This window comes from Megalobrama amblycephala, linkage group LG14, assembly GCF_018812025.1.
Source record: "Megalobrama amblycephala isolate DHTTF-2021 linkage group LG14, ASM1881202v1, whole genome shotgun sequence".
NCBI classification, from domain to species: Eukaryota; Metazoa; Chordata; class Actinopteri; order Cypriniformes; family Xenocyprididae; genus Megalobrama; species Megalobrama amblycephala.
The window spans coordinates 40,212,809-40,284,897 of NC_063057.1; the positions used below are offsets into that span (position 1 = coordinate 40,212,809).

General features: G+C 39.7%; 1 protein-coding gene and 1 pseudogene across 1 annotated transcript; both read right to left on the reverse strand.

The window, feature by feature from the left end:
• Positions 1–7,136: 7,136 nt before the first annotated feature.
• On the reverse strand, positions 7,137–8,590 carry LOC125245280 (annotated as a pseudogene).
• Positions 8,591–11,209: 2,619 nt separating this feature from the next.
• LOC125245265 (uromodulin-like) lies at positions 11,210–40,924 on the reverse strand. The gene is made up of 9 exons (XM_048155803.1): positions 40,470–40,924; positions 29,062–29,193; positions 28,762–28,920; positions 26,440–26,538; positions 23,451–23,635; positions 23,185–23,348; positions 15,189–15,431; positions 12,860–13,022; positions 11,210–12,681 (listed from the first exon to the last, which is right to left on the reverse strand). The coding sequence occupies exons 1-9, from the start codon at positions 40,567–40,569 to the stop codon at positions 12,592–12,594; spliced, it is 1,335 nt and encodes a 444-aa protein (XP_048011760.1). The 5' UTR covers positions 40,570–40,924; the 3' UTR covers positions 11,210–12,591.
• Positions 40,925–72,089: the final 31,165 nt, after the last annotated feature.

Here is a 72,089-nt window from a genome sequence, read left to right on the forward strand (position 1 = left end):
CAGAGAGATCTAACTATTAGAAATATCAATTTATTCCATCTCAATTTCTCCTCAGAATATTGAGGAAATAAATAAAATCAAATTTCAACTTTTCAACTGAATGGAGTACTTAAATTAAAATGGTTAAAATAATTTGCTTTTTGTTTGTTTGTTTTCCCCCTTCTCTGTATAAAGGAATATGATTCACTAGATTAAAGCCTTACATTTTCAGATATGTCAGAGCAAGTTGCTTTCAGTTCAAACAGCTAAAACATGTATTTTAGTCTGAGATCTGAGCTTAAACCTTGTCTGTGAAACCAGGCACATAAGTATATTAATAGTGAAATTAAAGAGCTGAAAACAAAATCCCCACAATATCCAGTTACAGATGTGAAGACCAGGAGACTCTGAATCTTCAGCTGCATTCTTTATTGAGATCGTACTGTGTCTCACTGCAGTCATCAAGTCTGACTAAAAATGAAACATTGTAGTTTTATATGTATTTTAGGAGCCTGTCCTTACAGGTGAAGAGAAAGAGCTCATGTCACAACTATAAAGCATAAACAAGGCATGAAAAGGATGTAAGCATTTCTTTTATTTAATCGCTGCCCACGTCCTGTACCCCACATTGTGGATCCTGTGATAGAAATATTTTATGTAAACATGAAATGTACAGAAAATGCAGACTAAGGATGCTCGGGTCAAAGACCATGTAGACTTACCCAAAAAGTGCATAACAGAGTAAAACTAAAAGTCATATGTTTAGCTTAGATCATTACAAACCAATAACCAGAACAAATAACATTAAAGAAGACTTGAGTGACAATCATTTATAACTGTAAGAATGAAATGTGCATGTATCTTTCTATTCATTGAGACTCACTTGGTTGTTGCGACCAGTGATCTCCCGGCCATAACTAAAACTTCATTTCTGCAAAGAGCAACTTGGAAGTCGTGTCAGGTATATGCTGCACAGCTAAGGAATAGAAGTACTAAAGATCCTACGCTCAAAAGACAACAGACAGCTAAAGTGTGATAGTAGCTTCTCGATGGGATGCCATCACCATACTTCAGGGAAGTATTGGACTGTATTGTAAGTTTTCAGGAATTCAGGGAATTACCTCAGTATTATATTAACAATTAGTAGTTGTTTAAATTCTTGTTACGTACAGAAGGGGACTGAGACACAGGTATAACATTTAAGAGTCTTTATTGAACAACCAGATGAGAATGCAGAGTGCAGGTGAGTGAATGCAGGTGAAGTTCGTGACAGATGATATTCTTGTAATTGATACTTCAGTTGATACTTTCCCAGGGATCGTGGATGGCAGGCAGACGTGGATCAGACGAGACACAGAGACACTCACAGAAGACGAGGAGAACACTAGGGATCTTGGAGAACGCTGGAGACAGGTAAGTAGTCATTAGAGGAGTCCGTGAGGTAAGCATAGCAGGTAGGTGTGCGTTAATGAGACCAGACAGTGACAGAGGCCGTTTCTCAAAACCAAGTTCGCAAACTTCGGACTCGCGTCCTTGGTAGTTGGGACTTGGCAAGTTCGACTCAGGAGAACGAACTCCCGTGGACGGGAGAACACAAGTCCGGTGATTCTGCAAATGGAACGGCAGCGTTCTTGATAACGTCACTCAACTCGCTCTGGCTTCTCCGGTTATCTCTTTATGTATATTTTAGCCAACAGTAAAACGAAATTTGTTATAAAACACTATGCTATAACATAAAACAAAACCATGTCAATTCAGTCAAGCGTACAAAATCAGCGCTTCAGTAGGATACAAAAGTTAAATAGCCATATATAAAGTTATGAATAAACGTCACGTTGCCCTCAGCCAAAACGGAGCCAGCGGCAAACGTCAGAAGGACTAGCCGGGGTAAGGCTGCTCTCGGCTGGGCACATGAGCGCTGAGCGTCCGGTGATCGCCTGGATCTCACAACTCCGACAACGTCAGATCAAATTGCCAGAAAGGCGCAATCTTTATCAATAAACCACAAATTTGAGCTTTAAACCAGCACATTCTCGCCTGAAAAACTCGTAAAACTACATATCATGACATAAAAACAGTAATAGGTTTAAATTATGCGGGGTTTCTCCTTTACTATTGACGCTTGCTGGTTAGTGCGAGATGCATTCTGGGATACCTGGCTGTCTCAAGTCTGCACAAGTCACCTCTCGATGCATCCTCGATAAAAGGGGCGGATCAAGAACACATCCGGGAATTTGAACTGAACTTGGCTAGATGCGAACTTTGAATTGGAACAGTACTTGGACAGCGACTGACGTTTCACAAGTCCACGAGAGCACAAGTACAGACAAGTACGCATATTGAGAAACGGCCAGAGTGTCTGCTAGTGTCTTATGTAGTGCAGCTGATGAGGTTGGTGATGAGTGTCAGGTGTGCGTGGTTAGTTTTCTGGTGAGGGAGTGTGTCGTGATTGGGTGAGAGTAGAGCCTGGCATGTCTGTGACAGGGTTTCTACAGGTTTCATCAAATCTAATTTAATGCTTTTCAATGCCTTTTTAATGCCAATTTTTTAATGCCATATATATATATATATATATATATATATATATATATATATATATATATATATATATATATATATGTTGCTAAATGTCGATAGATGACGACATACGGGTCATTGTTGCATTTGAATTCTGCCAAGTGTCAGCCCTTTACATCTGTTTGCTTCTCTGCTGCTACTCTTTTGTTCACATAATACATTTTAATACAGCCAAATTCCAAATAAAATTGTTTCATCTATATATTTTTTTCTGTTTTGGTTGTCAGACAACATGGAATGATGACTGAAACACAGCCCATTAAGATTACATACAGGGCTTGATATTAAGCCTTGTCACGTGGACACGCGTAAATCAGTCATTCACTTATTCACTTGTAAGAATAAAACAGTTGATTGTCTGAGAAAAAAAATAGTTTCTCTTTTTTTTGTGGTGGTGGTGGAAAAATAAATTTGTTCTGAAGCAATATCCTTTCAGTATATTGCAGCTTTGACATATGTAAATCTGGATGTTTTTGATTGATTACAAGTGCATTAATTAATGTTATAGGATTGTTTTAAATATTTTTTGAAAATACAAATATGAAATGTTGGAGGGAATGTTACTTTTAAACATGAAATTAAACCACCAGTAGGTGGCGGCAAGTTACAGTCTTACTGAGTGAGTCATTGATTCATTGATTCAAACGATTCATTCCAATAGCTGATTTATTCAAGAATGAGGCATTTAATGGTTCATTTAATCTTTGACTCAACTGATTTGTTCAAAACACTGAATCATTCAGTAATGAAAACAAGGCTGAGTGTAGGGCTTTTATGTGATCTTTGTTCGAAACTATTTTTTGATGCCAAAATAGAACAAAAACAGACAATATTACTTCTACAATGTAAATGACTTAATATTAACTATTTATTAACTGAACTGTTGTATGAAATCAGTGTCACATTTTTAATCGTGATGGTAGCCTATTTAGGAAAACAGCATTCTTGGTTGTGTGGTTTTGCTTACCAGTATCAAGTTATAAAAACTCCACATTTTGATTTTTTACCACAGTAGCCTACATTTAACTGAGTTTCTTTTTGTGTGTGCTTCGCTCATGGTTCCATTTCTCCTCAAAATGCTGCGCGAGCCTCAACAGCGCAACCTTGATATCGTCAGTACATTATACAGCCTATTATAATCAACTATCAATCGCCACTTACACTAAATGTAATAAAATCAGTCATACTTGCGTTTTGGTGATTCCCAAGTTGCAGGTTTTTTTTTTTTTGTTTGATTGTTTTTTGACGTTTTAATCAGGTCCTTGTCCGGTCGCGAAAGTAAAGTTCAAGCCCTGACATGTTAAACCAGCACTAGAATCCTGATTTATAATTGAAACGTTGTCTGACATAATCACCATACACATAAGATAAAGACATTTGCTATGATTTTGGCTATATGTGCAAGTAAAATGATCACTCAGGTTAGAAGCAATAGTATATATTTTATTTGTTCTCTGACAGAGCGCACATCCTCAACTGAATGCGCTGCTGAACCAGAGAGGCGTGGCGGCGGCAGGAAAGCAAGACCTCGCGCTCGTGCGGTAGTGCCAGGAATAAGGTTAACAAGTCGCTATATTCGTCACAACGCGCTTTCTTGGAAAAAAGTCACAAATGGGGTCTGAAAAGGCGCTAAGTTGGCAACCCTGATGCAGCCTTCTGTCTACGGGGGGGGGGGGGGGGGGGGGGGGGTCCTCGGCTTCGCTAGGCTCTGTGGAAGGAATAACAGAGGGATGGTGAGGTATTAGCAAGGACACATGGAATGTGGGGTGAATTCTGTACCCCGGGGGAAGCTGCAGTTGGTAGGTGACAGGGTTGATCTGACGGGTGATGGTGAAGGAGCCAATGAATCTGGGACTCAGCTTCCTGCAGGGTAGACGCATCCTGATGTCCCGTGTTGACAGCCAGACCTTCTGTCCCGGTTGGTAATCGGGTGCTTGGGAACGCCGAAGGCCCGCTGTCATCCTGCATCTCCGGAGGGCTCGCTGGAGTTGTAGATGTGCTGAGTCCCAGACCCTCTCGCTCTCCCGGAACCAGTAATCCACTGCAGGGCCGTCCGATAGTTCCCCATCCCAGGGGAACAGTGGGGGTTGATAGCCGAGTATGCACTGGAAAGGGGTAAGACCAGTGGTGGACTGACGGAGGGAGTTCTGAGCATACTCGGCCCAACCCAGAAACTGGTTCCAGGAGTCCTGGTGGCCGTGACAGAAGGTACGCAGGAAACGGCCGATCTCCTGTATCTTCCACTCCGTCTGCCCGTTCGTCTGGGGATGGTAGCCAGAGGAGAGACTTATGGTCACATCTAGGAGCTTAAAAAAGAATTTCCAGACACGGGAGGTGAACTAAGATCTGATACAAAATCTTAGGCTTTGTTTTTTGTTCTGCTTGATTTTTTATGAAAATATTTTTTTTATTGAAGAAAAGCAGATTTTTGTTTGTATTTGCTGTAAATTATAGTTCTTAGAAAGAAAATCTGAATCAACAAAAAGCGGAATCAGCAGGTCCATCAAGACCCCTAAAGCTTCACAGTCCTATAGCTCTTTCTGGGTCGACATTTCATTCAGTAAAATTTGTTTTGATTTATATGCCGTTTAGGATGCTTTCATATTAGCACTTTTAGTGCGCAGTATGTTCGGTATGTTTGGATGATGTGAACACCGTCTTCAGAACTCGGGTGCGCACCCTCAAACCGTACCCGCTTAAAAAGGAGGAGCAATCAAACTCTGGTTCGGCCCAGGCAATCGAACCAAGTGTGAAAGCACCCTTAATGTTGGCAGGTTGAACTACTATTGGTCCGTGGTGATTATGTAATAGGCAGGTGTCCTCTGGGGCTCAATCTTCTTTAATTGATTTATAGTAGAGTTAAGTTTTTACACCATGTTAGCATCATGGCTATTTACATGGAAAAACAAAGGTCAGTATCATCCATAAAATTTACATTATATAAAGCACTTCAACTTAACATAAGATCTAAAATACATTCGAAAATCTAAAATACATTCAGATGGTACATTTTGAAATATTCCATGCAATCATGTTTCTGAATAAAAGCGTTTTCTAGCAGCATCATAAAAATTACAATTCAACAGAATATGCTTAATAGTCAAAGGAACTTTACATGAGAGACATAAAGGAGGAACTTCGCCTATTAATAAAAACCCATGGGTAAGTCTTGAGTGGCCCAGCCTACACCTAGTGAAGACGACTTGATCATGTCTTGATTTGAAATTATGGAAGGTACTTTTTATACTATTATTTCATACAACTTATTTTTTATTTTCATCCCATTCTTTCTGCCACTTGTTAGTGATATATAAATTAATTACTGGTTTAAAATCAGAAGGTGGTATTTGACAGTCAGATATTTCCAGGTCAAGCGCATTCCTGGCAGCCGTGACCACTCTCTCGTTACCAGTAAGTCCAATGTGACTTGGAACCCAGCAAAAAAAAATAATATTTAAGCTTTCCTTCTTTAAAAGATTGAATATAGTTCAGATTTCAACAATTATGGGGTGATTAGTCTTTAAGGATTTAAGTGCTTGAAGACATGATCTTGAGTCAGAGGCAATTAAAAAGTCCCATTCTTGACCCTTCTCAATATTTTCCAGAACCAGAAGTAATGCTCGAGCCTCAGCTGTGAAAATAGAGTCTTGGTCCAGAATTCAAATGCCATATTGTTGATCTCCTATCACTGCTGTTGCCGATACACTGTTATTGGTCTTTGATCCATCCGTGAACGCAGTTCTATGTAGCGGAAATTAAGATCTTAGCTCTAAGAATTTCTGTTGGTATTCAATTGGATGAGTTTCTGTCTTTTTGTGCTGTTTCAGAGTCCAAAAAATGGTTGGCTTTTCCAGAGTCCAGGGAGGTACAGGGCAATAAGAGCCATTTTATATAATCCATATAATCTAGATGTGGATACATAAACCAAAAGGTCTAATATATTTTGGTCTAACTTCATATAAGTAAAGACGTTCTGGTTGGAATACTGAAAGATAAAATGGATTATTTCAATTTGCCTTAAGTTTGATTGCATATTGCAAGGACAGCTTCAAACTGGATTAAGGGATGATGTTGAAGGGATGATTCTCCAGCTTCTATATAGAGGCTTTGTATGGGAGTAGTCCTGAAGGCTCCTAAGGCCAAACATATTCCTTGATGACGTATTCTATCAAGTACTTTTGTATAAGATACCATTGCCAGTCCATACACTATGTTTCCATATTCCAATCGAGATCTTATTAGAACTCTGTAGAGGCATAAGAGCACAGTAGAATCTGCACCCCATTTTGTTTTAGTTAATACTTTTAAAATATACATAGTTTGAGCATTTTTTCCTTAAGGCTCTCATACATGGAATAAAGTTGAGAATAGAGAATAAAGATGTTGAAAACGGAGAAGACAAAAGTGCATGCACAGTCTTTGATTTATAGTAGAGTTATAATTTTATTCACCATCTCTGTTTTTTCATGTTTAATACTGTAAAGCTGCTTGATTTAAATCAATCTGTATAATTGTGTATGTGATGTGACTGGGGAGTTGAATTGCTGATCTGGTGCAAACAAATCCACATCACTATATTCTGAAGTGTTCACAGCTACACGTTTCCCACCACATTTATTTTGTTACTGAAAGGAAAAAGCACAGCACATATTTACACATTAATTTAAATGCAACACTCGAGATGTTCACTTAAGTCTGCTGCCACTAAGCAAAGACTGGAAAAGAACTTTGCAGTGAGTATATCAGGGCTTTCAGGGCTGGTACAAGACCTCTCTATAACAAAACTCTTATGTGAACCTCGAGGTTTACTTTGTTTCGGTAAGTCTTTCCATCGATGGCACATGAAAGGCTTGCATGTTAAGGGTTCCTGGTTGGTTGAAACTCTTTCCACACTCAGAGCATGTGTAGGGTTTCTCTCCAGTGTGAATTCTTACGTGGGCTTTAAATTGTCCTTTGTGACCAAAACCCTTTCCACACTGAGGGCATGTGTAGGGTTTCTCTCCAGTGTGAACTCTCATGTGGTCTTTAAGGGTTCCTTTTATTTTGAAACCTTTTCCACATTGTTGGCAGGTGAAAGGGAGCTCTCCTGTGTGAATTCTCATATGGTCTTTAAGGTGTCCTTTTCATTTGAAAGTTTTTCCACACTGAGGGCAGGTGTTGGGCTTCTCTCCAGTGTGAAAGCTCATGTGGACTTTATGGTGTCCTTTTCGTTTGAAACTTTTTCCACATTGTGTGCAGGTAAAATGGCTCTCTCCAGTATGAACATTCAGGTGGCCTTTAAGGTGGTCTTTACGTTTAAAACTCTTTCCACACTGAGGGCATGTGTAGGGTTTCTCTCCAGTGTGAATTCTCATGTGGTCTGTAAGGTGTCCTTTTTGGTTGAAACTTTTTCCACATTGTTGGCAGGTGTAAGACTTCTTTCCATTGTGAACTCCCATGTGGACTTCAAGGTTTTTATGCTGACAGAAACTCTTTCCACACTGTTTGCAGTGCAGAGCAAGGACAGGACTTGCTACTGTTAAAACATACACAACACGCTGCTGTGAGCAAGTAAGAGATGCTGTTGCTGTACAATTTAGTGTACATGAATTACCCCCCAACAAAAAAGGTGACATGTGAACAATGAAGGCCTAGTACTGCAGGAGGCAAGTTGATGATGAGCCTGCTTTGCCGAATGGCTTAACTCTATTGGCCTATGACTATATCCGCTTTTCCACTGTCGGGTCAAATGGTTCTTAGAATGGTAAGGAATGGTTCCAGTTGTGTTTCCACTTGAGTCTGGTACAGCACGGAACGATTACAAACCATTCTCGTCCCAGAATTCTCGGCAAGGTTGTCTAAACGTGCTGAATCATGTTGGTAGAATGCATGAAGTGCCATCGCTACTCAGGATTGGTCACTTGTCTGTTGCATGGCTACCAGTTTCCCTAAAGCTGGCTAAGCACTCTATGAGCAATGCAAACACAAATTAAGTTGTGTAAAGAAACCCCCTACAACCACCTAAACATAGTAAGATGATATAGCATCATTTGAGAACTGTCATGTTCATCATTTGATAATTGTTAAAGTAGAGGTCATTTGTACAACAGAATAATTGAGAATGACTCTATAGCGTTCATCTGAAACCAGCTCGAAACACAGTATGTTTGAAAGTATAAAAAATGTTTCTACAGTGGGGAAAATAATTATTTGATCCCCTGCAGATTTCATAAGTTTGCCCACTTACAAAGAAAGGAGTCTATGATTTTTATGGTAAGTTTATTTTAATGTATAGAGGCAGAATATCATCAAAAAAAAATCCAGAAAAAAAACATTATATAAAAGTTATAATTGATTAACATTTGATCAAATGAAATAAGTATTTGATCCCCTACCAACCAGCAAGAATTCTGCCTTCTTTTTTGTTTATGTGCCCATGTCGAACACGGATTAGTCCCGTCACTTTAAGAAAGTACTCTTAATTCAGCTCGTTATGTGTATAAAAGACACCTGTTCAAATAATCTGTATCTTTCATTTAAACCTCTCCACCACCATGGGCAAGAACAAAGAGCTGTCAAAGGACATCAGGGACAAGACAGTAGACCTGCACAAGGCTGGAATGGGCTACAAGACCATCAGCAAGAAGCTTGGTGAGAAGAAGACAGCTGTTAGTGTGATTATTCGGAAATGGAAGAAACACAAAATAACCCTCGGTCTGGAGCTACATGCAAGATCTCACCTCATGGGGTAAGGATGATGAAGAGAAAGCTGAGGGATCAGCCCAGAACTACACGGAAGGAGCTTGTAAATGATCTCAAGGCAATTAGGACCACAGTCACTAAGAAACCATCGGTAACACACTACGCCGCAATGGATTGAAATCCTGCAGTGCTCGCAAGGTCCCTCTGCTCAAAAAGGCACATCAGGCCTGTACAGAAGTTTGCCAATGAACATCTAAATGATCCAAAGAAGGCTTGGGAGAAAGTACTGTGGTCAGATGAAACCAAAATTGAGCTCTTTGGCATCAACTCAACTCGCCATGTTTGGAGGGAGAGAAATGCTGACTATGACCCCATGAACACCATCCCTACAGTCAAGCATGGAGGTGGAAATATTATGCTTTAGGTCCATTTCTCTGCTAAGGGTACAGGACGACTTCACCCCATTGAGGGGCTGATGACCAGGGCCATGTACTGTAAAATCTTGGACGAGAACCTACTTCCTTCAGCCAGAACACTGAAGATGGGTCACGGATCGGTCTTCCAGCATGACAATTACCCAAAACATTCTGCCAAGGCAACAAATGAGTGGCTCAAGAAGCACATTAAGGTCATGGAGTGGCCTAACCAGTCTCCAGACCTTAATCCTATCTAAAATCTGTGGAGGGTGCTGAAAGTTTGAATTCGACAGCCTTAGAAACCTTAAGGATTTAGAGAGGATCTGTAAAGAGGAGTGGATCAAAATCCCTCCTGAGATGTGTGCAAACCTGGTGACCAACTACAATGCAGTCGTAAACATTGGACAACACAGTTCAATTGCGCCAAGAGTTCTACAGAAAAACAGCAGTTTATGTACATGGCTGCCCGTGTCACATTTTACACAACACTACAAAGCAAGCAGGTCTTACCTTTGCCGAGGTAAGAGTGTGGGGCTGGATATTTTAAAAGAGTTACATTATAAAAACCTCTAAGGGGCTGTTCACCCAGAAAAACAATGGAAAAGTAGCACATTGGAGTGGAAAAATGCATTCTATATTAACGTGCTAGACGGACATGCAAAACGGTTGCGCTGGCATCTTGCGACTTTTGCAGTATCTCACACATGACATGGTGCTCTAAAAACATGGCATTCTTATAAATGAGCATATTTTACCAAGCTCCTATGTTTAGATTCAGTCATTTCATTTTAATGGTAATGAAAAGGTTACTCAGTTATTGAAATGTCTTACCTTCAAAATGCCATATTAGTCAATTAATTAGTATTTAACCAATTTTACTGTCTTTGTGTCCATGTGTGCTTTTTTTTTTCCTCCAAGTCTAACTCTTTGGACAACAAGACAGTAAAACGTCCATTTCTGTCAGTTTTACAGCAGCAAAAGGAACACTGTTGTGTTTACTTACTCCTGTCATCAGCACTGTAACGATGGACAAAACATGATAAAAACTTCCAGATCCGCAATTAAATGTCGGATCATATGCGCTCCGTCATTCATCTTGAAATCACACTATTTGAGTCTACCACTTGGTTCTTCTGTGAACTTAGAGGCTTTTGCTGACAAAGGTAAGTGGCATTTAGAAGATTCTGCAAATGAACCAGTATTTCTGAATGAGCTTACGCTGGGTTTTAGCGAATATATAAAAATATCAATACAATGTAAAGTATTTGACCTGGCTCTTGTTATAAATTTTATTTTGTTACTATGCTTTTTGTCATCTGTTGTACAAGCAGGATGTGTAATCCTAGTTTAAAATGTAGATTTAAAAAATGTACAATGAAGGAGCAGACCACACAAGATAGGGGAGACCATTCCGAAGCCTGGGCCCAGCCACAGAAAAGACCCGATCACCCTTTGATTTGTAGGTAATTAATGTCCACTGTGATTGGACAGCTGAGTAAAAACACAGGTTGTAGCTTCTGAAGTGCAAGCTTAAGGGTTTCTGGGGTCCCACTGCTTGATATTATGTATGCAACAACAACTTCATGACCATGGTTATCTCTCATAAGCAATGTAAAAAGTGGAAAGGAATATTTATTCACACAGGGTGTGGCATTGCGTGGCAAAGATCACAATGTTACTCCCATGGGCCTGTAAGTCCTGATCCTTACCCAGTGGCTGATAAAGTATATCACCTTCTTTATACTCATACAGACTTTATCAAGGTGTTTCCCTCAAAGCATTCAAGTATGGATATTATATATCTTCTGGTGTAACGAAGTATTCTCAGGAATGATAATTAGCGAGTTGTACACAGTCCACCATTTTCTCCAAGCTTTAGCAGCTGTAGCGAAAATAATGTCTCGTAACTAAGTGATTGAGGTGTTTTGTGTTTTGTTGTTGGATGTAAGAGTGAACATAACAGTCTCCATGTACTCCTGACATCAGAGCCGCTAAAGACGCAGTGGATTAGTTTTATTTTTGAAGGGAATGTGCCCCCATATATTTAAATTTTTTATGTCTCAACGAATCATTTTACACAAATCAGTCTATTTATGAAAGAATGTCAGTACAGAGGTACAATACAAAAAAGGTTTTGCCAAAAAGTTTACTCAAGGATGGATCAGCACCAACTGTTCGTGATCCAGCTTACAGTCCCCAGAGCGATACACAGCATTAATGAAAGGGAGAGCATGTGTGTATGTAATTGTATGTGTGTGTGTGTCAGTTGTGGATGTTTCCCCGTTTGGGCGTCTTGTACTGTCATGTCTTGCCTGCCTTGCCAACAAAGTTATACTACATTGAGAGGAACAACTCATATTTATCTCTGGATGGGTGTAACTTCTTTTTAATGAGCACACAGGTACAGTAAATGCTATTGTTCTTACTCTGTCAGAACTACAAGTTACATTTTATGAGATGCATGATCTCTGAGTGACGTTCAAAAAAATGTCACAAAGTTTTTTCTTCATTGCTAAGAGTTTTATTCTAGGTTTGTTTGGTATAATGTGTTCCAAGATTACTCCTTGAACAAAGAGAAAGAGAGACTTTCATTTAATTCCACTTATTGTAAATATCCACCTAAATTTAACTCATATACACCCAAGAACTTAGTTTTGTATATACTGTTTTGAATAACACTTCATCTATAACTATAAAGCAATACATGGATACAGAGTTAGAGAGATTTTTAAAATAATTAATTTGTTTTCTCTGGGTTAAATGTAGTAGTTCCTCCAAAATCTTTTTCACCAACCAGTTAATTTTCATAAGTGATATGTTTATTTAAAATATCTGCAACATCTCTTTGAAATCTAGATGTTTAAAGACAAGAAAGTTCTTTAAATAATTTATATAAAAATTTTTTGATTAAAATTGCAAGCTCTTTCATTTATCAGGTTTACTGAGCTTTCAGACCAATGGAGATTGCTGCAGAGTACAGGAAGTCCAAAGATCTCTGCCTTTTAGTTCTATATCCATGGTTGCATAACTGAAAATGACAGACAAAAAGAAAAATTAAATTTATCATTCAATTCATGCTTTCTACAATGCAAAGGCTGTTGAGTGTGTTTTCTTCTAGAAAGACATGTTGTAAAAAGTACACAATTTGCTTGAAGGCTATTGTCAGTAATGCAGCATTGCAGTTAAGATTTACTGTCCAAACTTACCAGTGCACATCGGCCGTTCTGTACAAGGCAAAGATGAACCTCACAGTGCAGGAAGATGTGGTCAGAAATCCCTGAGAAGGTCAATATCCTGAAGGAGAAATGGCTTGTTGTATCAATACCATTCTGAAGAACTTCCACTGCGGCATCTTCGGGGTTTGGACATCTAGGAAGTGAGGAAAGTTTTAGAAAGGAAGTTAATAAAAGGAAAATTAGAGCATGGCAAAATTTGAATGTCTTGTTTATGATGTACTTGGTTAATTTTGTTTTAGGGCTGTCACGATATTAGATTTTTCACACCATGGTAATTGTGGCCAAAAGAATTCACGATATAAATATATCGCGTTATCTATAGAATCCTTGGGGGAGAAAAAATTATAAGTCTAAATAGTTTTTCTCTTTCAGGGTTGCTGCACATTTTTTAAAAGTCAAATTTAAGGCTTTTTAAGACCTGAAGAAATAAAAATTAATACTAGCATAGTAGCCTATACATTATGGCTGTTACCAATCAAATGAAATAATTATCAACAAAATCCATCTTTGTAATACAGAGGAGACACAGAATGAGAAGTGGCATTAATATATTTACACAGCATATATCATTTGTCTACATAAATGTAATTCAATATTTAAATAAGGATTTTTTTCTAATTTTAACTTTTTTACTTAAAATGTACCTTAAATATGAAACTAAACTAAACTGCCAGTAGGTGGCAGCAAGTCACTGTCTTAATGAGTGAGTGAGTCATTCATTCAACCGATTTGTTCAAATGACTGATTCATTCAGGAACGAAACTCGGATTCATTCGTTCTAAATGTGGATTCAGTCAGTATAACAAAAACATTTCTGTTGCACAGGGGCTGTTCTGCTGTTCATCATTTTGAAATTTTTGTTGGTGAAATAAAGGGAAAAAAACAATATTAACAATACTGTGTCTAAAATGTAACTAACAGTTCATTTAACAATAACTTGAAGGAACATTGCATTTGTGCTGATTTGGGGAAAACGGCACTCTTGCTAGTGTGATATCTTAATACAACTACATCATATAATATGATATAATGACAAAAACTCGTCGGGGCAAAAAAATGCCTGTGTATCTTGAATTTTGAGGGCATATAACTGCATGCATAGCTACATCACGCTGAATAAGACGAGTAAAGAAAATGCAGTAGGCTACTTATTAAAAGAATCACCCTTTATTTAAATATATGAACACAGAAAATCGCTGTTAACAGGTTAATATAACATTTCCCATTCCATGACTAGTAAAATAATCGCAACTTACTCTCTGTAAAATGGCGTAATCTGCAGGGAGATGGACACGGAGGTGGGTAAAAAGGTTGGTGGTGTTGCCACCCTTCGCACTGACTGTAGCTAGGGACGTATTTCCAAATGAAACGGAATATTGAATAGAGGGCTGAGTTTTACTTTAACGCTCATCCTCTCCATCTCTCGCTCATAGCAGACTAACGATTGGTGGGGAATTTTTTGCGCGATTTTAACCCAAGCCGTCAAACTGATTTCATCAGAGAAGGGCGCTATTCCAGACCCTCTCTTCATTGCTCCGAGTCAGTCTCGAACTGCTGGCTAGTCGCTGCTGGCATGCAATGACACTAAGCACAGCATTCTTTAGCGGTCGTCAGTGTGCAGTTGTTTAACTGCAGAACTCTCACTATCTGGCCACTGATACACACGCAATGCGAGTGGATGTCTGTTTATCACAGCTGACGCGAAACAAAATGCTTCAATTAATGCTTCAAAATAAAGCGCAGATGATGAACCAACAACAAGAAAGCACAAAAAATGAAAGTACAGTACACAAGAATAAATACAATCAAGTGTTCGTTGTTAGTCGCCTACAGCACAGCAGCTCCAGACAATCATGACACTCAAACCCAGTTTTACTCACATGTGAAGGAATCAAAGCAGCATGTTTTCAGGCCTTCCCACTTAGCTCTCTCCAGCGCTGGAAAGTTTTTCTAATATAAATGCAGGCCCTAAAGCGCTTGCCCAGTCACAAACCTTCATTCCAGTGATATTCTTTTGAGCTTTTTTGTATTGTGTCTCATCTCTCTTTCTGTTTTTCTTCATATCTCCCTCTTGCTTGTTCTCTCTCCTCGACCATCATACCCCCCCCCCCCCCCCCCCCACCCCCGACCCCCACCCCCCGACCCCCACCCCCCACTGCTATGTCACATCCATAATAATTTGGAACACGGTGTAGTTACCTATTAATGATGGACTGTTTTTATCCAATTTTGTTGAATTCACTTAATGAGATTGCAACAAATTTAATCATAAAACCATTTAAACCATCAAGTCACTCACTCTCTACTAATTAGATTCCAGCGAATATGATATCCAGCATCATTAACTGGTGTGGCCCAGCAGTTGTCCAGAACTGTTGCGATTTGATTTCTATCCACTCCTTCCACCTTAACAGCCACATACATCTGCTGGTTCACTTGTACTTGCTCCTCATCATATGGAATAGTAAACTGTGCATCATGGTAGGGTATCATGCGGATTTGGTATGTGCCCTGTCCAGCAGGAAGTTCATCACTTACCACACTGTAGGCAAAAACAAAAAATATCAGCAACCATGACTTAAGGAAATTGTTATGGTGATAGCCTTATGAGACTCAAACCAACAGCCTTTCAATTTGCAGCCCTGAGCCTTAGTAAGAATGTAAACCTGCTTTCACAGTAACCTTATCAACACTTTTAACCCATTTTGCATCAGGTGGAAATTCTCTGTAAAGTCCTAAATGAGATAACTAATTTTATTCGTTTGCATTTTTCGCTGTCAGATTTTGCTACCTTCTGTTTTTAATGGGAGGTAGCAAAATCAGACAGGGTAGAACAAACTGTCAGAATACTGGCATTTCTCCCCTTGGGTTTTAAGTTTCGGGAAGGGAAAAAATCTAAAAGTCAGACATGTTAAATATTATAAAGTGAATGTAGTCAATCCAAATTGACCCTTCGCTAAGCCACGCCCGAAAACTGCCACAGGCCAATCATGGTTTAGCAAACGCAACTAGGCGCGGGACGTCTGTCAAGGTTTCGAGCGAGGAAAACATGCCGAAGCGTTGTGCATATGGATTAAAACTGATACCCGATATCCAAAAAGTTTGGACGGGGTGGTGGAATTTTTTCCCTTCCCGAAACGTAAAACCCAAGGGGAGAAATGCCGGTGTTCTGACAATTTGTGCTACCCTGTCCGATTTTGCTACCTCCCATTGAAACAGTAGGTAGCAAAATCTGACTGCAAAAATGCAAACATTACCCATCAGATTGTGCTTCCAGCATGATATTAACGTGGTTTATGGCCTTATTAACATCTACACCTACCCCAACCCTAAACCCACCCTTATAATAATGCAAGTACAGTAGTGGTAGCACAATATGATATAGCATTAATCATTAGAACAAGTATATATCGATAGCGAAAAATGCTACTTATCAGATTGTGCTTTATTATTGTCTACATCTACCCCAACATTAAACCTACCCTTACAATAATGCAAATACAGTAATTTTGGGTTATTTATCATGACAACAATGATGTAATATTGATGTACGCACATGCAGTAAGCCTGGGTAGGACAATCTGATGGGAAAGTTAGCTAGCTAGCTGTCACAGACACGTCAGGTTCCACCTCACTGCAGTACCCACGCACTCAATCACCAGCCTTCTAATCACCGCCACCTGCACGTCATTAACTCTGCAATCACCAGCACCATAAAGCCACCACACTCACACACACTCACTGTCCGGTCTCGTTCGCACTACGACATATGTATGCTTACCTTAAGGACTCCCAAACGACTTACCTACCTGCTCCAGCGATCTCCTTCATCTCCTTCGTCTCCTGGTCTCCCCGTGTGCAAACCTACCTGTGTGTGTGAGTGTCTCCATCGTCTCCCTCCATTGCATCTCTCATCCAGCATCTGCAAGTTTAAAAGGACAGTATTATATCCCATTCATCTCTCATCACGCTATATCTGCTTGCTCTCACTCTGTGCTCTACAACTTGTGAATAAATACTTTACTGGATTGCTTCTACTTCAGTCTCCGTGTCTCTGTTGTAACAGAAGACCGGACCATAACAACTTCACAGTATGAGCACCAACGACCCGTTTCAAGAGCTCGTGGACACGCTGCGCCGAGCACTCACACCACAGCTATCGTCATCTTCCTCCAGCAACGCTTCCACTCCAGCACCAGCCAGCACCGCTTCCTCACCAGCATTCACCGCCAGTCCCATGGCCAAACCGGCGCCCTACTCTGGATCGGCGGAGGAATGCAGCGGATTCCTTCTCCAATGCGAACTGGTCCTGGAGATGCAGCCGCAATTCTACACCACCGACGCGGCTAAAATAGCGTTCATCATCTCGCAATTGCAAGGTAAGGCCCTGCAATGGGCAGACTCTCTGTGGACTCAAAAGGGCCCTGTGGTCAGATCATACTCGGCGTTCGTCTCTCACTTCCGGGAGGTCTTCGGGAAACCTCTGACGGATTCATCGACTGGTGAGAAACTCTACAATCTAAAACAACGTAATCTCTCTGTTAACGAATATGCCTTGCAGTTCCGAACGCTAGCCGCCACCAGCGGATGGAATGAACAAGCTCTCATCACCTCATTCCGTCAGGGGTTGGAACCCAATATGCGGCTGCATCTCGCTGCATACGAGGACTCCATTGGACTTGAACGCTTTATCCAACTCGCCATTCGCGTGGGGTCCCGTATGCAGTCGTGTCTCCTAGAGCACCAGGGCCAGTCAACCATCACCAACCTCCTCCGTCGGTCCGAACCCGTCAGCCCTCCAGAACCAGCCACCGAACCCATGCAGATTGATCATTCTCGTCTCACCACAAATGAAAGACAAAGAAGGCTGACCCTGAACTTATGTTTATATTGTGGATTACCGGGGCATGTCATCTCTACATGCCCAACCCGTCCTCCTCGGCCCGTGGTGAGTGCAATTTTTCCCTCTATCCAAAAAATGAAACCACTCACTACTGTTGTAATCCTTACTGCTGCAAACACCAGTGTTCCAGTGGTGGCGCTCCTCGACTCAGGGTCAGCAGGAAATTTAATCTCTGGTGCCCTCTGCCGACAACTCAACCTCAAAGTCTCCCCGTCTCCGACTTGCTATCAAATCCACTCCATCACGGGCAAACCCCTGAGCCGTAAGTACATCCGTCATTATGTGGGACCTCTTCAACTCTGTGTCGGCATCCTGCACTCTGAGAAGGTACATCTGCTGGTTCTGGAGGAATCCACCGCTGACGTGGTTCTAGGGCGCCCGTGGCTAGAACAACACAATCCCACCATCTCCTGGCGCACGGGCGAAGTCCTGAAGTGGGGCGATCACTGCTTTCCCGACTGTTTCCCAGCGCTTCCTGTTCCAAAGTCTCCACTCTCCAAGTCTCTCTCCATGAACGCCACTTCTATCGAAAGCCCTGTCGAGAAACGCTCCGTGGATGTTCCCCCGGACTACGCCCCCTTCAGTGACGTTTTCTGCCCGCAGCGCGCCTCCAAACTTCCTCCACACCGGCCATGGGACTGTGCCATCGATCTGCTACCGGGTGAACCAGTGCCTAGGGGACGCATCTACCCCCTATCACTACCGGAGGAGAAGGCCATGGAGGAATACATCAAGGAGGCACTCGAACAGGGATACATCCGCCCGTCTACTTCCCCTGCTGCTTCAAGCTTCTTTTTCGTGGCAAAGAAGGACGGAGGCTTGAGGCCATGCATCGACTACCGTGCCCTCAACAAGATCACCGTCAAATTCCGCTACCCACTTCCCCTCGTCCCAGCGGCCCTGGAACATCTCCGCGGTGCCACTGTGTTCACCAAGTTGGACCTCCGCAGCGCGTACAACCTCATCCGGATACGTGAGGGGGACGAGTGGAAGACCGCCTTTGTCACGCCCACCGGACACTACGAATATCTCGTCATGCCGTATGGCCTGGTCAACGCCCCCTCCGTATTCCAGGATTTCATTCATGAGGTGCTCCGGGAGTTTCTCCACAAGTTCGTTCTGGTATATATTGATGACATCCTCATCTACTCCCGGAGCTTGGCCGAACATCGCCACCACGTTGCGGAGGTCCTTCAACGCTTACGGCAGTTTCACCTCTTCCTAAAAGCTGAAAAGTGCTCCTTTCACCAGCCCTCCGTCCAGTTCCTAGGATACATCATTGACCACAGTGGCATCCGGATGGACGAGGGGAAGGTCACCGCTATCCAGTCCTGGCCCACTCCATCAACTATCAAAGAGCTCCAACGATTCCTAGGTTTCTCCAACTTCTACCGCAGATTTATCAAGAATTACAGCACCATCGTCAGTCCACTCACCAACTTACTCCGTAACCAGCCCAAGTCTCTGTCCTGGTCCCAACTTGCCACCAACGCCTTCGAGACCCTGAAAAGAGCCTTCACCACCGCTCCCCTCCTCGTCCACCCTAACCCGGACCTACCATTCATCGTGGAAGTGGACGCCTCCACCACCGGAGTGGGAGCGGTCCTTTCACAGCAGCAGGGGACGCCAAGTAGACTCCATCCATGCGCCTTCTTCTCCCGCAAGCTCAACCCGGCGGAGGTCAATTATGACATCGGTGACCGCGAACTCCTGGCCGTCAAGCTTGCCCTTGAGGAGTGGAGGCATTGGTTGGAGGGGGCTACTCATCCGTTTCAAGTTCTCACTGACCATAAAAACCTCGAATATCTGAAGGCTGCCAAAAGACTCAACCCTCGCCAAGCTCGCTGGGCCATGTTTTTCTCGAGATTCAATTTCTCCATCTCTTACCGCCCTGGTTCTAAGAACACTAAAGCTGACGCTCTGTCTCGTATCCATTCCCCTGAGGAAAAGCCCGAAGAGCCTGAAAAGATCCTGCCGGAGTCTATCTTCGTGAACCCTATCCAGTGGTCTGAAGAAACCATTCCCTCCTCCAATGCCTCCACACGCACTCCGCCGGGTTGCCCCCAAGGCTTGCAATATGTCACACGGGCACGTCGCACTCCACTTCTGCACAATACCCACTCATCACTTGGCACTGGTCACCCGGGGGTCAATGAGACCCTCTCGTTGCTCAAACAACGCTTCTGGTGGCCCAACATGGCCAACGACGTCAGAAGGTACGTGCAGGGCTGCAGGGAGTGCGCCATTTCCAAAAGTCCACGCCATCTTCCCACCGGCAAGCTACTTCCTCTGCCCGTTCCTGAGCGACCCTGGTCACACCTGGGAGTGGACTTCGTCACCGATCTCCCTGAGTCTGACGGTCACACGTGCATCCTGGTGGTGGTAGACCGCTTCTCTAAGTCCTGCCGTTTGATACCCCTGGAGGGTCTACCTACCGCTATGGCCACAGCAGAGATGCTATTCAACCATGTTTTTCGCTATTATGGAATACCTGAAGATATAGTCTCCGACAGAGGACCCCAATTCATTTCCCACGTCTGGAAGGCCTTCTTCTCCCTCCTGGGTGTGACCGTCAGCCTGTTATCTGGATACCATCCTCAGTCGAACGGGCAGACGGAAAGGAAGATCCAGGAGATTGGCCGCTTCCTGCGTACCTTCTGTCACGGCCACCAGAACTCCTGGAACCAGTACCTGGGTTGGGCCGAGTACGCACAGAACTCCCTCCGTCAAGCCACAACTGGACTAACACCCTTCCAGTGCGTACTCGGCTACCAACCCCCGCTGTTCCCCTGGGATGGGGAACCCTCCAACGTCCCTGCAGTCGACTACTGGTTCCGGGAGAGCGAGAGGGTATGGGACTCAGCTCACCACCAACTGCAGAGAGCCCTGCGCAGACGCAAGAGGACAGCCGACCTTCGGCGCTCCGACGCTCCAGTCTATCAACCGGGGCAGAAGGTCTGGCTGTCCACCAGGGACATCAGGATGCGTCTGCCCTGCAAGAAGCTGAGTCCCCGCTTCATTGGCCCGTTCACCATCCTTCGGCAGATCAACCCCGTCACTTACCGTCTCCAACTCCCTGCACAGTATAGTAGAATTCATCCTACTTTCCACGTTTCTCTACTAAAACCTCACCACCCTTCTGTTGTTCCCTCCACAGAACCTGACGTGGCAGCCGCCGAGCCCCCCCTTCCACTCATCCTGGAGGACGGCACAGCTTACGTGGTTTATGAGATCCTGGATTCCCGGTGCCGTGGTGGTCAGCTCGAATACCTCGTTGACTGGGAAGGTTATGGCCCCGAGGAACGCTCATGGGTGCCCAAGAATGATATCCTTGATCCTATTCTATTACAGAACTTCCACGCCAATCACCCGGACAGACCTGCCCCACGACCTAGAGGACGACCACCACGGCGTCGAGGTCCGCGGCCCTCAGGAGCGGGCCGTGGGAGGGGGGGTACTGTCACAGACACGTCAGGTTCCACCTCACTGCAGTACCCACGCACTCAATCACCAGCCTTCTAATCACCGCCACCTGCACGTCATTAACTCTGCAATCACCAGCACCATAAAGCCACCACACTCACACACACTCACTGTCCGGTCTCGTTCGCACTACGACATATGTATGCTTACCTTAAGGACTCCCAAACGACTTACCTACCTGCTCCAGCGATCTCCTTCATCTCCTTCGTCTCCTGGTCTCCCCGTGTGCAAACCTACCTGTGTGTGTGAGTGTCTCCATCGTCTCCCTCCATTGCATCTCTCATCCAGCATCTGCAAGTTTAAAAGGACAGTATTATATCCCATTCATCTCTCATCACGCTATATCTGCTTGCTCTCACTCTGTGCTCTACAACTTGTGAATAAATACTTTACTGGATTGCTTCTACTTCAGTCTCCGTGTCTCTGTTGTAACACTAGCTAACTCAGCACATATATTTGAACGTAAAACAAGATGATTAAAGGCAAGACGGAGTAGCTTGGCATGCTAAAAATATAAGCGGGAGAATGTTATCATAGCAAAGTGGTCAGTAATGTCTTGTGTTTATTCCACAACACTTATGGATAAGCTGTTTGATTTATAATTATTAGGTTATTTTTCACAAATTTCACTTAAAGGTGCCCTTGAACCCTTTTTTACAAGATGTAATATAAGTCTAAGGTGTCCCCTGAATGTGTCTGTGAAGTTTCAGCTCAAAATACCCCATACATTTTTTATTCAATGTTTTAACTGCCTATTTTGGGGCATAATTAGAAATGTGCCGATTCAGTGCGTGTCCCCTTTAAATGCTCGCGCTCCCGCCCCCAAGCTTGCAACTCTATAATACATTGCAAAAACAAAGTTCGCACAGCTAATATAACCCTCAAAATGGATCTTTACAAAGTGTTCGTCATGCAGCATATCATATCATGTAAGTATAGTATTTATTTGGATGTTTACATATGATTCTGAATGAGTTTCATAGTAGACTATGCTCGAGCTAATGGGGCTAAAACTAACATTATACACTGTTGGAGAGATTTATAAAGAATGAAGCTGTGTTTATGAATTATACAGACTGCAAGTGTTTAATAATGAAAATAACAACATTGTCATGAGTCGGGTTTGATTTCTTCCGTTTCTTTTGTTCCTCTATCTTTATTGCCATTTAAGCTCAGCTGTTTGTCGTTACGATCAGCGCTCGCGCTGATCAATTTTTCACCTGTTCCTTCTCTACTCTGATTTTCTTTGCTATTTCTCTCTGCTGATTTCTCGTCTCTTTGCCAGATGTTTATTATCTGTGTTGTGGCGTGTAACTCTGCTCTACATTGTTATCCAGATATCTTTGAGGTGTTGATTGTGTGTTCATCTCAGTCTCAGTCTTAGTAGCTGTCCAGTTCCAGACTTATTGCACCGCCGTGTTCGTCAACCCTGGTTTCTGCCCAGTCTTCCTGCAGCCAGGGATTGAGTGGATCTTCTAACCACCTGCGGTACATCCAAGTCCGGGACTGAGCAACTGAGTTACTGTGAGCCCTCCGCCAGGATATCTTCTTTGTTTATTTCGAACTGTGTTCCAGCTGCGAGCACCCAAGAAGTCGTTTTTTGTTTTGTTTTTTGATTCTGAACTATGAATAAATTCTGTCTTAATTGCCTCTTCGCTTCTGGGTCATCTGCTTCACACAACAAACATGGCTCTGGTCTCCATGAATTCAGTGAGAAACAATGGTAACTTTAACCACATTTAACAGTACATTAGCAACATGCTAACGAAACATTTAGAAAGACATTTGGATCATGTCAGTTATTATTGCTCCATCTGCCATTTTTCGCTATTGTCCTTGCTTGCTTACCTGCATATAGATTGTCTGAATACTACGCATTTTTATTTAGAAGACATTGAAGTACACTTACCCGCCTTCAGCTCGGAAACTAATGGGCATAGATAGGTTCTGGATCAGAGGGTATGCACAAGAAAATGTACTGTTCATCCATATACCTCTTGTAATGATGCTCTGTTCAGTGTTCTTTGGGTTAAACTGAATGGAGTTTTGGTAGATGAAGTGAGTACTGTTGCTCTGTGAGGAGGTGAACAAATGTCAGTTACACATTACACATATGTATGGACAGGCATCTAATTAGAAGCTCTAGTGATGAAACTGAGATGGAAAAATCATTACCGTCAGAGTGGTACCACATATTTGGCCTTCATTGTCAAAATAAAACAGAAGTCTGCCATTCTCAAGGGTTCCTTTGCAGCTTGGGTCATTTAGGTGCAGGGTCTCAGGATAAAACCCAGACTCAAAGAGCTGGCAGCGGGAGAGAGATATGGAGCCAGTGTTGCTGATACAAGACCCCACAGCATCTGAGCAGATACAAGATTTCAAAGATACATATATCTATATCTGTGGTTTAAAATTGAATTTGATGTCACATTAAGATTGTGAAGAAAACAAATCAAAACTCCCTAACATTACCGAATGAAAAGTTGACCCAGAAAAACGTACAGGACTGTGTATGTAAGCTTTGGGGGTGTTGATGGATGAGAACTACTCCATCTATGTTTTGATCATCATTCTGAATCCGATCTGGATGTAATCTGATGCGCAGCATTCGTTCCGTAAGTTGAATAGGGAAGGCATAGGGCATACAGCGTAAGCTTTTTGAAGAATACGGAAAGCGGAAGCCCGTGCAAGGCAATTATTTGTGTTTATAAGGCATATACAGTCTGATTTTTTTAGAAAATGACAGATCATTTCGCTAGATAAGACCCTTATTCCTCATCTGGTATCATTTAAAGCCCTTTGAAGCTGCACTGAAATTGTAATTTTGACCTTCAACTGTTTGGAGGCCATTGAAGTCCACTATAAGGAGAATAATCCTGGAATGTTTTCATCAAAAACCTTAATTTCTTTTTGACTGAAGAAAGAAAGACATGAACATCTTGGATGACATGGGGGTGAGTAAATTATCAGGAAAGTTTTATTTGAAAGTGAACTAATCCTTTAATTATGGGCTTATTCTGCTCAAACTTGAATTTCACTCAATAAGTGCCATAATTAATGTGGATATACCTTTCACTTTGTGGGTCAAACTGTCTTTATTATACTATTTTAGCAATTTATAACTGCAAAATCATCAGTAATTAAGCATAATTACTAGTTTATTGTTTGGTTAACTTAAGTTAATCATTAATTACTATTGTGTCCATGTGTAACTAATGAATAATTGTGAACAAGTAAATCATTAATTACTAGTGTGTTCATTCTTAACTAATGCTTAGCCCTCTGGGGTCTGAGGATTTTTGGGGCCCTGGAGAAGTTTTGACATGCCCTGACATTTGTGCTTTTTTCAGTTATTCATAAACATATTAATGGAAAAAGAGTCATTACACTGTATTCATCACGAACTAGGCTACCATAATATGTGAGGAACATGTATGTACATATTTGAATTTTTGAAGGAATAACGTTTATGTGTGGTTATTGAAATAACAAAAAACTTAAGTCACTGAAATAAGGCCACAAAACTAATGTTATATGTGTGTTCACAAAACTTCTGGGTATTGGAGGTTGTAGACTAGAGTTTTTGCTTCAAACTTATGTAAAAATTATCCTGCCAACTCGTTCATATAAACAATATATTGATTTAGTTTTTGTAAGACACTTTTTTTCAAGAGACACAGTATGTGTGGAGGCGTGAATCTTCATGAATAATGCTGTGATTCACACCTGAGAAGACAAAAGTTCTGCGTAATGACCTGCATAATGAGCCACATAATGAGGCCTTTCAGTCAGGTAGGCTATGTGAAAAAACCCTCTGTGATCATGCTGATAACAGGATAAATGTCCACTCTTGACAAAAAACATGATTTTTGTGATCTAATGCATGCACGTAATAAAAGAAAATTTTGTATAGGCCTAGGTTAAATTACAGTACCAGTCAAAAGATTGGACGCATTACTAAAGTTTTTTAAAAGAAGTCTCAAGTCTCTAACCAAATAATGGTTTTCTATTTTAATATACTTTAAAATATAATGTATTTCTGTGATACAAAGCGTCTGAACATTCCTACCTCTATGGCATTTCATATATGCTACTATATTTGTTATATAGCCTAAATGTTAATGTGCAGTTGACAAACTATACATCATTAAAAAAAATCTAAGACTCAAGCTTCACATTTTGACCTCTGTTTTACTCTTAAAATCTTATAGTGACCGTAATTTCTTAATATGCTTAAAAGCATGCACATTTGGAGAAATATTGATGGATTCTCATATGTTTATGTCAATTTTCTATACAGAGGAGTAATATTTATTCAGTATTTATTGTCATCACTATGAGTGCTGGATACTGTGTTTTCAATTCATACTTGCAGTCGGAGGGCGCTCTGTGCACCTTTATTCCACAAATGATTCCTAATGAAGAACAGGCATACCATGTGACATTCCAGGAACTAACAGAGGCTTCCAGAAATCGCTAACCATGGCTATAACATGCAAATAGACACTTCTGAAGATAATAAATACAAGATTGTGACGATATATGCACGTATCGGATAATGAGCTGAATCACAGGCGCCTGACATGGCTCTCTTTTCATACAGATTACATAAACAGAGAATTTTTGTTTTCGATTTGACTTACACGATTTAAAACCTGACATTTCAATGTTTCTTTAGACACAAGTCTCATTTTTTGTGATTAGTATCACAAAGTTACAGTTCATTTTCTGAGAACTATCAGATTGGACTTCCTTCAAAGGGAGACGAGAGATCACACATCATGTTAGTTTTCTTTATTTTGCAAAAAGCACAACATTTTGTTTTTACTCTGAGTGTATACAAATAAAAAAAGATATTTCACAGATTAAAATGGTGCAAAATTGACAGAGTATTTTTAGTCTCTTTCACACTGGTAAGAAAAAAATGAGGTGGTATCGCCGGCGATACCTCAGACTCCAGAGTGTTAATTGTGAACAAGTTGATCATTAATTAATGCTTAACTAATGCATTATTCTGGACCCTTAAAATAAAGTGTTACCTCTGCTATTTCCACAGAATGAGACAGTGCAGATAGTTGTGTAGACTGTGAAAATGTGATGTGAGTGAATGAAAAAGTCATTTTAGATGAATGTAAGAATACACAACAAGTGTGAGAGCACTAACCAAAGATTTCAGGATTTGGTCTTTGTCCTTGCAAGCAACCACAGCCATAGACACCACCTCTCTCCTGGCAAGCCTCATTTTCAGTGCAGTTATTACAAACTAAAAAAGACAAGAAGAAGACCATTGCAAAGAAAGACAGGGAAGGGATCTTGACCTATCCATATGTGTTATATCACTACATCAGAATGGCTGATGATATTACCGTTGTATTTACACATTGAAAACAGTTTGGTCCTGCTTCATTATCAGTTTGTAGCAGTAAACAAAGAGATGTCATAATGATCACAAGTTCAATATGGAGTACCGCAAGGCTCAGTACTAGGACCGTTGCTTTTTACTCTGTACATGCTACCCTTGGGAGATATCATTAGGAAGCATGGCATTAGTTTTCACTGTTACGCTGATGATCCTCAGCTCTATATTTCTTCGCGCCCTGACAAAACTTACCAATTCACAAAATTAATGGAATACATAGCTGATATAAAAAATGAGATGACTAGTAATTTCCTATTAAATTCAGAAAAAAAAAATAGAGATTCTACTTAATGGACCAAAAAATTCTAGAATACTGTCTAACACTTGATGGCAGCTAGGAACCTGGGTGTGCTCATTGATATATCTAAACTACGACATGTTTTCAATGACAAATGTGAAAAAGTTAGTTCATGCGTTCATGACCTCAAGGCTAGATTACTGTAATGCTCTACTGGGTGGTTGCCTGCACGCTTAATAAACAAGCTACAGCAGCTAGAGTTCTTACTAGGAGCAGGAAGTATGACCATATTAGCCTGGTTCTGTCAACACTACATTGGCTCAATAATAAACATCGTATAGATTTTAAAATCTTGTTAATTACTTTTAAAGCGAGCTCTTAATGCATTATAGTCCTTCACAACTATTGTGATCTCAGTATTCTGGCCAGTTGATAATACCTAGAATATAAAAATAAACCAAGATCTAAAAAAAAAAAAAAAAAAAATCATCAAGGGAGAAGATCCTTTTCCTATTTAGCACCTAAACTAACATTGTTTGGGAAGCAGACACACTCTGTCAGTAAATCTTGACTAAAAATACATCTCTTTAACCTGGAATACACATAACACATTATCAATTTATATTTTCAAATACATTAAAGGATTGTTAGGCTGCATAAATTAAGACAGCCGGAAATGGGATATCCTACTGCACCTTTAACTGTTGTAATAAAATCAATAATCATATTTGTAATTGTGCAGATATTCGGAAAACAGTTTGTGTGATATTGCTGAACTATATCATATGATATAAATGTAAGACAAAAACTCCTCCAGGTGCAATTTTGCGCTCATTTCGCGAGTTCACACTTAAAAATATTCAGATAGAGTAAAAGAATGCGTATTTGGCGTGCTGTCCGAGGAGATTTGGTTAGGATAGTAACCAGACAAGTGTGAGGAGATGGGGTGGTGGAGGGATGCAGAAAACAGTCGAGCAACATTGGTGAGTCAGCTACATATTTATAGGCCTTCTCTTATACTGATTGGGTAGATCATTTGAACGTTGATTCTCCTGAACTTTGTTAAAGGGGTGGTTCAATGCGATTTCACTTTTTTAACTTTAGTTAGTGTGTAATGTTGCTACTTGAGCATAAACAGTATCTGCAAAGTTACAGCGCTGAAAGTTCAATGCAAACAGATATGTTGTCTTTTAAAGTTATGGCAGTTTAATGTCTACAAAAATGACTGGTTTGGACACAACAAGCTTCTTCCCAGGTTGGTGACATCATAAACCCTGCAAAACACGCCCCCTGGAACACGCAACAAAGTGGGCTAACCAATCTGAGCACATTGCGTATTTTGGAGGGAGTGGCTTCATAGAAGCAGGAAGTCAAACGAGCCGTTCATATGACAGTGGAAACAGAGGTGTAGAATAAAGGTAAAATATATGAAAAAAACAGCATTTTCAAAAAACGAAGCATTAAGACATGTTAAACTGTGCCCCAAAAACACAATCAAGCCTAGAAAAAAAACACTGAACCACCCCTTTAATAAAACATATCTTCAATTTTAGGGGCATATAACTATATTGTAATAGACTTCATCAGTTGTTGTCCTGCATCATGTTCGTCAACATCTGCATGCAATGTAAGATGACATACAGGTCTGGGATGGGTGCGTTAAATATTGTTGATAGTTTTAACATTTTTTCCCCCCATAATTGATTTAATTTGCACCAAAATAACATGTTAAATCAACAGCCTAGTTATCTCAAGTAAGTAACAGGGTAACATTTACAATGTGGGATACAGCCAATGAAATTAATTTTTGAAATGGTTAAATCAGTCACGTGATGATGAGGGTGATGTTGGTGCGGAGGTTTGTGAAGATGGTGAAGATGATGAGGATGGTGAAGATGGTCCTGAAATTGGTGAGCCTGGTGAGGTTGATGTTGGTGATGATGGTGATATGGATGGAGATGGTGAGGATATTAATAAAGGTGAATTCACTGGTGATGGTAGGGATGAGGAAAATGATGTAGAATTAGCTTCTGTGACATTAAAGTGTTGTGATTTTTAACAGTTTTTTAAATTTATTAAGAATTCCTGGATGGATGTTTTGTGTTGAGAATGTTACATTTTAGTCTTACTTTGAATGCATGTCTCATAGTAGTCAGGACAGCAGTCATTGAATGTCCAGCAAGCCTCATCACAGTTACACCCACCACGTTTGCATACCTCACCTCCGTCACAGCAGAGCGCTGTGGGCACTGAACACTCACCTGAAAGACATTAGACCCAAGAGGCTGACAATGAGGACATGTCAAAGAGTTGTGTACAGATCCTACAATTATCAAGACATGACAAAATCAATAACAGCAATACTTGTTGATCCAAATATACAGCATAAAGAAAAAGAAACATCTTTTGACAGATTTCAGGTCAACATCACAGCTTTGGAATTTATTACCTTGATTAATTGATTTGTTCTATCCCTCCCCTATTCTATTCCTGATGAATAATTTATATTTGTTCTATTCCTGATAAATAATATATATCTCCTAAACCTAAACTTAACCCTAAGCACAACCCTTACAGAAAGCTGTCTGCATTATTATATTTTATATTGATTTATAAGCTGCTTTCCTCATGGAGACCAAAAAATGTCCCCACAAGGTCAAAGATTTCTTTTCCATCCCCATAATGTAGGCTTTACCAAGACCATATGTTCGTTTCACTATATTACTGAGTACATTGCTTAGACTTCCATTGAATTTATATCAGGATAATGATATTTTCTGTTGCCTAACCCAACCCCTAAACCCTAAACCTACCCAGCACAGAAACATGCAAAATATTTATATATTTAAATAAAACCATGGTTTGGCCAATTTATAAGCCTTTCAACTAGCGAGGACCAGAATGTCCTCACTAGTCGGTTGTCATAATATTTTACTAAGTGAGGACATTTGGCCCTCACAAGTATAATCAAACCTGTACACACACAAACACACACAGTTAACACATTTTGTAAAATGCAAATAAAATCAAGAATTTGTGATTTGCTAATTCTCTGTAACTTTTATTTAGCTGACAAAAGTACAAAGAGAAGATTTTCATTGACCAAGTTATGTGTGTTTTGTAAATATAAACAAATTTTGATTTGGACGGTTGTAACACGCTCCAAAAAAGTTGGGACAGAGGCACGTTTACCACTCTGTCACATCACATTTCCTTTAAATTTTACTTTTTAATCATTTGGGAATACTAATTGTTGCTGTTTTGCAGTTTTATTTTGTGTTTTGCTGTAGCTATTGCTCAGGAGTTATTTTCATAGTTAGACACTACGCTAACTAGCAGCGCTATTAAAGGGTTAGTTCACCCAAAAATGAAAATCATATCATTTATTACTTACCCTCATGTCATTCCACCGTAAGCCTTAAGACCTTTGTTCATCTTCGGAACACAAATTAAGATATTTTTGATGAAATCCGGTGGCTCAGTGAGGCCTGCATTGAGAGCAAAGCTATTCAAACTCTTAAGATCCCTAAAGGTACTAAAAAACATATTTAAAACAGTTCATGTAAGTTCAGTGGTTCTATCTTAATATTATAAAGTGACGAGAATACTTTTTGTGTGCCAAATAAACAAAATAACGACTTTTCAACAAGATCTCGTGATTTCAAAACACTGCTTCATGAAGCTTCGGAGCTTTACAAATCTTTTGTTTCGAATTAGGGATTCGGATCTCCAATCAAAAGGCTAAACTGCTGAAATCACGTGACTTTGGCGCTCATATTCACTGATTCGATTCGTAAAGCTCCGTAGCAGTGTTTTGAAATCGACCATCACTAGATATTGTTTATTTAGATATTGTTTATTCTCATCATCACTTTATAATATTAAGGTAGAACCACTGAACTCACGTGAACTGATTTAAATATGTTTTATACCTTTATGGATCTTGAGAAATTCAATGGCTTTGCTCTCAATGCAGTCCTTACTGTCATCGGATTTCATCAACAATATCTTAAAGTCCCCCTTTAGTAAATTATTTTTTCCCTTAAAACTCATCATTGATCACCAAAATGACATATTTAAAAAAAATTCAAGTGAAAAAAATGTCTTCATGCCTTAAAATAGCTTGTAAACCCTTGTCTCATTTAAAATAAACAGATCTATGAATATGCAAATTAGCCCCGCCTCCACTCGCTCAGCCGTTTTCCTCTGTGAACAATGGATGTTTGACTGTTTTGTTGATTTTCGTTTTCAGATTAAAAAAAACATTCTTAATTACAATAGTAAACGTTAGCATGTTATTTCAGCCATACTGATGTCTAGAGAGAAAGCCATTTTATCTGTCCCACTTTCTGTGTAATAAATCCTGCTCAGATGTATTACAGTAACTGCTTTCTGTCTAAACAAAAGAAACTTAAACTTAAATGGTTCCTGTCATAGAGATTAGATAATATGATGATTGACAACTTATCAGAGAGTAAGAGGGGGTGGGACTTGAAGCCAGTAGCCAGAGACATGGGGATTGAGACTCTGTCTGTTGCACTCGGTTAAATAAATAAGTTCTTAGCAACAAAGCCATTGTAAGTGAGACTTATTTGACATGGTGTCAGAAGTTGTGGAGCAGTAGAAATGGTGAAATTCGCTCCACCCATGAACTTCACCTTTGATAGACCTCAAGAATGGGCCGCATGGCAACAGCGCTTCACGAGGTACAGGATAGCCTCGAAGCTCAAGGAGGAGGATGGTGAGGTACAAGTGAGTACCCTTATATATGCCATGCGACCAGAGGCAGAGAACATATTCAGCTCGTTCACGTTTGAGAGAGACGAGCAGAAAAAAGAATTTGACGCCGTGCTGAACAAGTTTAATGACTATTTCATCCCGAAAAAGAACATCATCCACGAGAGGGCGTGCTTTTACCAACGCATACAAAGGCCGGGGGAAAAGGCAGAGATGTTCATCCGTGCACTCTACGAATTAGCAGAGAGTTGTGACTTCGGTGCCCAGAAAACAGAGAACATCCGAGATAAGCTTGTGGTTGGCATCAAAGATAAAGAGCTTTCAAGAAAGTTGCAGCTGATGACAGACCTTACCTTAGACATGGCGGTGCTGATGGTGAGGCAGGCGGAGGACATGGTGAGCCAACAGGAGGAGGGTGCACCAAGCAGTGTTCAGGAGGTTACACGCAGACGACCTGAAAGGAGGGGAAGATGGGATGAAAAGAAGCCAGCGAGAGGAAAAAATGATAGAATGGCCGGTGGCAGCCGGTGCGGAAAGTGTGGAAAAACGAAACATCCCAACAAGGAAAAATGTCCCGCAGCAGAAAGTGAGTGTCGAAAATGTAAAAAGAAAGGACACTGGGAGCGTATGTGTTACTCAAGGACAGTTAATGAAGTAACGTTAATAAGAGGAGCACACACACAGGCAAGCGATGACGATTCATATTACCTGGGAACGGTAAGCAAAACTGGGGGTGACGTCACAGAGAACTGGTTTGTGAAATTGAACGTGCAAGGCTCACGAGTAAAATTTAAAATTGATACCGGAGCTGACGTGACTGTTATGAATGAAGAGACTTTTAACTCGCTTGGAAGTAAAGTGAAGCTGAGTCAGACACATGCGAGATATGATAGCCCAGGTGGAAGAATAAATTGTTTGGGACAATTTGAAACAACCACAGAGTACAAAGATAAAAAGTTCAAGTTCACAATTCACGTCATGGAGGGCGACACCGTGAACAATTTGCTAAGCAGAGAACAAGCAGTAGAGATGGGCTTAGTTAAAAGAATCGAGCAAGTCAGCACAGCATTCGGTGAACAGGGAACAATGAGAACCGAACCTGTAAAAAAAATCTAAAAAAGAATGTAGAGCCATACGCAGTCCACACTGCGAGAAGAGTGCTGTTACCGTTACTTCCCAAAGTTATTGAGTTATTGAGTTATTGAAAAGATAACACAACCCACGGACTGGTGCGCGCCGATGGTACCAGTGATGAAACCTAATGGGAAAGTGCACATCTGCGTAGACTTGAAAAGACTAAACGAAAATGTAAAAAGGGAACGATTCATCCTACCCATGACTGATGAAGTTCTTGCCAAACTCGCCGGGTCCAAAATATTCTCTTCGTTGGACGCCGCAAGCGGCTTTTGGCAGATTCCCCTACATAGTGAGAGCAGTCTTCTCACTACATTCATAACGCTGTTTGCTAGATACTGTTTTAAGCGCTTGCCCATTGGCATTAGCATTGCGCCAGAAATATTTCAGCGCAAAATGAACAAACTCCTAGGAGGTTTAGAGGGAGTTGCGGTCTACATGGACGATCTAATCGTTCACGGCGAAACCCAAGTGTTTCTGGCGCGTTCTGGAGAGGATTGAGCACGCAGGGCTCAAGCTCAACAAAGATAAGTGTATCTTCAGACAGAAGGAGCTTTATTTCCTGGGACACGTTATAGACGAGGAGTCAGGCCTGACCCAGGGAAAATAAGGGCTATCTCAGAGCTGCAAGCCCCATGAAATGTGAGTGAACTGAAACGGGTCCTGGGGATGATAAAATACATGGGACGCTACATTCCAGATTTGGCGACAGTGGGCGGGCCGCTGTTTGATTTATTAAAAGGGACTGTAGCATGGACATGGGACCAGTCTCAAGAAAGCGCATTTCAAAAGCTTAAAGAAACTCTAATGACTGCACCTGTTCTCGCGTACTACGATTCAGGGAAACCCACGGCGGTGTCAGCAGACGCGAGTAGCTACGGGCTGGGAGGAGTCCTACTACAGCTGCACGGAGACAGCTGGAAGCCGGTGGGATATTGTTCGAGGAGGTTAAATGACGCAGAAACCAGGTACGCGCAGATAGAAAAAGAATGCTTGGCCGGATTCGAGAAGTATCTCATAGGCCTGGACAGATTTCGCCTTATTACAGACTACAAACCCCTCGTACCATTGATTAATAAAAAAGACTTGGACACGGTACCAATACGCTGCCAAAGACTTTTAATGAGACTGATGCGATTCGCAGTGACCGCGGAATACGCACCAGGGAAGACATTGGTAGTAGCCGATATACTGTTGAGAAGTCCAATAGGCGATGATGCAACTAGCAGTAGACCTACAGCGAAAGAGATAGCCTGTTACGTTGACGCAGTTATAGCCGGTTTGCCTGTGTCACAGTCAAAGTTGAGCTTGATCATAGCAGCGACTGAAAGGGATGAACAGTTACAACTAGTAAGTAAGTTCATAAAGCACGGCTGGCCAGAGCACGTAAGAAATGTACCAGAAGGTATTAGAGACTTCTTTTCAGAGAAAGATGCGCTGTCAATAAGTGAAGGACTGATAATTCTGGGCAGACACATTTGTATTCCAAGTGAACTGAGACAGGACATCCTTGAGCGCATCCACGAAGGCCATCTAGGGTTGACAAAATGCAGAGAACGGGCAAATTCATCCGTATGGTGGCCTGGTACATCATCGGATATAAATAACAAAATTGACTTGTGTATGTTCTGTCGTGAAAACAGGAAAACACAAAGGAAAGAGCCACTTCAACCCCGCTACCTGACAGACCATGGCAGCGCGTGGCTATAGACATTTGCGAGAACAAGGGCCAGATGTGTCTGATTGTTTCGGATTATTACTCACGCTTCATAGAGATCCTTCATCTGCCAAAGACAGCGCAGCTGATAAACAGACTGCAATCTACATTTGCGAGATTTGGAATACCGAAGCAGATTATGAGTGATAACGGTCCGCAGTTTACTAGTGAGGCATGGACTTCATTTAAGTAAAAATATAACTTTGAACATGTCACATCGAGCCCGCACAACCCGCAAGCAAATGGGCATGCCGAGCGCGCGGTCCAAGTAGCCAAACGCATCCTCAGACAAGACGACGCTTTGATGTGTAACACCACATTCATCTACAGGGGTAAGCCCTGCCGAATTGTTGATGGCCAGGAAAATTCGTACGACACTGCCTACATTGAAGAAAAACTTGCAGCCAAAGTGGCCAAGTAGACTGTTGGTGAGAGAAAGAGACGCTTTGACTAAAACACAACAAGCCTTCTACTTTAATCGGAGACATGGGGTGCGTGACTTACCTGTGTTGAAGCCAGGTGATGCAGTGCTGATGAAACTGGATGGGGAAAAGTCGTGGAAAGGTCCAGTGCAGGTCAGAACACAAGAGAGTGCACCGCGCTCATTCGTGGTGCAGGCTCCGAAAGGGGAAGGTGAGATGAGGCAAAACCGCAGACATCTACAGAAAGTGCCTGCGGAATGTATAAATGCTGATAACAACTGTGAAACAACAGCGAAGAGCCCGCAGATGCTTGAAAAACTGCACACCAGCAACGCGGATCAGCCAGTGTCGCAGACACCATGTGAAACACAAGGAGTGACTGTGACCAGGTCCGGCAGAGTAATAAAACCTACTGTTAAACTAAATCTATAGTTAAGTAAATTCAAATGCACGTTTAGGTGTAGTGGATGTGAGTTATGCATCTTAAATGATTTCGATGTTATTTGATAAAAAGAAAACTGTTAAATGTTTAAAATGTTCATTATAGTTAAAGGGATAGTTCACCCAAAAATGAAAATTTGATGTTTATCTGCTTACCCCCAGAGCATCCAAGATGTAGGTGTCTTTGTTTCTTCAGTAGAACACAAATGATTTTTAACTGCAACCGCTGCCGTCTGTCAGTGGTATAATGCAAGTCAGCGGGAATTTGGACTATAAGAGTAAATAAAACACGACAGACAAATCCAAATTAAACCCTGCGGCTCGTGACGACACATTGATGTATTAAGACACGAAACGATCGGTTTGTGCGAGAAACCGAACAGTATTTATATAATTTTTTACCTCTAATACACCACTATGTCCAACGGCATTCATCACTCGATTCGTGAGGTCTGATCGCGCTCTGACAACGGCAGTGATGTCTCGCACTCATTGAAGTATATGCACGAGACATCACTGCCGATATTCTCCAGAATATCACTAGTTTACTTCACCGATCCAATATGTTTTAGTATCAAAATTATCAAAAGAATCATTATGATAAAAATGACTCCTTTGAACAAGCCAATACATGAATCATATTCCTGCTCCGATCACTACTTCCTCGTGTTGCTACTAGCCTCACATGCTATATCAGCTCGTTCTTTAGGTTGTTTTCTTCAAAATTAGACTATTTTCACTTGTCTATGAGCATGTATGGCCAAACGACACTGTAATATGTCTCAGATGTGCAGATCTAAACATGCGATGCAGCCAAAAACGTTTATTACTCTTAGGATCAATTATCTTTGTTAGCGGCGATTTTTGATGACGTCATCGAGGATTGCGATGCCATAAAGCTAGCTCTCTTAGCTCTCCATAGACATGTCGATCACTTTCCTAGCCCATTCATAGGCTGAGGAGGCGGGACCACTGAGCGTGTCTTCCTGAGGATGTCCAGTTCAGCTAGAAAGCTAGTTGGAGAGTACAGACAGTGTTTCCCCCTGTATTATTGCATTAAAAACTGGTTAGAACACTTTGTCTTTGCACAGTGGCTTCACAAAAGGTGTTTTTGGTTTGAATTCGGTTTTGGAGGAGCTTGATCGTCTGAGTGACTGAATCTTTCAGCAACACTAGCTTTGACGCGGTCAGAAAAGCTGCGTGGGACAGGATCCTCATCTTGAGTAAGTAACATTACACATAAGCGTTGTCTTTGTGCATTTCATATCGTGTGTATATTTGTATTGTTGCATGCATATTTGTATTGTTTCACGCATTTGTGCATCGGTTGCATTTAGGAGTGCATTGTCTTGTGCGCTTTTATACGTTTCGTCTGCACGCAAATTGCAGTTTACATAACTGTTTCTGTTTCGTGCATATTTTAATAATTGCTTGCATTTGTGCATTGGTTGTGCTCATTTATTTATTTTTTTGCATGCACTTGTATTTGTGTATCTGTTTTGTGGTTATGCGAATTGCCTTTGTGAATGTTATGTGTATATATGAATTACCTTTGTGCATATGTTTAATTATTTTAGCAGGCATTTGTGCGCATGTATCATTATTTTAACATGCATTTCAGGATTTCAATGTGAATTTACAAATTTGTTTTGTTTTTCAGACTAGACTGACTGATGAAGGATGGATAGTAGCTAAGAAGTCAGCCAGGCACCTAGAAGGAAGTTTTTGGCCACCAGCACACCTCCCACCTCCATCTCTATCATAAAATTGTGAACAAATACAATAAAAAATACAAATTATTCCACTGATTTGTTAAAATGTAGGTGGTTTTCTGTAAAAAGGTCTGTACAGAGACCATTCTGTAAAAAGGTCTTACAGAGACCATTTTCTGTAAAATGGTCTCTGTAAAATGAGACCATTTTTATCCATTTACTCTAAAATATATGAATAGGGCACTCTTTTTAATTCAGGTATTCACAATTTTTTCAGTACAAGTACACAGTGAGGCGCCAGTGCCTCATTTCAGTTAAATCTCAATCATTTTTTTTCAGAAAGAGAGATTCTTTTTTTCCCCTGTTTACTGCTATCCAGTGGAATAAAAATAAATATTCTAAAGGGACATAGACCAAACAGATCATAAATTACAGACTCTTAAATCAAATCTTGATTTGAAAAATAAATAAAAATCTGTTTTTTTTATTTATCATAAAATTGTATGAGGGTTTTCTTTAAAATGAGACAATTTTTATCCTTTTAGTCCAACGTATATGAGTAGAGCACTCTTTTTAATTCAGGTATGCCCAATTCTTTCATAAACTGGAGACCGTATAAGTTCACATGGAGGCGCCAACACCTCCTTTCAGTTTAATCTCAATAACTTTTGTTCAGAAGGAGATATCAAGAAGATTATTTTTCCCTTATTTTCTGCTACCTGGTGGAATCAAAAGAAATGTTCTGCAGGTGCATAGACCAAACATATCCTGAATTACAGACTCTCAAATAAAAACTTAATTGAAAAATAAATAAAATTTGATTTTTTTTTATTTGTATTTATCATAAAATTGTGATTAGATACAATAAAATATATCCAATATTCCACTACTGTGTTAAAATTTCAAGGGTGTTCTATAAAATGAGACCATTTTTATCCCTTTACTCCAATTTATATGGGTAAGGCACTCTTTTTGATTCAGGTATGTCCAATTCTTTCAGAAATCAAAAATGGAGATGGTAAAGGTATGCTTGGTGACACTAATACCTCCTTTCGGTAAAATCTTAATAACTTTTGTTTACAAGAAGATATCAAGTAGATTCTTTTTTCCCATGTTTACTGTCAACTAGTGGAATCAAAAGAAACTTTCTGCAGGGACATGGACCAAACAGATCCTACACCACAGACTCTCAAAAAAAAAAAAACGTAATTGAAAAATTAATAAAAATCTGACTTTTTATTTGTGTTTATCATAAAATTATGAATACATACTAAAAGATATAAGTAATATTCTATTACTATTTTAAAATATAGAGGGTGTTCTGTAAAATGAGACAATTTTTATCCCTTTAATCCAATTTATATGGGTAAGGGGCTCTTTTTAATTCAGGTATGTCCAATTCTTTCAGAAATCAAAAATAGAGACGGGAAAGGAACGCTTCGAGGCACCAATACCTCCTTTCAGTAAAATCTCAATAACTTTTGTTTACAAGGAGATATCAAGAAAATTCTTTTTTCCCCTGTTTACTGCCACCTAGTGGAATCAAAAGAAACTTTCTGCAGGTTCATAGATGAAGCCAATCCTAAATTACACATTTTTAATAAAAATAATAATAACAAATTTTATAAAAAATTTGACTGTTTATCTGTGTTTACAATAAAATTGTGAAAAACAATAAAATATATACAATATTCCACCACTGTGTTAAAATAAAGAGGGTTTTCTGTAAAATGAGACCATTTTAATCAATTTACTGCAATGTATGTGGCTAGGGTGTTCTTTTAAATTCAGATATGCCTAATTCTCTAAAAAAAAAAAAAAAAAGTGCTGCAGAGCTTAAGTGGCTAAATTTAACATCTGCACTGGACTAAAGATTTAGCACCGCCTTTAATGCTTAACTTGAACAAGAAGAAAAAAATTCATTGTAAAATATGAAATAAATGTCATAGAAAGCATTAAATTTAACTTTCTCATGCATGTCAACACTTATTTTGTTTTAAATAAAATTTTAAGTAAACTGTTAGTGTTTATTGAAAATTATTGCTTCAAATAATGTTTTGACAGATAGAAGCAAAAAGTGTTTTGTTTTTTTTAGAATTAGAGAACTAGTATTATCGTGTAAACATGGATGGTACAGGTTTTGTTTGTATTATTTTTCCTTTTTGTATTGGTTTATTGTTTAAGGATAAAGGTGTTTTTCTTTCATTTGTTATATTAGTGATTGATTGTGAATCTTGGTTAATGTGAATTTCTACTCGATTTCCTACTTTGTTTGTACTGTAATAAGTGATTATATTCTACTTTATATTAATTTATTTGGTATTATAATTTCAGTATCTATAAGTTGATTTGTGGGTTATTGTCTGTGGGGAAAATCTTTATTTGTTTTCATCTGTATTGTCTTTATGGAGTGACGGTTTGTGCCAGTGGTATTTTAATCATGGGTTTAGTGTATAATCATATTCTGTTTGAGTGCCTAAGGCAGGGGTGGATTTCTGGTGGCAGTCCTTTACGAGCGTTGCGTTGTGTGGTGGCGTGTATGTGTGTGTGTGAGTGTGTTTACGCACAGGTGTAAGGGAGCAGTGATTTTGCTGTGGAGGCCTTGTTGTGCCCTTTATTTCCTGTTGCCACACCTCAGCTCCTGCACCCTGAAACCCAGATAGCCCTTGCATTTGGTTAAATTGTTTAAACCAATTTTAAATTTCTAATTTCTCTCCCCTTAATTTGTGTTTTGTTGTTGTTTTTTTTGTTTAGTGATTGCTTTTCTTGTGTCTGTGCTTGTTGTAAAATCTTTTATCTTTAATAAAATTTATATTTCTTTTTTTTTTATATCCACATCTCCTGCTGATTCCTTGTGAACTAACCTGTGTTTCCTTAAAAAGGAAATTTCTTTAGTGTTGTCCCTGGTGAGAGTCCAGGGTGGCATAGTCGCTAGTTGTCAATCTTCAATTCTTCCGTATCCCGCCACACAAATATGAGAGGATTTTGATATTGTGCATTTAGAATACATTTAGGGTCTCTGTCATTTTCATCTTTGAAAGAAACCTGATCCCCATATAAATTTTGCTATATGAATAAAACTTTGAAGCTCAATATCTCAAAACTGCTCAGAACACAGATAGAACCTTATAATTCCAAGTGGATGAAATGTACACAATGCATTTATGTGTCGATGGCAAAAATGAATAAATTATAATAGTAATCACAGTTGCTCTTTACAGACACTGAGGTTTTACTTTGGTTGTAGAAAATGCAGCACTTGTTTTTATGTTTTTTTTTTTTTTTTTTTTTTTATTTATTTATTTTTGTTCCCTGTAGTTTGTCTCAGAGCATGTATACACACTAAGTTAGTTTAGGAGCGTTGTCTGTCTTACCTGCAGCCAGGTTCCTGTTTCTTAGGCACAGGAGCAGTAAGAGAAGCCAGATGTGGACAACTAAAACCTTCATTCTGGTCCAGGTATGTGTGTCTAACATAACTCATTTTATTGTCAATTCACTATGTACAAATATGAGTTGAGGTGTGTGAGCTTTTATATAGGTGGGGAAAATTTGGCTGAACATACAACATTCTTTGTTTTGTGCCGAGTCACATGCAACTTGCATCAACAATATTCAATTATGCAACTGCCTCTGACAAAGCTATGAATCTAAGTGCCATTTGTCATATGCTGGAAAAAGCTGCTTTTGTAATTCAAACATTTTATTTGAGTAATGTACAGAGTTAAGTGAAAGAAATAAGAGAACCTTAACAATATTTCAGTGAATTAAATGAAAATGTTTAATAATAAATGCCCAAAACTGTGCAGCGTGGAATATTTGTATTAATCAGAATATAAATTAAATAAGTACAGTGCTTCCCACAGGTTTGAAATATACTTGCGGTGGTAGCCGGGTGAAAAATCCTCCTATTACCCACGGCACAAAAATGGTCTACTACATGTGACAAATAATGTGTGATTTTTAACAGTATTTTTATTTATTGAAATTAATTTTAATTACATAGTATACTATTACATTTAATTACATACTAATAGTATGCATTATTATGCATTGCTAATTATGCAAAATTACAGCATTTAAATGGTTCACATTTTCCTATGTTCTCCTTGCTGTCATATAGTGTCTCTCTCAGTGAATGGGACACAGATTTTATTAGTAAAATTTATAAAATGAATAATATATGTGTCAAATAATGCTCTTAGTCTTTTCTTCCTGTGGGGGAGACTACAATAACTTACTATGAATTAAATGGAAATCAAATTAAAAACAAGTTATTGTGTAACCAAAATACCAATAATGCCCAAAAGAAAAAGAAAAAACTTAGTGTGTGACTTTTAATTATAAACAAACCTGAAATACACCGGGACTCTTATTTTGAAATGTCTGTACTATTCCAGGCTGATCCTTCAGATTCTTACAACCGTATAAAACATTTTATATAAAGGCCATAAAGTAGACATTGTAATAATTCATCAACTTGATTTCATTAGCAATCGCTTGGCATAAATCTGTGCTTTTCATTGATTGAGAATAACTTTGAAGCAGTCTGAAGATTGTAGAATGCGAAACAGCGCCACCTTGTGACTTTGCAAAATGCAGCACCCATGGGAATAAACAGTAAACAGGGAGTAAACAGTTCTGACGCACACATAATGAGCAGGTACGAAACGTCTAGTTAATCGATCGCAGTTGGTGTCATTATCTTGGGCAGGTATAAAAGTATATGAGGATAAAAATAATAAAAGCAAAAATGTGTCTCCAAATATACTTGGGCGGCGATTATTATACCTGGGCGGCCCGCCCAAGTAAAGTCTATGTGGGAAGCACTGAAGTATAATATAGCCATTTATGTGAACAAGTTATTCTACTATTAAAAATCATGCATGTAACTGTGAACAAAGGTCTGAAAGAGAAAGGAATGTGCTCACATTATGAGTCTCCAGAAGTGCTTTCAGAAGACATAGGTGTAAGGCTCCAGCTTGTCATGACTCTCCCAACCTCTAGTTGGTGCTGACTTGTAATGACTCTCCCAACCACTAGCTGGCACTGACACCTAATGCCGTGTAATGACTCTCCCAGCCACTTGGTGGCCCCAGCCTCAGTAGAACACATTGTACTGCTACTCATTAGGACTTGATTTCTCCCACCGGTGGGTCATTATCTTGTTTGTGTTTGCCTATTTAAGCATGCCTTTTTCTATCAGTTGTGTTCAGTCTTGAGCCTACTATTCCAGTGTTATCCTTGCCATGAAAGCTAAGTCTGTTGAGTTTTTGATTTGCCTTTACTCATCTTTTGTTTCTTGTATTTTTCTGTGGAAGCACGGCTTCCCTTTTGTTGTACTGTTGTACTTGGACTCCTAAGTAAAACACTTTTTGTTCAGTCATCTAAGCCTACATGTTATTCTTCTGCCCTTGGGTCCATCTGTTATTTGTCATCCACCATAGCTCAGTGGTAAAGAGGCAGTTCAGTTGACTAGAAGACAAGAGTTCGATTCCAGCCTCAGTCACCCATCACAATAGGCTACATTTAGACTGTCCAAATCTGATTTTTCTGCATATCTGATTGAAATCCGATCAGATTTAGTGAACAGCTAGTTTAATGAATTCATCTGGTAGTTATGTTAGCACCTATTATAAATCAAAACATTTTTTGTGTGTGTGGGGCACCGAACAAAGGGGTGTCTATGTATGTCCGTAATGTTTTGAAATTCATGTGACGAGGCTGAGCTCTAATTTTCTTAGTTTCATAAAGTGTAATAAAGCCCAATTTAAAGGGATAGTTCACCCACAAATGAAAATTTTATGTTTATCTGCTTACCCCCAAGGCATCCAAGATGTAGGTGACTTTGTTTCTTCAGTAGAACACAAATAATGATTTTTAACTCCAACCGTTGCCGATAATGCGAGTGAATGGTAACACAATTTATAAGAGTCAAAAAATATGCATAGACAAATCCAAATTAAACCCTGTGGCTCGTGACGGCACACTGATGTCCTAAGACACGAAACGATTGGTTTGTGCGAGAAACCGAACATTATTTATATCATTTTTTTACCTCTAATACACCGTTATGTCCAACTGCGTTCAGCATTTGCTTATGGCTCGTTTCCACTGAGCGGTACGGATCAGTTTGGTACGGTTCGGTGCGCATTTTTTGCCATTTCCATTGTCAAAAGTTGTGAATGGTACCCTAATTCCGAACCGTACCACTTTTTTGGGACCCTTTCGTTGGGGTACCAAGCACAACAGTACCGTACCAAAAGGGTGGAGCTACACTCTACAGAACGTTGATTGGTTGACAGAGAATCGTCACTTGCGTGTGCAACAAGGGGAATGACAACACAAGGCGCCACACACAAATGTTGTTCAGGCAACGCGTGCATTGATTATCTTCACTTCATGTAGGCTATATAACAAAACAAAATATAAAACACAACCCTGCCTCTTTTAGTTTTTATTTAAAAAAAAAAAAAGAAACCTATTAATGTGTGGTTCAGGAAATATGTGCATATGTACATATCTTCACTGTATGTAGCCTATAATAAAATGAAATAAGACAAAACAACCTTCTCTTTTTGTTAAAAGTCAGTTTTAATTATCAATAATAACCATTATAAAAGTATAAGTATAAAATATGACAAGCTATACAATAAGAAATAAAGACAAGCAAACAATTCAGTCAAACGTACAGCGCACTACAACGGTAAAGTTAAATAAATATATAAAGTTATAAAACTTAGCTTTGCCCTCAGCAAAAATTATTTGCCCGAGAACAAATTATAAATTCATGAGACCAATGATTGCCCATTATACACAAGATTAATGATATATTGTTTTTAACCACTACAGAGACATCTGAGCCAGCAGCGAATGTCAGAAGGACTAGCCGAGGTACAGCTGCTCTCGGCTGGGTACATTAGCACCGAGCGCCCGGTGATCGCCTGGATCTCACAACTCCGACAACGTCAGATCAAATTTTCAAATAGGCGCTATCTTTATAAATAAATCACAGATTTTAGGTTTAAACAACTACATTCTCGCCTGAAAAACTTTTAAAACTACATTTCATGACAATAAAATAATTTTTGAATTACGCGGGTTTTCTCCTCCGCTTGCTGGTAGGTGCTGCTGCATGGACGTCTGAACTTTGTGTACTTTGTATTCTGAAACACCGAATGTTGGCGTGCAGCAAGCAAAGCTCGTCTTCTTCTTGTGACAGACATCCTCAAGCCGAGAAGCAAGAACAAGATCTGCTGTATGTCCTATATATATATATATATATATATATATATATATATATATATATATATATATATAGGCCTATACCTATCCATGGGTTTCATGTGACGTCACTGTATGTTATCGCCGCCATATTTGTGTCCGGTCACAGCTGCGCGCCCTGTTTAAGCCTATGATGACAGCAGCTACAAGTGCAGAAGAAGGCCAACAAAATGCTCTCAGAAGGTTCACAACAAGTTTACAATATATCTGGTATATGTTGTGTTATTAGCCATTTTAACAGTCATCAGAGAAACCCTGAACTACAATTTTATTCGATTCCGAAGGAGTTAGATCGGCGGAATTGTTGGCTTCAATCAAAAGGGACCACACCACTGGCAGCCAAACAGTAATGCACAACATTAATAACTGCTGGGACTGTCATTTACATAACATTATAACAAGAACACTATTGTAATAAAATGTTGTGAATCCTTTATGTTGTTGTTTGTGGAAAGAGCGCGTCTACTGGAGTTAAACATTAATTACACAACTTGTTCAAACTTCACTTGTGCATTAGCGTAATTTTTAAATTTAAGTATAAATATCTGATTAATCTCATAAAAGATGTGTTTCGTTGAGGTAAATAACCCGCAGAGCTGATGATCATCATAGGGCTCAAAAAGTAAGGCAAAACATTAATATGACTGTCTTCTTATCGTCGCTGCCCGATGAAACTCACGTATGTCCAAAACGGTTACTTTTCAGGAAGTGAAAAAAACACCGTATTTCAAAAGCAGTTGAATGTAGCGTTGTCATACTTGGTACGGCATCTTTACATGTAACCATATTCTTGCCAGTGTAATGATATAATCCACATTTGACCAAAATTGAGTTTAAATGGACATATGTGCATATTTTACAGTAATGGTGGTCGATACGCGTTCTTCCGATCATTAATTAGAATGGCCAAGTCGCGTTTCATATTGACAGATGAATACGCTCAGTTTATTAAATAGCCTACGTCTTAGTTTATTAAATACGCTTAGTTTATTTAATATTAATTATAAATTTATTAAATGTCTCTTGCAAACTATGAAGGGACAGTGAATCAATACACTGACATGGTAATGCTAGACAGATACTTTGTTTGCACAGTCCTACCGTAATTTTGTCACTCCTAGACGTACGTCTGGCATCAGGGGGGAAACGTTTACCTCGATAAAGGAAAGTCATTGTCTCACCAGGCTATGTTTATTTGGCAATGTAACCTCACAGTGTTATTCGGCTATCCAGTGCTGAGCTTCGATGAAACTTCACGAGACCGGCGAGATGCTTCCACAGGGTGGGAGATACGCGGCGTGATTGACAGCTTTGACACCAAATGGATATACGTGAAAATCAGATGACATGATTTCACAACTTTTCATTGGCCATTTAGATATGTGAAGCATACTGTATACGGAAATGAACCTGGACATTCAATCCGTCGAAAAATCTCAAAATCTGCAAAATGGACATACATGTTTTTCATCGGACAGCGACGATATACATGATATTTTAATCGTATACACATGTAATATAACGTTGTGAATTCTTTGGGCTTATTTGCTGTGTTTCAGAGTTATTGACTACGTTACTTCAAGTTCATCTGTGCGTGATTTCGTGCAAATACTAGTTGTAATATTTTTATTTTGTATACATTTCTGAATTATCTTATATAGCCTAGGATGTGTTCAGTTGAGTTAATTAACCTTCAGTTTATGGGTTTTGATTCTCTTCAGCTTCAGCGTGCGCAGCTCAAAACAGCAATGTTTACTTGGTTCACTCTCGCACTTCCGTGAGGTTTTCGGCAAACCTGTCTCCGACTCGTCTGCTGGTGAGAAGCTTTACAATTTAAGACAACGATCTATGTCTGTCAATGAGTATGCTTTGCAATTTAGAATGCTGGCTGCTGCTAGTGAATGGAACGAACAAGCCCTCATCACCTCTTATCGTCAGGGTCTGGAACCGAGTGTGTGGTTGCATCTCGCTGCATACGAGGATTCCATCGGCCTCGAACGCTTCATCCAACTCTCCATCTGCGTAGTGTATGCAGTCGTGTATCGAAGAACACCAGGGCCAGCCACTCTCCAACATCCTCCTCCGTTGATCTGAACCCGTCAGCCCTCCAGAACCAGCCAGCGAGCCCATGCAATTGGATTCATCCCGACTCTCTTCCACTGAACGTCAACGCCGGCTGACCCTGAATCTCTGCTTGTATTGTGGTGCTCCTGGGCATGTCATATCTGCATGCCCCATCCGTCCTCCTCGTCCCATGGTGAGTGCTATCATTCCCTCCATTAAGAAGATGAAACCACTCACTACTGTTGTAAACCTTACTGCTGCTGATGTATCTATTCCAGTGGTGGCGCTCCTCGATTCAGGGTCAGCAGGGAATTTCATCTCCGGCTCCCTCTGCAGACAGCTCCAGCTCAAGACCACGCCCTCTCCAAACATCTACCAAGTCCACTCCATCACGGGCAAACCCCTAAGCCGAAGAAGGATCAGTCGGTGCGTGGGTCCTCTTCAGTTACGTGTGGGAATCTTACATGTGGAAGAAATTCATCTGCTGGTTCTGGAGGAATCCACCTCTGACGTGGTTCTGGGGCGCCCGTGGCTAGAGCAGCACAACCCAACCATCTCATGGCGTACGGGCGAAATCCTGTTCCCAAGTCTCCTTGTGCGAATGTTCTCTCCCTCTGTGCCACCTTCATGGAGAGCCCGATTAAGAAACGCTCCGTGGATATTCCAGCCTGTTACACCCCCTTCAGTGACGTCTTCTGCCCTCAAAGAGCCTCCAAGCTGCCTCCACACCGGCCATGGGACTGTGCCATCGATCTGTTACCGGGTGAGCCAGTGCCCAGGGGAAGGATTTACCCCCTGTCTGTACCGGAGGAGAAGGCCATGGAGGATTACATCAAAGAGGCACTCAACCAGGGTTACATCCGCCCGTCTACTTCCCCTGCTGCTTTGAGTTTCTTCTTCGTGGCTAAAAAGGACGGAGGCTTGTGGCCCTGTATTGATTATCGTGCACTGAACAAGATAACAGTCAAGTTCCGGTACCCCCTTCCTCTCGTCCCAGCTGCCCTAGAACATCTCTGTGGTGCCACTGTGTTCACCAAGCTGGACCTCCGCAGCGCACACAACCTCATCCGGATACGCGAGGGGGACAAGTGGAAGACCGCCTTCGTCACGCCCACTGGCCACTATGAATATCTCGTCATGCCGTATGGCCTGGTCAACGCCCCCTCCGTATTCCAGGATTTCATCCAATGAGGTACTCCAGGAGTTTCTCCATCGGTTTGTCCTGGTCCACATTGACGACATACTCATCTACTCCCGGAGCCTGGCCGAACATCGCCACCACGTTGCGGAGGTCCTCCAATGCCTGCGACAGTTCCATCTCTTCCTAAAAGCAGAAAAATGTTCATTCCACCAACCCTCAGTACACTTCCTCGGATACATCATTGATCACAGTGGCATCCGGATGGACGAGAGGAAGGTGGAAGCTATCAAATCCTGGCCCACACCATCCACCATAAAAGAACTCCAACGCTTCATTGGCTTTGCAAACTTCTACCGCCACTTCATAAAGAACTACAGCTCCATCGTTCATCCACTCACCAACCTACTCCGCAACCAGCCCAAGTCTCTGTCCTGGGATCAAACAGCCACCAACGCCTTCGAAGCCCTCAAGAATGCCTTCACCACCGCTCCCCTCCTCCAATGCCTCCACCAACGCTCCGCTGGGTTGCCCCCAAAGCTTGCAGTACATCACCAGGACACGACGCACTCCACTGATCCACTCTGCGCACACGTCACTTGGCACTGGCCACCCGGGGGTCAATGAGACCCTCTCGCTGCTGAAAGAGCGCTTCTGGTGGCCCAATATGGCCAACGACGTCAGAAGGTACGTGCAGGGCTGCAGGGAGTGCGCCATCTCAAAGAGCCCTCGTCATCTCCCAGCCGGCAAGCTGAATCCTCTGCCCGTTCCTGAGCGACCCTGGTCACACCTAGGAGTGGACTTCATCACAGACCTCCCAGCCTCTGATGGTCACACATGCATCCTGGTAGTAGTAGACCGCTTTTCCAAGTCCTGTCGTCTGATTCCCCTGAGAGGTCTACCTACCGCCATGGAAACGGCTGAACTCATGTTTAACCATGTATTCCGATACTTTGGTATCCCCGAAGACATTGTCTCAGACAGAGGACCCCAATTCATCTCTCGTGTATGGAAGGCGTTCCTATCCCTCCTGGGTGTGACCGTCAGTCTGTCATCTGGTTACCACCCTCAGTCGAACGGGCAGACGGAAAGAAAGATTCAGGAGATCGGCCGCTTCCTGCGTACCTTCTGCCACGGCCACCAGGACTCCTGGAACCAGTACCTGGGTTGGGCCGAGTACGCACAGAACTCTCTATGACAGTCAACCATTCCAGTGCGTGCTAGGTTTCCAACCCCCTCTGTTCCCCTGGGAATCATCCAATGTTCCTGCGGTCGACTACTGGTTCCGGGAGAGCGAGAGGGTTTGGGACTCAGCTCATCACCAAATGCAGAGAGCCCTGCGCAGACGCAGAATGACAGCAGACCTTCGACGTTCTTCGTACTGTCACAGACACGCCAGGCTCCACCCTCACTCAGTCCCAGCGCACTCAATCACCCGAATACTAATCACTGCCACCTGCATCTCATCATCACCGCAATCACCAGCACTATAAGAAGCCAACACTCACACACACTCACTGTCCGGTCTCGTTGTATCATACGTACCTGTATGCTTACCTTAAGGACTCCAGACAAACTACTTACCTGTCTCCAATGTCTCCTGTTTCCCTCGTGTGCTTCTCCTCCTGTGTGTGAGTGTTCCAAGTCTCCAGCGCCATCCCGGTTCTTCTATCCTACAACCACATAAAGGACAGTATCACCATTCTGCATTGCTATATCCATTTCTACATCAAGTATTACTCACCTGCACTTCTGTCAACCTCTGCTGGTATCAATAAACCATACTGTTTGTTTTACATCTGCCTCCGTCCCTTCTGTACTGTAGCATGGCTTTAACTGACCCACAATTTCTTGGAGATGTATAAAAGAAACAGGTTCAAGCTGGCTGAACTCAGCAGAACAAACTGAGGGAATGGATGGATATAAGGCAGGTGGAGGAATCCCTAATTTGATATCACTGATCTTAACAAAAAATCTAAGAAAATCCTCACACATAGTCTTTAACACACCAGGATACTCACAGACAGGTGGACTGACAACAGCATTAAAAATAGTAAAGAGTGTTTTGGGACTATGGAAATTCTTGTTAATAATATCTGCGAAATACCTAGATTTCGCTACTCTCATTGCCTTCTGGAATCTGGATAATCTCTTAATATTTCAAAAGAAATCTGGGGCCTGTCCTTTTTCCACTTGCGTTCCGCTCTTCTACAGATCTGTCTCAAAGAGTGTATGTTATCATTAACCCAGGGCTCAGATCTAGATTTAGGTTTAAAGGACTTTCCAGGAGCCACTGATTCTAAGACATCCACACATGTGGAGTTAAGATCACACTGACTAACATCAGCTGATTCAATAGCATCACAAAAGGCTAATGAGAATGCTTTGCTAGTAGTGGAGGTAATTAATCGAGATTGACGGACATATTTAGTGGCTCTGCAAGTATTAGATGCACAGGGAACAGAGAACATAACAGATTTATGGTCAGAAAACCCATTTTCAAATACCTCAAGATCATAAAGAGAAAAGCCATATGAGAGCACAAGTTGTTCTAGATCAAATGCATTCAACAGAGTAATAAATTCTGTAGCAAATGAGTCCGCTGTTCAACACACATGAACATTAACCCTCAGGGGTCTGAGGATTTTTGGGGCCCTGGAGAAGTTTTGACATGCCCTGACATTTGTGCTTTTTTCAGTTGTTCATAAACATATTAATGACAAAAGTGTCATTACACTGTATTCAGCACAAACTAGGCTACAATAACATGTGAGGAACATGTATGTACATGTTTGTGTTTTTGAAGGAATAACGTTTATGCGTGGTTATTGAAAAAACAAAAAACTTAAGTCACTGAAATAAGGCCAAAAAAAAATATATTAAAACTGTGTTCACAAGGATTCTGGGTATTGGAGGTTGTAGACTAGAGTTTTTGCTTCAGAATGAAGTAAAAATTATCCTTCCTACTCCTTCATATAAAACAATAGAGAGATTAAAATTTTCTAAGACACTTTTGGTCAAGAAACACAGTATGCATGGAGGCGTGAATCCTCATGTATAATGGGTGATTCTCACCTGAGAAGACAAAAGAATTGAATAATAATGCCCTGAAATGACTTGCATATTAATGAGGCCTTTCAGTCAGGTAGGCTGTGAAAAAACCCTCTGTGATCATGCTAATAACAGGATTAAAGTCCACTCAGGACAAAAAAAAACATGATTTTTGTGATCTCATGCATGCACGTATTATTGCACATGATATGAAGAAAATTTTGTATAGGCCTATGTTAAATTACACTACCAGTCAAAAGATTGAACACATTGCCATTATAATGTTTTTAAAAGAAGTCTCAAGTCTCTAACCAAATAATGGTTTTCTATTTTAATATACTTTAAAATATAATGTATTTCTGTGATGCAAAGCGTCTGAACATTCCTACCTCTAGGGCATTTCATATAGGCTACTATATTTGTTATATTATATAGCCTAAATGTTGATGTGCAGTTGACAAACTATACATCATTAAAAAGATCTAAGACTCAAGCTTCACATTTTGACTCTTAAAAACTTATATTGACCATAATTTCTTAATATGCTTAAAAGCATACACATTTGGAGAAATATTGATGGATTCTCATATGTTTATATCAATTTTCTATACAGAGGAGTAATATTTATTATTCTATATTTATTGTCATCATTATGAGCGCTGGATGCTGTGTTTTTAATTCATACTTGAGCCGGAGGGCGCTCTGCCCCTTTTGTCCACAAATGCCTCAGTAAAAGAAGAGGCATATCATGTGACAATCAAGGAACTAACAGAGGCAAGAGATCGCTAAATATGGCTATTCAAAACACTTTTGAAGACAATAAATACACGATTGAGATGACGAATGCATGTATTGACTGAATTTGCGTCTGAATAGCGCTGGCTCCGTGGGCGTGGCCGCATTAGCGGATAATGAGCTGAATCACAGACTTCTGACATGGCTCTCTTTTCATACAGATTACATAAACACAGAAGGTTTGTTTTCGATTTGACTTATATGTTTTAAAACCTGACATCTTAACGTTTTTTTAGACATAAGTGTAATTTTTTTTGTCATTAGTATTCACTAAGTTACAGTTCATTTTCTAAGAACTATCAGATTGGACTTCGTTCAGAGGGAGACGAGAGATCACGCATCATGTTAGTTTTCTTTATTTTACAAAAAGCACAACATTTTGTTTTTACTCTGAGTGTACACAAATAAAAGAAGATATTCCACAGATTAAAATGGTGTATAACTCTTAATTGTATGTGCAACATTGACGGAGTATTTTGAGTCTCTTTCACACTGATAAGAAAAAACCACGGTGGTATCGCCGGCAATACCCTCAGACCTCAGAGTGTTAAAATCACCAAGGATTAACATTTTATCATATTTCGGTGTAAATTCCCCCAAGAAGTCTGCAAACTCATTTAAAAAGTTTGTGTTGTACTAAGGAGGGCGATATATCAGAGCAACCAAAAGTGGACCATTATTATCCAAATATAAACAGCTGCAACTCAAAACTCCGATAGTCCAGATGTACTCATTACATCAGAAGAAGAATGGCATCTATGCTAATATTGGTTTTTCTGTTTATCCCGAGGTTTACCGTAGTCAACCGGATCCGGGCCGTATCCAGATGAGACCAAGGACTGGTGCCCTGACACGACCACAACGCAGCCCTGAAGTATCAACATAGATCGAGTCAACTAGATCATCCATTGTGAAGGCCTCATCGACACGACAGCCAGTGCTACAGTTCCTCAACAGACCATCCATACCGGCGTGATGAATACGATCCTCAACTGGATGGAACTGAAATAAATACTTTGAATGTTGAGATCCTATCAGACTTATGATAGCAACCTGAATCGTAACAAAGCACTGTTCGCCAGAGAAGAACTGGCCCCCCGACTAAGCCTGGTTTCTCCCAAGGTTTTTTTCTCCATTTAACACCTATTTGCCACCTGATGTCACCTGTTGGAATTTGGGTTCCTTGCTGCTGTCGCCTTTGGCTTGCTTTGTTGGGGACACTTGACATTTGACTTGACATTTGATATTCAACATTATTCTTGACATTTATTCAACAGTGCTTTGATCTGCCTGCATTGACACTATTCTTTAAGAGTTGCTGTGCAGCTAAATTATATATCAGTTATCACTGTAAAGCTGCTTTGACACAATCTGCATTGTAAAAAGCACTATATAAATAAAGGTGACTTGACTTGACTAGTCATTAATCATAGTTTGGCGGCAAAAAAAATGTCTTTAAAAACAGAGACCAAACCTCCACCACGACCAGTTGTATGAGGTGAATAAAAAAACAAACATTTTGGGGGTAAAAGTTCAGAGAATGGACTTAGGTCCCCAGAAGTCAGCCACGATTCAGTAACGAATAAAAAATCCAGTTCCCACGATGAGAAAAGTCATTAATAACAGTCCTATTTACCACTGATCTGGCATTTACCAACGCCATCCTTAGCCGAGGTGGATTCTCAGTCAACTCCTCAGACTGCCTTGCCCGTGAAAAGACTCGAAGATGGCTGGAAGACACTCCTCCACGGTGGACACGGGGCGAGCTGTAAATAGGGAACGATGAAATATTCCATTCGCGTACTGGATCTAGAGAGCACCAGCGAATAAAATAATCGCCGGCCAATTCCTTCCCATAGAGACCCAGAGAAGGCCGCGATTCACATTGTTGAGCCAGGCAAAATTGCAAAGCCACCCCGTATTCCGCATTTCTTCCTATGCTTCCTCACCAGTAGGGAACATGGCCAGCGGCGTATGTAGCCAGGTATCAACATCAGAAAAGGAGAAGGTGAGTAATATGAGCCATTTCGTGTTTGAAACATCAGGTCGTTTGCGCTAGTTTGCAAGCTCAAAAGAGTTGATTTGTCATAGACCAATAGTGATGAAGCACACTGTGTTAAATGAGTCCGATGGCTAGCCACACACAATGGCAGCATCTTGGAATCTAAAATAGTATTTTAAAATTTCTTTGGTATTGCAGCCATGCTCTAAAAATGTTTCAATGAGTCATGTACTGATGTTTTAAATGAAGATACAGGAATATATTAAATTTCTCAAAAGGTAGTAATATAAAGTTGTCTCTATATCTCTGACTGTCATGATTGTTTTGTATGGACTCTTCCACCACACTACCTTTTGCACTTCACCCCAGACTACATTTCCCATCATCCATTGCACTGATTACACACACACACACACCTGCAGCCAATCACACACCCTACATAAGCAATGCACTTCCTCTCTTTCACTGCTGAGTATTGTTTAGCATTTATGCTGTTTTGCTTAGCTACTTTACGAAGCCAGTTCCCAGTCCTTGTTTGAGTGTCTAGTTCTAGTCTAAGTCTAGTCTCGTCTTGTTTTCTGATTGTCTGTTTTCTGATTACCTGCCTGTCTTGGACTTCTCTCTCACCTTGCCTTTTGGACACTGTTTGCACCTCTCTTGTACTATTGCCTGTTTTCCCTGGATTATTCTTTAACCTTGAGCCTTGAGTCTCTCATGGAGGAGCTCCGGGAGCATAAAAGGAGGAGCGACGACAGTGAAGGACAAGAGAGGACCAGGCCTGGATATTATTTTATGTTTTATTATGTTTGTGTTTCTTTCGTTTTGTTCTTTGTTTATTTTGGTATTAAAGTTTTGTTGAATGTTCGCCGGTTCCCGCCTCCTTCTTCCCATATATACGAACTGTGTTACACCTTGCCTTTTGGACTCTGTTGTAGCGATTTGTACAGTTATTAATCCATTTATGGGTGGGGCATATGAATATAATAAGTCATAAAGCTTTATGACTCAATATATGCACATACCGACCCAAGGGGAAATTAAACATATATTGTGAATTAATTACAACGAATTACAATCAATTACCTATATGATTAGTTCTGGTTTAATAATTATTTAGAGAAACTATTAGTTTGTCCAGCAAACAGTAAGTTTCCCACAGACTATTATAACGGAAATGTTATCCTCTGGCCATGAGGATAAATTCCTATGATAGCATCAAACATAGAGCGATTGTATTAGAATCGAAACGTTAAAGTGACCTGGTTTTTGTTGAATGAGCAAAAGAACAAAAAGCATGGATATAATGTATTTAATATATGAAAACTACTAATACAGAGTAGGGGTGACCCTGAATAGTCGACGATTCGAATCTTCGATAGGAGGAGCCTGATTCGACTACCAATCTCACAGTCGAATCGTCGCAGAGGTGTTATGAGAAGAGATATGGGTGCGCTCAATATCTGATTTTACATAGACATACCGGTTCTTTCCCAATAGGTTAATATACAGCCTATTATGTTAATACTATCAATAAAAATGTGAAAAAAATAAGCTTTTAATAAATATTTTTAATGTGCGTGAATAAATCCAACCTGTGACCGATTTAAGTTTCACTTCCATGATCCGTGACCGGCAGATGAGCATCTTTACGGCAGGGATTAAATCTTCAACAATGTCTGGGATAAAGTGTAGAATTGGATGCACTTTGAAATGGTAAAAGATGATCAAAAAAACTTATGATGCAAGTTGTGCCAACAGCTCATGTCCTAGAACTCAACAACGACAAACACTGCGGCGCGCTTCTGCCGGCCAACGAGCTGACTATAGCTTGCTATTTGAAAAGACTCAAACGGACACAGGCAGATCGCGTGAAAGACTGGATTTTTCTCTCTCAATCAGGTAGGGTAGCTACAAATGATTTCAAACTATTTTAGCAGGATGTAATTTGATTTTTGGATGCTGTTGATGTTTAGCTAAAAAGACTGCCACTCCAGTTTAGCGTTTATTGTCTCTGCAGTTAAAAAGACAAGTTGACAATTCTAGTTATACTTTTGTTGTTTTAATAATTTCTTTAATTTTAATTTATTTATTGATCACTCTGGGTTATTTAATTGAACTATTTCTGGCTTGTGTTTTGAATATATGTTCCCCTGCATTTTGCAGTTTGACTTGATCATATTTCATATTTCATTTTTCATTTTTCATTTATTATAACAGTAGCCTATATTCTGTTCCAATTCAATTTTGTAAATTAATGGATAATAATAATATAGGCTAATTTTTAAAATTAAATTAATTGGGGGGTTTGGTGCATCAATGTTGCGCTGTAGTTAAAGCTTGCTCGCACAGACAATTTAGCCGATGTAATTTGATTTGCCGACATATGAAATGTATATCTATCTGCAGTGTGGCCTTTCTGCAGTTATTAATATATATATATTTTAAAGTTTATTTATCCAAAATGTTTTTATTCATTTTTTTTCTATATCTTTGAGAGTGTTCTGTACATTGTGGCTGTGAATGTTTATCCACATTGCCTTTCATTTGTTTAAAAAATATAAAATCATTGTCAGTTTCGTCTATCACTTGTCAGGCAGTTTGGTTGGTTTATAAGATGTTTCTCTGTGCTGTGTGTGAAAGAAAATAAAAGTTGTCTTAAGCCGCGGATAGACTATAGCCAGGCCTTACTTCATTTTCCGTGTCCCGCTCCATCTCGTGCACAGTTCAGCGCGCAAACATTTCAAAGTCCGTGCGCACTCTCTAGTGGACTGCTGTTTTTCAAGGCACCCCCCCCCCCTTTTATGATTCGACTATCAGTCGAATATAGGCAATCTGATTCAAATCGGATTCGACTATGTAAATCCGTAGTCGAGGACACCCCTAATACAGAGGTTATGTGTCTAAATATATATACAAGAATATACACGTAATATACAAGAGCGGATGTAAAGACAGGAAAAGAGAGATGGTCAAAGAATGGCAAATTACAAGTTAACCCTGTGAAAGCCAGCACAGAAATCAGCTTAAACGAATTTCAGGAAATTAATACTTGCATATTGGTTCAAGTCGATGTGCAGTAGAGTTTCAGTGCGCTTGGCTTGGTTGGTCCTTTCCGAGAGGGTTTCTCCGGCGGGGTTTTCAAACGAGGCTTAACTGGCATGTAAAATGGCCGGGAAGAAAGAAGAGAGCGAGAAAGTCCAAGGAAATGGTCATCCCGGTGGGGGGGAGCTTAGCGCGTGACGGCAGCGCTGTCACCTGGGGCAGTTCAGGGGCAATCGAGAGATGATCAGGAGACAAAGGAAACATTGTGTGTCGTTGTTTTCATGGAAAACCAAGCTAACACACCTCCTGAGTTGGAACGGCCAATAGATGCGTAGCACTAGTTGGTGGGCAAAGTTCCTTTGTCTGGTCTCCTAGCTGAATTTGCATAATTTATGACTATCGGATTTCGAGATGGAGTACTTTCTTCACAGCATCATTAACTGGGGTCCTTCGGTCAAAAACGACCCGAAGATTTTTAAAAAAAATTTTTTTTAAATCGTAGCTTCATCGGAATGGTCTGAAACTTGGTGACTTTTTTGGTACTTGGTATATGAACACCCAAAAAAATTGGGGACAGGATTTGAAAAGTCTAAGTGGTCGTAAAAAAATAGTCACACTCAGGGTCTTCGGGTCAAAAATGACCCCCATAGGAAATGAATGGGAAATTGGCAAAAACATGAAAATACAGAGTTTTTTTGTGCATACAATCTACAAATCAGCCAGGATGCATAAAAAAATGACTCAACATTGAAGAGGTGAATCTCTAAAACATCAAGAGTGCAAAACAGACAAACACACTCACACACACCTACACACACATAAACATACACACACACAAATGAACGTGTGACACTGTAAAAGCTAATTTTGGAAAGTGTGTGAAATAAAATCAACTATTTAACCACAAAGTAAGAAAAAAAGCACACAGCAATGAAAGCATGAAAGCATGAGACTGTAAGCCATCAAGATTGCAAAATAGACACGCACACGCACACACACACACACACACACAGAAAGAAATATGAGACTGTAACAGGGAAAATTGAGAATATGTGGAATAAAATCAATGAATCAAAAAAATGGGGAGACATTGGATCCAAAATGCTCTTGAACACATGTAAACACGCACACACACACACACACACACACACACACACACACACACACAGAGAGAGAGAGATGTGAGACTGGTAAGACTGTAACAGAGAACATTGAGAACTGTGTCTCTCTCTCACACTCACACACATTCTCTCTCTCTCTCTCTCTCACACACACACACACACACACACACACACACACACACACACACACACAGAGAGAGAGAGATGTGAGACTGGTAAGACTGTAACAGAGAACATTGAGAACTGTGTCTCTCTCTCACACTCAATTCAATTCAATTCAATTCAATTCAATTCAATTGGGCTTTATTGGCATGACTGTGTTATGATACAATGTTGCCAAAGCAATAAACATGTAATAGGTTATACAGGTATAGATTGATAATTAAATAAAATAAAAGGAAGAAGAGAAAAAAGAAATATATATACATGCATGGCTATATTGTATATGTTATCATATAATTTAACAAGTGGTTAAAAAAAAAACAAAAAAAAAACATGGTAAATAAATACAGAGAGCAGTAATGGGATTGAAAAGAAAAAGAAAAAAAAAAAAATGAAAGGAGAGGGTTTATTCTTTGTCCCTCATAATATGACAGGAGGACACATACTCTGCTGCCAGGTGGACACACTTCTCTTTCTCTCCTAAAATATAACAAAGTTTCTCAATGTGGCTTGCTTGTTGGAATTCAGGTAGAATTTGACCAATTTGGGTGAAATATGTTTCTCTAATATTATTATATTTGCTGCACTGTGTAAGGAAATGTAGTTCATCTTCCACGACTCCATCGGAGCAGTTTGAACAGAGTCTGAGCTCTTTGGCTCTCCAGCTCTGTTTGTGTCGGCCCGTCTCTATATACAGGCTGTGGTCGCTCAGACGATACTTCGCCAGGAGCTTTCTCTGACGATATTCTTTAATTTTTATTAAGTAAGGTGCCAATTGATACTCTGTCTTTATTTTGTGAAAGTATTTTAATTTGTTTATTTGTGCTGCTTTGATCTGCCAATCATGGGTGTATTTTTCCTGGGTTCTTTGACCGATTTCTTTAATTTTTGAGAGTTTGAATTGAATTTTTGAATTTAGTTGGTGTGTTTCTACTAAATAGTGCAAGGGGTCATTCTCTGGGTGTCCTGCCCTGTATGAAAGAGCACAGTGATGGTAGGCATCTGCCTGTGAGTCTGACAGATGAAACCAGAACTTCGCTGCTCTCTTCTGGATTTCAGATAAGAGAGGGAATCTGCCCAGTTCTGCCCTGCAACCCAGACTAGGGGCATTTCTGTGGAGACCCAGGATATTTTTGCAGAATTCGAGGTGGAAAATTTCAATAGGATTTTTGTCCCACGATTCATAGTTTAATTTAAATTTGGGGCCCCAGATTTCACAGCCGTACAAAAGAATGGGCTTGATGATGGCATCAAAAATTTTCATCCACAGTTTTATGGGTGGGTTGAATTTGAACAATGATTTTCTTATATTGTAATAAGCCCTGCGTGCCTTATCGGTCAGATCTTTCATTGCCATTTCAAATTGTCCAGAAGCTGAGATTGTGAGACCCAAATAATTATAATATGTGACATGATTGAGAAGTGTTCCCCCGATTGTAAAATTATATTTTTTGTCAGTAAGGCGAGGTTTTTTTTGGAAGATCATGATTTTGGATTTGTCCATGTTAATTGGTAAGGCCCAGTCGCTACTGTACTGCTCTAGAATTGAGAGGCTTTCATGCAGTCCTTCTTCATGAGGTGACAGCAGCAGAAGGTCGTCGGCGTACAGGAGGCATTTGATTTCTCTGCCCTCGAGGGTCAGACCAGGACAGGAGGACTTCTCAAGTGCTGATGCCAACTCATTGATATATATATTAAAGAGAGTCGGGCTGAGGCTGCAGCCTTGACGGACCCCTTTATTTTGACTGAAATAATCAGTCCGTTTGTCATTGATCTTGACACAGCATTTGTTCCCGTTGTAAATGTCCTTTATGATATCATATGTCCTTCCTCCTATTCCACTTTGGATAAGTTTTAGAAAAAGCCCATCATGCCATACAGAATCAAAGGCTTTTTTAAAATCAATGAAGCAGCCGAATATTTTTCCTTGTTTTTTTTGATGAACATATTTTTGAATTAGTGTGTGAAGTGTGTAAATGTGATTTGATGTTCTCTGATTGGGCATAAATCCAATTTGACAATTCTTTAAAATTTTGTGTTCTTGAATGAACTGAACTAATCTGTCATTAATAATGGAACAGAATAGTTTTCCGAGGTTACTGCTCACTGTGATGCCTCTGTAATTATTTGGGTCGTACTTCTCACCTTGTTTAAAAATTGGAGTTATCAAATTTTCTTTCCATATTTCAGGAAATTTTCCTGATTTTAATAACAGGTTGAACAATTTTAGAATGGCATCTTTCAGTTTGGGGCTGTTGTGTTTCAGCATCTCATTAGATATTCCATCCACGCCACAGGATTTTTTGTTTTTTAGGGATTTCATCTTGTCTGTCAGTTCATTTAATGCTATGGGCTGGTCTAAATTATTTAGCTGGTCTTTTATAGTGCGTTCCAGGTTATGTAGTTGGGAGGTCAGATGTTTTTGGCTAAGGGTTGGTTGGTTTGGTGAATAAAGATTTCCAAAATGTTCGGTCCAGATTTTAGGGTCATAGATGGGAAGGTGTTTGGCTTTTTTGGATTTGTCTAAATTGTTCCATAATTCCCAAAAACAATTTTGATCTACTGCCTCCTCAATCTTGTTTAGTTTTATTTTCGTGTGATCAGCTTTTTTCTGTATTAATAATGACTTGTACATTTTAAGGGTTTCTTGATATGTGGCTCGTATTTGTTGGTTTGCTGGGTCTCTGTGTTTTTTGTTTGATAATGAACGTAATTCTTTTCTTACTTTTTGGCATTCTTTATCAAACCAACCAGCATTAGCCATTTCTTTTTTGCTTCTATAATTCTTTCTTTTTCTGAGGGCTTTTTTGGCCACTGTAGAGAAGATTTTTGTTAACTGTTCAGTTGCTAAATTGGTTGTCGTCTTCTCTTCACTAAAAGAAGTCAATAGAAATGAGTCTATCATGTTCTGAACATTAGTGCTTTGGAGCGCAGCTTCATACTGGACAGGACTGTCTTTACTCCATATAAATTTGGGGGGGAGTGGATACAGTTTAACCTTCTGATCTGAAGATGGCAGAAGATTCACTGACCTGTTCAGACTGAGGACCGTGTGACTGTGGTCTGATAACGGTAGCTGTGGCATCACTGTGAAATAATTGATTTTATTTTGGTCTATATCTGTGATGGCGTAATCTACCGTGCTGCTGCCTAAATGTGAGCAGTAGGTAAATCGACCCAGAGAATCACCCTTTGTTCTGCCGTTAACTATATAAAGACCCAGGCTTTTGCAGAGTTGCAGGACTTGTTTTCCATGTCTGTTTATTGTGTTGTCATAATTCTGACGTGTTTTAGTATATCGTTTTTGTTTTTTTTTATCGATGATTAAGTGGACCGTTTATATATTTGTCTCCATCAGAGCTGATGTAGTCCACTTCCTTCCCCGTTCTAGCATTCAGATCCCCCATTAACAGGACTGATCCTAGAGACTGAAAGTAAATGATCTCTGACTGTAGGGTTGAGAAGATGTCATCATTATAATAAGGTGACTCATATGGGGGGATATATGTGGCACACAGGTACAGGTCCTCGTCTAAACACAAAAGCTCTTTTTTAAGTTTTATCCAAATATGTGTTTTCCCTTTTTTCACAGGTTGAATATAATGCCACAGATGGTCTTTGAACCAAACTATGATTCCTCCTGAATCTCTTCCATTTTTAACATTAGGCTTTTTGATTGAGGGTATTCGTAGCTCTCTGTAGTTTAAAGGAGTGCGGGTTTTGGAGTCTAAACGACTCCATGTCTCAAGTAAAATAATTATATCTGAACTATATACAGTATTGACAAAATCAGGGTTAGTCATTTTCTCTCCAAAAGCTGAAGAGAACATCCCTTGAATATTATAACATGTTATTTTAAACGATGACATTGAAAAATATTGTATTTACCGGAACAATGTATGAATTTATGACCAAATCATGTTTTAAAATATAGATTAATCAATTAAAAAAGTAATATAAAAGGTATATAGAAATATAGTGAGTGAATTAATTTTACAAATGTTACATTTAAAAATAAACTAATAAAAAGAAATAATGAAATCATTAAGAAATAATGATCATACTTGACTACAGACATACTGTGATGCCTTAAGCTAACAGGTTGTCACATATCATTTTTAGCATGTGTTTTATCTGGACCAGGTCACTGGTGTCTGTTCTACCTCGTCCGGCCACTACAGCGGCATAGCTGTCTGTCTGACTGACCCTCTCTTCGCGGTCAGGATGTGTTTTCTGGGGGCTTTTCAGGGCTGACTCCTTGATGGTTTTTGCAAACAGTCTCATGCCCTCTTGATGGATGTGGATGTGGTCGTACAGATGCTTGTGGGTGATGCGCTGATGGTCGGCTATGTGGACATTCGGCATTGGAGCGCAGACTCTAGCTATCTCCGCATTGATTGTGCTGATGATCCTGTGTGGCACGTCTCTGCGAGGTAGAAGGGTTGAGATGATGACCTTGGCTCTGGGGTAGATCCTGCTGGCTGTTTTCACCACGTTGGACAGGGCTTTAGTGACGTCCACCCTTCTAGCACTGAGGTCGTTTGTTCCGGTGTGAAGAATGATGTGTGACGGTACACCCAGAACACCCTCTTGCAGCAGTCTCAGAGCAGAGTGTGAGGTGGGACACCAGAACTTTTTCACAGATCTCCCCGGAAACAGTCGTCTGGGGTCAAGATGGTGGCCGTTGGAGTCACAGAGGATGACGATGTTGTCTTTACTCTTCTGTTCTCTGCTGGTGCTCATGGGTGATGTTGTTGTTGTTCGTGGTGGGTGACTCTGTGTGGTGTTGCTGTTCTCTTTCCTCTTGAGGCTCTGAGGGGCTTGAGGAGACTGACGAGTTGCAGGAGTGAAGGAGCTCTGAGGTTGTGTGCTGACTCTCTTCTGATGTTGAGTTGAGTTTGGGACTCTTTCAGGAGAGGAGGTGCTGTGTGTTTGTGTGCTGACACACTGCTGATGTTGTTTTGTGTGTAGCTGGTTCCTGGTCTCCTCCAGCAGTCTCTCCAGAGTGTGGCTGTGTTGTTCTCTTATAACCAGTTCCTCTCTCACCCTCCTCAGCTCCTGGCGCAGCTCTTGATTGTCCTCCTCCAGTTGTCTGACAGCGGAGCAGAGCTGTTGAATTTGTTGAATGCTGTGGTGGCTGTTCAGGTTCAGGAGCTGGTGGAGGTTGTTAGTAGTTTCCTCTTTAAACAGGAAGAAGTCCTGCTCCAGCTCAGCGATGTTGTCTTTCAAGGCCTTTATCTTGGGAGATGCAGGAGTGCTGATGTGTCTGTCTGTTATAGGAGTTCTTGAACTGGGGTTTATGTTGGTACCTATTGTGTTGCAGAGTCCATCCTCTGTGTTTCTCTTTACTTCAGGATCTTTCTTAATCTTCTGAACTTCCAGTTTAAGGTTTTTAAAGTTCCTCTGGAATTAATTAAGGCTGGTTTCTGGTCCCTGGGCCATGACTGTACCATTATGATAAAGGTTCACAGTCAGCTTTGTGTCATTTTCTCCTTCTAGAGTGAGTTGTCTGCCTTTGCTGATGCCTCCTTTTCTTCTGCATGTCATGGCAGAGCAGAGGATGGTGTGCCAGACTGATGGGTGTTCAGTGAAGAAGAGCAGGTTACACCGGACTCTGTTGTCTTCTGGTCCAGTGTAGTCAGACAGCAGTATCTCTGGGTTCTCTCTCAGGATAATTTCTTTCATCTTTTTCTTATCTTTGGCAGATTTAACTTCTGTTGGATATATTACCTCCAACTCCTCTTCATTTTTGAAAAATGCCTCTGCTTTAGGTAGGCCCATGTTGTTCTCAACTGAATTAACTGCCACGGAATGTTAGCTTGGCTAGCAGTTAGCTTGATATGTTGAGTTTATATCCAGTTTTAGGTGATGACAGAAAAATAAATCTTTTTAGAGGTCTTACCTTTAAAATCTTCTGCCTCTATTGTTCACAATTAAGTATCCAATTAATTAATTACAGTTTGAGTCATAAAAATCATACATTCTCTGGCAAAATTATGCTGATATCAGGAGCTGATATTTTTGCTGCCAACTGCCATCGTAACCACTCACACACATTCTCTCTCTCTCTCTCTCTCACACACACACACACACACACACACAGAGAGAGAGAGAGAGATGTGAGACTGGTAAGACTGTAACAGAGAACATTGAGAACTGTGTCTCTCTCTCACACTCACACACATTCTCTCTCTCTCTCTCACACACACACACACACACACACACAGAGAGAGAGAGAGATGTGAGACTGGTAAGACTGTAACAGAGAACATTGAGAACTGTGTCTCTCTCTCACACTCACACACATTCTCTCTCTCTCTCTCACACACACACACACACACACACACACACACACAGAGAGAGAGAGATGTGAGACTGGTAAGACTGTAACAGAGAACATTGAGAACTGTGTCTCTCTCTCTCTCACACACACACACACACACACACACACAGAGTAAGATCAAAGGATGGAATTCTTCTGTTTATAACAAATAATTGTTTATAAAAAAAAATCATCCAATTTGCAAGAGACACTCAGTTGTGATCTGTGACGTGCAAAACACACTAATTACAGTTATGTAAATTTGCAGATAATATGTAAATATAGTTAGGATGATATTTAAAACACTTATTTTATTATTTTTCTATTTTCCATTTACTGTTTTATAATTATTATACTTTTGTTGTTATTTTAGTTTTTTGTTTATAATTGCCGTTGCCAATTTTGAGTTACTGTTCATAGAATAGCCTAAGTAAATAGTATGCACATAATAATATGTAAATATATAGTTATGATATTTAAAACACTTTTTTATTTTTCTATTTTCCATTGTTTGATAATAATTATTATACTTTTATTGTTATTTTAGTTTTTTGTTCATTATTTGATGTTGACAATTTTGAGTTACTGTTCATTGAATTTGTTCATTGAATTGCAAAAAAATAATTTTAATGAAAATGTTTATTATGAAAGATTAATAAAAATTGTTATGACTGAAAGAATTGCATTTTTATTAAGAATTAAAACAATGGGTAACAAAATGCTTTCCATTTGTTCTCTTTCCAATGCAATGTTCAGGTTTGACTGTATTATAAAGTAAAACTGGCACTTCAAATTACCATTTAAACCAACCAACCAAACAAAAAACTTGACAAAAATAGTCTTTGAGAATCTGTTATTATATATTAAAATCAACAACCTGAAAAAAATTGGCAAATATGTGCAAAAATCACTAGAATTCACAAGCCTTTCTACAGAGAGCTTTAGTGCAATTTAGTGGTAAAACTGGGGTATTGCATGATAAAAATGCTCAATGTGTCCACCGGATGGCACCAATCTCATTTAAAAAATTGTTTTCATGAGGCCTAGGCATGTCTCTAAAATGAAATACAGCTTTAATTAAAAAAAAAAAAAAAAAAAAAAAAATATATATATATATATATATATATATATATATATATATATATATATATATATATATAAAAAATTTCTATTATATTCAATGGGAAAAAATTGGTCATAATTATTGCATAAATATTAATTATAAATCATAAAATTTCTCAAAACACCAAAAAAGAAAAGAAAAAATATTATTGAACAAAAATATATTTAATTGATTTTACTCAAATTTTTTTAAATCTTAATCCCACCCTCCGGGTCATTTTTGACCCGAAGACCCTGAGTGTGATTCATAAATGAAGAACCCCAGAGGGTTAAACAAATCGAACAATGCATTTGACAGCCATGTAATATACATAGGTGAATGAGACGTGGAAATAGCTTTAAAAGGAATCTAAACTTGACATATAAGCTACTTATATGTCATGATTCCATCATTAAAACGAACACTAGCACAAATACAGTCATGCACTTTATATACGTGACGGGTACACTTTGGCACAGTCATATTCTAAGAGTAGCTGCACATACAATCTCTAAGCATGTTTGTGTGTCTGTGTGTGTGTGTGTGTGTGTGTGTGTGTGTGTGGAATTTGTCTGGTCAGTCTCTGGGCCCACAAAAGGGGGTGAACCTTTTGAAGTCTCCAGAGCTAGGAAGTTGGAGTTTTCTGTTTAACCTCACAGGTCCACAAAAATGCCAAAAGTCGCAGTCGGACGGAGCCGATTTAGTGATTTAAAAACACAGTTCATCAGGTTAAAAGCGTTCTGAAAATTCCAAAGTTTATTGACTACGAACGGATCCATCCAGACGTTACACGGATCCATCCAGACGTCCATCCAGACGTTTGCACGTCTCTTGGACTATTGCCTGTTTCCCCTGGATTATTCTTTAGCCTAGCCCTCTTGGATATTGTTTGCCACAGAATGACCACTCTTCTCCCTGGATTACTCTTCTGTCTTGCCCTCTATATGCCTCTGTGTCATTGTCAGACCCTTGCCTGTTTTGACCATGTTTTGGAATAAAGCTTTGCATATGGATCCGCATGCCTCCCGTTGCAGTCCCTCCATAACACTGACTCATATGCATGTCTATCCAAGATAACCACCTCCTTTGTCAGAACTTTGACTAACTACAGATGTCTTTTCATAAGGCTTCCAATTCATCTCTTTGCTCCTCTGTCAAATTATGAGCCAGTTTAAACTGTCTTTTATGTCTAAATAATAATGAAACCTCACGTTCAACAAGCATTCAATACATATCAAGAGAAGCACTGCTATTATTAGAAGGAATATATGTAGACTGATGCCTGAATATGGTATTGACTGCATCTGTCACAACATTATCACCCAACATGAAACAACTCAATGGCATCAAGATCAAGACACATAATTACAACCCTTAAAAAAATCTGCCTTAACACTCAGCTGGTCGTGCCGGCGATACCACCATGCTTTTTTCTTATCAAGTATGAAAGAGACTCAAAATACTCTATCAGTTTTGCACATACAATTAAGAGTTATACACCATTTTAATCTGTGGAATATCTTCTTTTATTTGTGTACACTCAGAGTAAAAACAAAATGTTGTGCTTTTTGCAAAATAAAGAAAAGTAACATGATGCGTGATCTCTCATCTTCCTCTGAACAAAGTCCAATCTGATAGTTCTCAGAAAATTCTGTGTAACTTAGTGAATCCTAATGACACAAAAATGAGACTTATGTCTAAAGAAACGTTGAATTATCAGGTTTTAACCCTCTGGCTGATTTGGAGCCTGGAGAAGTTTTGACATGCCCTGACATTTGTGCTTTTTTCAGTTGTTTATAAACATATTAATGGAAAAAGTGTCATTACACTGTATTCAGCACAAACTAGGCTACCATAATATGTGAGGAACATGTATGCACATGTTTGTGTTTTTGAAGGAATAACGTTTATGCGTGGTTATTGAAAAAACAAAAAAATTAAGTCACTGAAATAAGGCCAAAAATATATATTAAATCTGTGTTTACAAGACTTCTGGGTATTGGAGGTTGTAGGCTAGAGTTTTTGCTTCAAAATTATGTAACAAATTATAATGCCTACTTGTTCATAAAAAACAATATATTGATTTAGTTTTTGTAAGACACTTTTTGTCAAGAAACACAGTATGAGTGGAGGCGTGAATCATCATGAATAATGGGTCATTTACACCTGAGAAGACAAAAGAATCACATAAAGAACCTCTAATGGTGCTGCATAATAATGAGGCCTTCAGGTAGGCTGTGAAAAAAACCCTCTGTAATCATGTCTCAGCTCAATTTAAAATAATGGTATTCTATTATATTCTTTAAAATATAATGTATTTCTGTGATGCAAAGAGTCTGACTATAGGTTTTTAGTCTAAAAGCATGCACATTTGGAGAAATATTGATGGATTCTCATATGTTTATGTCAATTTTCTATACAGATTTTATTCTATACAGAGTTTATTCTATATTCATTGTCATCACTATGAGCGCTGGTGTTTTCAATTCATTCTTGCAGTCGGAGGGCGCTCTGTACACCTTTAGTCCACAAAGTATTCTAAAGAAGAAGAGGACATTTCAGGAATGGTGTTTTCAATTCATACTTGCAGCCGGAGGGCGCTCTCTGTGCACATTTAGTCCACAAATTATTCTAAAGAAGAAGAGGACATATCAGGAACTAACGGCATGTCTTCCAGAGGTCGTTAACCATGGCTTTTACATACAGATAAACACTTTTCAAGACAATAAATACATGATTGAGATGATGTATGCCTGTATTGACTCATAATTTGCCTCTGAATAGCGCTGGCTCCGTGGGCGTGGGTGTGGCCGCATTAGTGGATAATGAGCTGAAACACGGACTTCTGACATGTGTCTCTTTTCATACAGATTACATAAACACAGAATTTTTGTTTTCGATTTGACTTGCACGATTTAAAACCTGACATTTCAACGTTTCTTTTGACATAAGTCTAATTTTTTTGTCATTAGTATTCACTAAGTTACAGTTCATTTTCTGAGAACTATCAGATTGGACTTTGTTCAGAGGGAGACGAGAGATCATGCATCATTTTAGTTTTCTTTATTTTGAAAAAGCACATTTTGTTTTTACTCTGAGTGTATACAAATAAAAGAAGATATTCTATAGTTTCAATTGATATATTACTTATGTCTCTATGACAAAAAATGACGGAGTATTTTAAGTCTGTTTTGCTGCAATGTGAAAAAAATCCTGCAAAACGCGCCGGCGCGTTTTCAGACCTCAGGGAGTTAAATTGTGTAAGTCAAATTGAAAACAAAAGTTTTCTGTTTATGTAATCTGAATGAAAAGAAACATGTCAGCCATCCATGATTCAGCTCATTATCCGCTAATTCGGCCACGCCCACGGAGCGAGCGCTATTCAGACGCAAATTCTGAGGCAATACATGTATACATCGTCTCAATCGTGTATTTATTATCTTCAAAAGTGTTTATCTGCATGTTATAGCCATGGTTAGTGATCTCTGGAAGCCTCTGTTGTTAGTTCCTGGAATGTCACATGGTATGCCTGTTCTTCACTGAGACCTTTGTGGACAAAATGTGCACAGAGCGCCCTCCGGCTGCAAGTATGAATTGAAAACAGTATCCAGCGCTCATAGTGATGACAATAAATGTTGAATAAATATTACTCATCTGTATAGAAAATTGACAAACATATAAGAATCCATCAGTATTTCTCTAAATGTGCATGCTTTTAAGCTAAAATCCCTGATGGATGTTGTTTTGTCAAAGGTAACGACTTCGTTTTTCATATTCATAACTCCTGACACATAGGCTATTAACAAATTACGGTCACTATAAGAGTAAAACAGAGGTCAAAATGTGAAGCTTGAGACTTAGATCTTTTTAATGATGTTTAGTTTGTCAACTAAACATTAACAAAGTATTTTAAAATAGAAAACCATTATTTGGTTATAGACTTGAGACTTCTTTTAAAAACATTATAATAGTAGGCTAATGCATCCAATCTTTTGACTGGTACTGTAATTTATACTATTACAAAATTTATACAAAATTTTCTTCACGTGCAATAATACATGCATGCATGAGATCACAAAAATCATATTATTTTTGTCAAGAGTGGACATTACATTAACTATAATACAATAGCTGATGTGATCCCGTTATCAGAGGTTTTTTTTCACATAGCCTACCTGACTGAAAGAGAACATTATGCGGCTCATTATGCAGGTCATTATGCTGGTCTTTGTCTTCTCAGGTGTGAATCACAGCATTATTCATGAAGATTCACGTCTCCACGCATACTGTGTTTCTTGACAAAAAGTGTCTTAAAAAATTAAATTTATTGTTTTATATGAACGAGTAGGCAGTATAATTTTTTACATAATTTTGAAGCAAAAACTCTAGTCTACAACCTCCAATACCCAGAAGTCTTGTGAACACATATATTAGTTTTGTGGCCTTATTTCAGTGACTTAAGTTTTTTGTTATTTCAATAACCACGCATAAACGTTATTCCTTCAAAAATACAAACATGTACATACATGTTCCTCACATATTATGGTAGCCTAGTTTGTGCTGAATACAGTGTAATGACACTTTCTCCATTAATATGTTTATGAAGAACTGAAAAAAGCACAAATGTCAGGGCATGTCAAAACTTCTCCAGGGCCCCAAAAATCCTCAGATCCCAGAGGGTTAAGTTCCGAAGAAATGTATGTGTACTAATGTACTAATTCTTGACAAAGAATAGTGGGTACAAAACAAAGGCGTCTGTTCAAAGCACTTAATCAGAAATAGACCTACCAAACAGGTTGTTGACATGTACTTTCTGGATCTTGCTATGTGTCATGTAGTTTTGCCCATCCTGCATTTTTTATGTGATCAAATGTGTCTGAGGCCCTTCCTCCAAAACATTACTGGTCTGTAACATAGGTTTACACAAAATTACATTATTAAAGGTACACTATTCAACTTGTATTGTTCAAAATGTATATAATGTAGCGATATTAGCTCAAAGGGTTAATATTAATAACTATTCATAACTCATTATGATTATTAATTATGATTAATTATGAATATTTGAATCAGATTAACGATGTAGCTACATTGAAATTACAATCCTGTGTGTAATGGTGTGTGACCGCAGGAGGAAGAAGGCAGGAGAACCAGGTTTCAAATAGAACTCAAAAGGTTTAATAATACTTCAAAAAGGCAGGTAAACACATCCAACATACAACAGTGACAGGACAAAGAGTGAACAAACCAAGGAGTACTTATACAGGAACTAATGAGCTAATAAACAAGACAGCTGAACTGAAGACACTAATCAAATGAGTAACCAAGGATACAAATAAGTGACCATTGAGAAACAGAGATAAAGGACATAATACCAACATTGTCCACTAGAAGCAGGATAGCAAATCTTATATTATAAATATAAATTTATTATAGTTTCATAAAGTTTAATAAAGCCCAATATAATAAGTTTGCAAAAACTGTGATCTAAAAAAAATTAGAGCTCAGCCTCAAGTCACATGCGTTTCAAAAATTTACGGACAATATAAGCAAATAGGTCTAGGCTATGCATTTATTTATATTATGAAAAGAAAGTTAAAGACTGCATCACTTTTCAGTTTTCATCTTGAACACTTGTCAAGGATCATGAGTGAACGCGATCATCATTTCTTCTTTACAACTTTACAGAAGGAAATAAATATGAATGAAAATCAAAAAAATATGTTGAAAGAAACAGTAGCTTACTGAAATCTGTATCACGTTAGTTCAAACGTGTTGCAAACAATGTCACATATAGCTATACCTCAGAAAAGCCATTCGTTGACCATAAACTTATAGTCAGCAGCAAGAAAAATAACAAAACAAACTATTTAAAACAAAACAAAATGGATCAGAAAATTACGTAAGTATTATAATATATAATAAAATGGACAAACTGTGTGCGTGTAACCAAACACATTGTTTTCATTTTATTCTGGAGACTTAACTCGCTCACCACCAACTGGACAGGGGAATTACAGTTACAAGCAACATCAGCCTCAGTAATCTGTCAAAATGATGGACGGGCTGCAGATTTTTTCCGTCACTGTTAAAAAATTCCATCAATGGCGGAAAATATTCGGTTAACACGACCTTTGAAGATTATGTAGTTTAGGAGGCAAGCACTTTTTCAAACAGGGCCATGTAGGTTTGGATTTTGTTTTCCCTTCATGATAAAAAGCTTCATTTAAAAACTGCATGTTGTGTTTACTTGTGTTATCTTTGATTCAAATGTAGCGAATTTTCAGTTATTTAATCAATTATCTCAAATCATGGGTGATATATATACATAATAAATCATAAAGCCTTATGATTAATTATGATATATGTTGACCCAAGAGGGAATTATGTCCATAAATTGTGAATTAGGCTACGTCCACACAAAGCTGGAGCTTACCCTAAACCGATCTTTTTTTTCCTTGTCTCAAAAAATATCTGCGTCCACACGAAACCACTGAAACGACTCAAAATGATGTAGTATACATGCCAGACCATTATGTGGCGCTGTAATTCTGTCAAAGAAAAGCAGCGAAGAAGACTTGGAGCATGTGCATAAACCTTGCGCACTGAATACAAACTATAGTAAAGCTTAGAAATAACGCTTAATTTTGTCTCAGTAGCTTCTGCAGCATGAACACAAGCATCTAGACTCTGCTATTGCTGTTGTTGGTGCTGTTTTGTGGTGTTAGTGCGTCTGACTAGGGTCTACATGTGGGTTGATGACATCATCATTTCAGAAAATATACGGATTGCCCCGTCCACACGAAAACGCAAAGACAGCGTTTTCAAATTTATCCACTCTGGGACCCGGTTTCAAAAAATAGCAGTTTCGCCTTTCTAAAACTCCGGATCCGTGTGGACGAAATGCCTATCCG

Coding starts and splice junctions, on each gene's coding strand:
- LOC125245265 (XM_048155803.1), bottom strand. CDS start 40,569: ATGTTAGACACACATACCTGGACCAGAATGAAGGTTTTAGTTGTCCAC. Junction 23,349..23,450: donor TATGTGGTACCACTCTGACG/GTAATGATTTTT, acceptor ACCTCCTCACAG/AGCAACAGTACTCACTTCAT. Junction 15,432..23,184: donor AGTTTCCGAGCTGAAGGCGG/GTAAGTGTACTT, acceptor TTTTGCCTACAG/TGTGGTAAGTGATGAACTTC.